The sequence below is a fragment of the Astatotilapia calliptera genome, chromosome 6 (genome assembly GCF_900246225.1).
Source record: "Astatotilapia calliptera chromosome 6, fAstCal1.2, whole genome shotgun sequence".
NCBI lineage: Eukaryota > Metazoa > Chordata > Actinopteri > Cichliformes > Cichlidae > Astatotilapia > Astatotilapia calliptera.
Window position 1 is genome coordinate 569289 of NC_039307.1, and position 67715 is coordinate 637003.

The following is a 67715-nucleotide window of genomic DNA, read 5'->3' on the forward strand; positions in this document are numbered from 1 at the left end:
TCTCATAACACTTATTCCAAAACCAAACAAAGACTTACTCTTTATTGATAATTGGAGACCCATCTCCCTGCTTAATAATGACTATAAGGTTATGGCTTTAGTACTTGCTAACAGAATTAAAGAGGTCTTGGAAACAATTATTGATGAGACACAATCAGGCTTTATGAGAAACAGACACATTTCTAATAACATTAGACTGGTTTTGGATTTACTTGATTACTCTGATCTGATACCTGACAATAGTTTCATTCTCTTCCTGGATTTTTATAAGGCTTTTGATACAATTGAACATCAATTTATTTTCCACTGTTTGGAAAAATTTGGCTTTGGCAAGTTTTTCTGTAAAGCTGTCAAAACCTTATACACAAATGGCAATAGTTCTATTAAAATGATTAATGGCTCCACCCCGAGATTTGACCTGAAACGTGGTATTCGCCAAGGATGTCCTATTTCACCATATTTATTTTTACTTTGTACACAAATTCTTGCAACTAATATTTCAAACAGTGTTGTACAAGGAATCACCATAGCTGATAAGGAGCTCAGTCATCAGCCAGTTAGCCGATGACACCACACCCTTTTTGAAGAATGCAAACCAAATCCCTCCAGCCCTTACTGTGATTAGTGATTTCTCTGAGGCCTCTGGTTTATGCCTAAATCTTAAAAAGTGTGAGTTACTAGCAATTAAAGACTGCCCTGCAAATACTATCTGTAATATCTCTGTTAAACAAGAAGTCACATACTTGGGACTGCTAATATCCAAAGACCAAAAATCAAGATGCTCTTCAAACTTCACTCCAATTATACAGAAAACCCTAAAAAAGTTCAACCAGTGGCTGCAAAGGAACTTGTCTTTGAAAGGTAGAGTGTTACTTACTAAAGCTGAAGGGATATCCCGATGAACATATGCTGCTCTCTCCTTACATCTGGATAAGAAAAGTAGTAAAGATATTGACCGTATGCAGGTCCTCTTAACGTGGACCCTCATTTATAAACACAACTTCTCACCTCACAAATACCTCATCTGGAACAACAGAGATATTTTATAGAAAAATAAATCACGTTTCCTGGAAACTTGGCTCCAAAATGGGATCCTATTGGTGGCTCAGCTGGTTAGTAAAGAAGGACAACTACTTACATACGACGACTTTATTGCACTATATAATTTTCCAATCAGTGTTCAGGAATTCTCAATGGTGCTTGGTGCCATACCCTCAGGGACTTTAATGTTATATAAAAACACTGACAGCTCAATATCTACCTCAGTCACGCTCCCTGATCCAGCTGAGTCACCAATAGGAAAAATCTGCTTTACACAGGAACTTGGTAACAGCAATAAGAGAATACGTAGTTTATGCCAAGAAGATATCGTCTCTCTCCCATATATAATATCTTATTGGAACCGATTTGTTCCAGATATCAAGTGGAAGACAGTCTGGATGGTCCCCCATAAATATTTGATTGTAAATAAGGTGAAAGAAGTCTCTTTTAAAATTCGACAGAAATGTTATCCAGCCAGTCACTACATGGTCAAATTCAAAAGGGACATAAATACTAATTGTACTTTCTGTGGGGATCATCCAGAAACGGTGACACATCTTTTTTGGTACTGTTCTTTTACACAGAGATTTGTTATTGTCCATATTTTAAGGGAGTTTTCTTTACGATGGGAAAATGTTTTATTCTGTTTCTTTAAGTTCCCCAAGAAGTATGAGAAATGTTTTTTATGATAAATTTCTTAATACTTTTAGCTGAATTTTTTATCCATAAATGTAAGTTTACTAACAAAACACCATATTTCTGTCATTATTTTAAGGATGTGCACATGTACATACAATCAATATCAGACTGCACCAACAAAAACGCTCAAAACAATTTATGTTTGTGAATTTTTGCGTGTATTCTTATAATTGTTACCTTTTTCTTTTACCCTTGGCTTTGTGTGTTCATGTTCTGTTGTTTTGTATACTTCATCTGTTCGTATGTTGTGTACTCATTGTTTGTTAAATAAAGTTTATAAAAAAAAACAAAAAAACCCGCTTGGTATTTGGGGAAATCGACGCATTTGGAGCATGCATTTGAAGTACACTTCGAATTGGGACAACCGTCGTCGCGTGGCGGTGACGTAACCGCACTTAAAATGCGTACTCCAAGCGTGCAGACCCTGAATTGGGACACAGCCTGCGTGTGTTTCACCACACTCCGGCCGGTGGGGGCGGTGTAGCTCAGGTGAGCGTAGAAGAAGAAGAAGACCTTAGCCGCCGTTAGCCGGAGCTGAGACAGCGTGATGTCCGCGGTCTCTAAGGTGGTCCTGGGAGTGTCCGTGGTTCTGACCGTGAGCACCGTGGCTGCGGTGCACCTCAAACAGGCCTGGGACAGAGAGGTAAGCCGGGCCGGGGCAAGCCGGGCTAACATCTAGCTGCGTGTGCCGGAACGGGTCACGGGGGCTAACGAGGCTAACGCCAAAGCACAGGTGGTGGTTAAACTCAATTGAACGGACACAGGTGACGTCACACAGACGTTAAAAGAGTAATAATAAATAAACACGATAATGACGATAAACAGCAGCCAACAACCGCATCCTCCAACGCTTTTCAAAATAAAAGACTCAGTTGGCAGGTAAACAATGAGTCCTTACATTTATGGCTCAGTTAGCTAATCAGGCGTTATCAGAGTTAACTTTAGCTCAGGTGAGTGCAGAACACGTGACTGACAGAACTGCAGTGGGGTCAGATTTTTCATTTCTGATTCTGTTACGCTTACACGTGTGCCTTTATTTTGGAGGTGGGTTTCCTGTCGTGTGGCCTCTGTGAGGTCTCGAGTCCTGCTCTTAAATAACAAAGAAACAGAAAATCCCACACCTGGGTTTAAGGTGTTCGCACCATGAGAACAAAGCTTGGAAGCTGCTGGAGGCATCTCACCTGTGACACCTGTTTCAGTAATCAGTGATCAATAATGATCACTTTCTCCAGCGCCTTACAAGAAACCCAAGAATGCTTCGCAACACAAGTCAAAAAGGTCAAAGGTTTAAGTTTGTGTGTTTAAGTTGAAGTGAAGCTCCTATGGGAGAGACTCCACCTTTGAGGGTTCTGTTGCAAGGGACAGAAAGCAGACCGGACTGTGTACAGGTGCTGAGGGGCGGAGCACTGAGGGATTAATGAGTGAAAAGCAGGATCTGTAAGTGAACCAGTGGAGATTCATGAGGGCAGGGCTCACATGTTCCCAGAGCTTGATCAACGATGAGTGGTCTTTGTGTTTGTCGTGCAGCGCCTGCGTGAGGGCGTGGTCAGGGATCTGGAACGGCTCGAGCGCAGGAAAGAGAACCTGCGGATGCTGGAGGAGCAGCGGCTGCTGACCCGACAGCTGGAGGAGGAGAGACGCCGCAGGGAGGCCAGGCTCCACCCACAGGACACCTGAGAAAAGGTAAACACTGTTGTGGACCTACGCTATCGCGTTCCCGAGTCTCCTTACGACTGGGTCACCTGTAATGTTTCTGCTCTTGCGTAGATTGCAGCGGTCACCTGCCCAGGTCTGCCGTACCTGAAGCAGGATGATGGACAGCAGTGGCGAGCAGCTGGTGGGAGGGGAGGACGAGGCAGCCTGCACGTCGGCGTCGGACGGTCTGGAAGAGGGGGAGGTGGAGGGCGAGACGCTGCTGATTGTTGAGTCGGAGGACCAGGGCTCTGTGGACCTGTCACATGACCAGAGCGGCGACTCCCTGACCAGTGACGTGGGTGAGGACACCGACGGGGGGTGGGCCTGCGAGGACATGTCCTTCTACTGCGACCGCTGCCACAAGTGGATCCCCGCAGGTGAGCTGGCCAATCGCAGCGCTCCATTTCTGACGTGACTGACGTCACTACCTTCTCCAGTAGGTGGCGCTACCTGCTGCCGAGCAATCTGAAAATGTGACATCAGCAGACCGCATGCCACCGATTGGCTGGTCAGGTGTGTCATTCTGTGAGCCATGAGAGCGAGTCTTTCGGGAAAATTGAAACCTGCGGCCCACGAGTCTGACAAAACGCCGCGGACCGAGCAGGAGGCACGCCATCGCCTCGGCGTCCTGCTTTGTTCTCGTTCATGTCGCGCACAAGTGATGTCACAGGATGCTCGGCCTTGTTGCTATAACAACCCAACGCAATCAAGTCTGTGGGTTCCCGGCGACACCACAGTTGTAGCTACAGGGTCGGACGATATGCTGAGAGCGTTATGGCGGGAACAAAAGGGATCCAGACGCTCCGCTGCGTTCGTGCTCCCACCGCGTGCCGGCCGGTCCGTCTCACATGGCGCTCAATAAAGCTGTCACGCGAATCAACGGTCGTACCCGCTGAACTCTGAAGCGAGATCTGCACTTCTGCGCGCGGTAGCTTCCTCCACATGGCGCCACCTTCAGGCACGAGCTCCTCCTCGCATGTGCACGAACGCCGTTTAGCCCAGCTCCAGAACACGGCGTGAGCGTGCTCTCGGTTAAGTGTCACACGACGCGATGGACAATCACATGATTTGAGCCCTAATGTGACCTCTGACCGTGCTGTAAGCAGGTATGAGAGTAAAGGTGAGGTCTGATGTGGTGTGGGTGGAGCCAGACAGGAAGCTGTTATTCCAGCTCGTCTGCAGCTTCATCGGTTGAGAGCAGGCACTGGTGGTAACCTAGGAGACCCCCAGCAGGTGTGCGGCAGCAGCTGACTCTGTACCTGTGATCGTCCCCAGCTCAGCTCCGCGGCGAGCAGCCGAGCTACCTGAAGGGAGACAACTTCTTCAAATTCGTCTGCTCCGACTGCTCCGAAGATGGCAAGGAGAGCTTTGAGAGGATGAGGCTCACCTGGCAGCAGGTAGGACTTTAGCCCCACCCACACACACAGACACACACCTCAGATATGCGGCGTGCTGACGGCGGCTTCTTCCTGCGACAGGTGGTGATGTTGGCCATGTACAACCTGTCTCTGGAGGGGACGGGCCGGCAGGGCTATTTCAGGTGGAAAGAGGACATCTGCGCTTTCATTGGTCGACACTGGAACTTCCTGCTGGGCTCGAGGTCGGTCGCAGACGGACAATAAAGTTTTGCTCTCCATCGTTAACGTGCCGGCGCTCACGTTCGTGTTGCGCTCTTCTTTGCAGGAAGAAGACGTCCACCTGGTGGAGCACGGTAGCGGGCTGCCTGTCGGTCGGAAGCCCCGCCTTCTTCCGCTCCGGAGCGCAGGAGTTCGGTGAGCCCGGCTGGTGGAAGCTGGTCCACAACCGACCTCCGACCCTGCGACCAGAAGTGGACAAATCCGTGACAAAGACTAAAGGTAAGCCGCGATCGAACGCTGGCTCCCAACTGGACGGTGTCTGTTGACCTCTGACCTTGGACGCCATTTACCCACAGCGTCCAAACCCGTGCTGGACCCGATTATCACCGTGGAGGGTCTGCGCAAACGCGGAGCTCGGAACCCCGTGGAGAACGCCATGCAGCTGAAGGAGAAACGCTCGCGCACTCAGGAGGCCAAAGAAATCCGGCGGGCCCAGAAGGAGGCGGCGGGCGGATACACGGACCATAGCGCTGCCTCCACGCCTGTCAAACTGGGTGGAGGCCGTGGTGCAGGTGGTGGGCGGCGCCCAGATCTGGTCCTGGAGAAGGGCGAGGTCATTGACTTCTCTTCGCTCAGCTCCTCAGACAGAACGCCACTCACCAGCCCGACGCCATCGCCTTCACCTGACTTTTCTGCCCCGGGAACGCCAGCCTCGCATTCGGCGACGCCCAGCCTGCTGTCGGAGGCAGACCTTATCCCTGATGCCATGCCGCCACAGGCGTTGTTCCACGGTGAGGTAACACCTGATTGGTGCAGGGTCATGTGGTTTTATGTGATGTAAGCGCTGATGGCGTGTTCTGCTTCCTCCAACTCAGATGATGAGGAGATGGAGGCGGAGGGGATGATCGACCCGGGAACAGAGTACATCCCGCCTGCCAGTGCCAACCTGGGCACCCGCAAGAAGCTCCGCCCACCACTGCCTCACATCAAGCGTGAAGCAGAGAGCGAGGAAGACGAAGGCCGTGACCACGACTTGGAAGAACCCGTAGGACAAAGTCAAGACACCCCGCTGTCTGCAGGCAGCGGTGGCGGGGGACCTGAGCGCAGAAGGACGACTCATCCGGAGAACGCTGCCGGCAACGCCCAGAGCCCTCGCTACGCCGCTCTCAGTCTGTACGAGGAGAGGATGCTGCTGCGAAGGCTGGACGCTTGCCCGCTCGCGTTGGCCGTCACGCCGCAGGCTAAACGCCTCCACAGGAAGTTGCTGGTTCGCCAGATAAAACGACAGAGGAGGCACCCCCTGCTGGACATTGACCGAGTGGTCAGCGCCACCCTCAGCCTGGTGGGAGGGATCTATGGCGCCCAGGAGGCGGGAGCACAAATCGGCGGCGGTGTGAAAGGGAAGTACTGTACCAGCAGCCAGGAGCTGCGGATTCTCGATCGCTTCCAGGTAACGCACACACTTCCTGTCCGTCCACGTGACGCGCCCGCGTGCACCAATCACTGCAGCTGATGCAGCGTTCACACTGTTCGCTTCACCTGTCCGTGTTTTACAGACGGGCGTCTCCGGCAGGCGAGGCGTCCAGCAGCCGTCCGTGTCCTTCTGGCATCGTCTGATGGGAGCCGAAGGAAGCCTGGAGCAGACCATCAGAAGCCCGTACACCTCCCGCCTCCTCAAACCCTACATCAGGTAAACGTCCGGGTCAGAGCCACACCTGTGGTCGGAGAGTCCTCTGAGCTTCCTGCGAGGTGGAGGTTTAGGGCTGTGCGATATGACCAGAATCTCACGTCCCGATATAAGACAGCTATCGTCCGATAACGATATAAATCACAAATGTAACATTTTCTGTAAGTTCTGTAAGTTTTTAACGATGCATGAAACGACACGTTTTTAGACATAAGTTGTAACGGCGCCGTTTTCTTTGAGTATTTATTACACGGCGTGCTGCGGGGAAAAGCCTGTTCTAACGTTTGAGTCTAAGCTTTATTTTTTAGCATCCGTAAACACTCTGCATCTTTCATGTGATTCAGTTTACTTTGAAAAGTCTCAACAGGATCTTGAGCTTTATTGTGAAAGGTTTATGTGGAACATAAACAAGCGGACATGCAATGGTTTTACCATCGTTGTTGCTAACGACGACGCATAAAACCAGGCGCTTGTGCGTCCGTAGTGTTTATATTAAATCTAAGAGACAGAACTTTAAGAAATGAATAATAACTACAGGGACATCAGAACATGAAAAATATTACCGCAAACAGTTTATTTTGCGACACCACGAAACAAACGATAGCGTAAAATGAAAGATGTTTTTATATCGTTATATGGAACAGCCCTATGGAGGTCCACATCCGCGTTCTCCATCTTTCTTTTCTTTTGTCTAGGCGGGACTACGAGAGCCGTCCGCCGAAGCTCCGGCTGCTGGCCGAGATCCGAGCGTACCCGCACAGGAAGGAGCCGGGCTGGGCACCTGAACCCGACGCTCCAATCGACTACTGCTACGTCCGTCCAAACCACATCCCCTCCGTCAACGCCATGTGTCACGACAGCTTCTGGCCAGGTAGCACGCTTGCCCGTTACGCCCCGTGGCGCCGTCCGGCCGTGGCTCAGACCTCCGTCTGCTCCTCCCACAGGTGTGGATCTATCCGAGTGCCTGCAGTACCCTGACTTCAGCGTGGTCGTCCTTTACAAGAAGGTGGTGGTGGGCTTCGGCTTCATGGTGCCGGACGTGAAGTACAACGAGGCCTACATCTCCTTCCTGCTCGTCCACCCCGAGTGGAGGCGGGCCGGCATCGGGACCTTCATGATTTACCACCTGATCCAGGTGCGACTGCAGGTGGGCGGGTCGGGGCGTCCGTGCTGCTGCGACCATCCTAACGTGTGTGTGTTTGTGCGTGTTTCAGACGTGTATGGGGAAGGACGTCACGCTGCACGTGTCGGCCAGCAACCCCGCCATGCTGCTGTACCAGAAGTTCGGTTTCAAGGCCGAGGAGTACATCCTGGACTTTTATGATAAATATTACCCCGTGGACAGCGCAGAGTGCCGCCACGCCTTCTTTCTGCGACTGCGGCGCTGAGCCCCGTCCGCAGCTGACCTGCACCTGAGGCAGGTGTGCAGCTGTCAGTGCTGTGAGGAACATCTGGGACTGTGTGTGTGCTGCTGTTTGTGTTTCTGAGGTATTAAAACCAACGTGCTGAAGCTCCACCTGCTCTCTCGCCTGCTTTACACTCGATCGCCCTCCATCCTAACCACTCGCTGCAGTCTGCCATCAGCACGCTGCTGGGAGCGAGCAGGACAGGCAGGAACTGTTACTCTGCACATTTCAAATCCAGGTGCGCTCTCACGCCACGCGGTGTGCACGCAGACGTTAACAGTGCTTCAGTTAGAGCGCCAAGTTTCAAGTGTTACTGTCATGTACAGATAAACAGAGCAGCCACATCTACCCATAATGAAATTCTTTGGCTCGTGCTCCTCAGCTTTACATGAGCATATGGAGAGTGTGCAGAAAATAGCAGAAACAACAATGAAAAAGAGAAAAGGATTCAATATTTAGAGAATTGATGACAAGTTGGTTTTTACAGGCTGTGCAAAACTTGTGCAATGAGCATGTAAGTGGCATTAGTTGAAGTGACAGTCCTGTAATCGTAGTGAGTGTTTAATGGTGTGTATACTGTCAGCAGTTCAAAAGCCTGATGGCTTGTGGGTAAAAACTGTCTTTGCATCTGGTAGTGCGGGTCTGGATGCTCCTGCTGGATGTGTGAAAAGTCTGTGGCCGGGATCTGCTGCGTCTTCCTCATGCAGCGCTGTCTGCACAGATCCTGCAGGGCTGCCAGTTCAGTCCTGGTGATGCGCAGTGCTGATCTCACCGCCCCCTGCAGAGCATTACAGCTGCCGTACCAGGCGGTGATGCAGCCAGTCAGAATACTTTTAATGGTGCATCGATAGGTTGTTCGTATTCTGGGGTTCATGCTGAACCTTCTCAGGCGCCGCAGGAAGAAGAGCCGCTGTCTTGCTGCTCTTGTGATGACACCAACATGGTGTGACCAGCTCAGATCCTCGCTGATGTTGATGCCCAGGAATCTGAATCAGCTGACTCTCTCCACTTCTGCTCCACGATGTGGATGGGGCGTGGCCTCCTCTCCTGTAATCCACGATGAGCTCCTGGTTTTACCAGCATTTATACATGTGCACAAACAAAGAATTACTGAAGCGAAGTCATGCTCTCATCGTTCGGTCTGAGCCGGCACACTGGACGTCAGTCGTAAGATAATCTAAATCTAATTTGGCATCTTAATGTAAGATAATCATAACGTGCTTTACTGTAAGTTTACCTTTAAATCCATTTTACTTAAAGAGGCTTTTTCTCACTGGAGGATTACATACATATCACATTCATATTAATTACGAGGCACTTTGTTTGGCAACCCTCCCATGCAGAAAGATGTGAACACCTCTATCCTGCACATGCTCAGTTCATCGGGGTCAGACAGCCTGGTGTCAGAGGTGAAGGTGACAACTGGTTTATTTCCAGAACCACCAGCAGGGGGAGCTGCAGGAAACATTTCTGGACACTTTAACTCTGACACGTGATTGTGTGCAGGGTATTTGCCATTGTGTTTATGTTGTTGATGCAGTGTAACTAGTTAATAATAACAAAACCCAACAATCATATGACCCCCTATGAGCAGCACTTTGGTGACAGTGGGAAGGAAAAACTCCCCTTTAACAGGAAGAAACCTCAGGCAGTAGAAACCTCAGTAGTACACACAGCGGATGGAGCAGTTTTTATCAACAGTAGCTAACCTCCACCCGGCTGGCTGTCCGAGCCGAGGCAGTCACAGTCTGGAGGGCTCAGAGAGCCGTCTCGACTCTTCACGTTTATCCAAGTTTGTGTCACCAGAAGAAACTCCAGATATCGAGAGGTGAAGAAGTCATTCAGTCTTATCTGTTAGTGACCGGCCATGAACCAGAGCAGCCTGCTTCACACAGGTCACAGGCCGGATGAAATGCACAACCCCGGGGATGAAGGCTCCGCCCTCCCTCTGCTGAGGCTGACAGGGACATGTGGAGGCTCAGGTACGATCCCCCGGGCGAGGAACCACCTGAGGTCCAGGACCACAAGAACACAGCAATGCCTCATTAGACAAGGACTAAACTTTACCAACACACCAGCCCGTTTCACCGTCTGTGGTTGTGGAATCATGCTGCCAGTGTCACCTGTGCAGGTGTTCAGTAAATGTTGTATGGGTGGTGTTCATGGTTAGCTTTGTCAGACTGTTAGACAGTAAGCTGTGACTGAAACCTACGTGGAGGATGAGTGTGGACTGTCCTTGTACCTGATGAAGGTCAGTCTGAAGCGCCGGGTCTCCCCCTGCAGGAGCAGCAGTACACAGAAAGGTCTCAAACCTTAAACCATTCTGTAATTTCCAGCTGGGGGCGACTGTCCAGAGGTCTGATTTTTTTAATGTGTGTGTGTTAGTCCCCATAGGGAAATAGTTCCTCTGCATTGAACCCATTCACCCAGTGAAGCAGTGGGCAGCCACCAATGCAGCGCCCGGGGAGCAGTGTGTAGGCTCAGGGTAGCCGTTCAGTGGAGTTGAACCCCCGACCTTCCGATCATGGGGCCACCACTTTACCTACTGAGCTATCCCTGCCCCCTTTTTTTTTTTTTTTTTTTTTTGAATTAAAGTCTGAGAGAAAATGAACATCCTGATGACCTCTGACCTCCGTGAACTCTTTACTTGCTGCTTTCAGGTGTTTTGAAGTTTATTTTGGAGGAACAGGAAGCAGCGCACCATAGACGAGATCAGGTACTTGTTTTTCTGTTTTATGGGCGGAGCTGTTAAATCAGACTCTAAAATAAAGAGAAGTCTCATCCCGAAATATTTTATTACTTGAACCTTGGCAGACACCTCGACACGTAAGTAAAGTTTATTTATTAAGCGCTTTTCGTAGACAGTCACAAAGCGCTGTACGCGAAGGTTAAGATAAACAGAACGTTAGTAATAAAATAGACAATATAAACAATATCAAAGTTAAATGTAAATAAAAAATGTTCAAGGCGTTGATCAACAGAAGGCTTGTTTAAACTGAAACAGCCTTTGTACAGCTTGGAGGCAAGAAAGAGAAGATCTGTCCAAGCTGGTAAACAGGACGTGACAATAATCTAAACAACGACACAAATGCATGAACACTTTTCCAGATCAGCTGAGGAGACCATATGTCGCCGTTTAGAAATGTTCCTTAAATGAAAGAAACAGGAACGAGACAGAGATTTTACAGAGTCGAGGCCCAGAGACGAATCAGATATTTGACTTAACAGAAAGAAGCAAGAACCTGACTGACTTCAGATTGTAGTCCAGGATGAGTTACGATCGTTGTCTCGGTCTGGTTTGTGTTTAAAACAAGGTAGTTGTTAGAAAGCCAATCAGAAACCTGAGTTAAGCACTGGACTAGGGTGGACAGCGACTCCAGCTGAGCAGGCTGACACATGCAGCTGAATGTCATCGGCATAGAAATGATAAGAAATGACTGAATAATGCAGCTAATGGAAGCATGAAAATAATAATGGACCCAAAACTGAACCCTGTGGAACCCCACAGGTTGGGGGGCGACGTTAGAGGTGAACCTGTCAGTCCTAACAGTAAAGCTCCTGTCTGATAAGTAGGAAGAAAACCAGGTAAGCCGGAGCCAGATATATGCGCCAAAACCTGTTAGCTTGTTAGCGTTTTTATGGTCAATGCTATCGAAGGATGCGCTGAGACAAAGCAAAACGATCACAGAACAATTCCTGCATCAGAACCCACCAACAGATCCCAGAGATCCGGTCTCAGTGGAAGCCGGACTGAAAGGGTCCAAAATCTGTAATCTGCATGTCTGTGCTGACAGGAAGCGATGTCACTTTCTGAGCTGTACACATCACTTCACGTTCAGACCAATCAGAAAAAAAATCAGCTTCATCGTGAGTTCATGATTCCCAGTTTGCCCAGTCCAGTCTGAGACGCCAGCAGAGACGCCATGCTGCTGCAGCCCAAGCTCGCCGCCACATCATACGCCGTCTGACCCGCAGCGTTCCTCCGCCTCACGTTGGCCTTACAGCTGAAACCAGGGACAGAGAGGATGATGTCATTATGACAAGTGGGAGGAGCAACAACTGCAGGTACTGTGCTGCATTCAGTAGTAACTTGGAACTTTCAATCTCAGTCAGACCCGGCACACTGTTGCCACACCAACCGTCTCTCGTTCAAGATCTAAGAAGCTTTGACTCTGAAACACACCTGCAGGCGGCCGTGTTTACACAGAGACACTGAATGCAGCATTTAACTCAGACTCACCTGAGCAGGACCTCAGCACACGGCACACCTGCAGACCCCAGTGCTGCAGCTTCATGCAGAGCAGTGTTCTTCATCCTGAGGAGGAGGAGGAGTATCACCACACATGAGCATCACAGGGTCTAAATAATGGAAGCTAGTAGCTACAAGGACCAATCAGAGGGCTCCATCAGCACCTCATCCAGAATCTGAAGCAACCAGTGTGCGGGCAAGTTTCAGGTAAGTACAGTGAAGTGGGCGGAGTCTATGGGATGTTGTTATGATGAATGAAGACCTTGAAGGTGATCTGCTCAATCCACGAGACTGAGAACCGTCAGCCAATCCGAATCATGCATGAAATCAGCTGATAATAAATCAATTTGTTGATCAATTATTAAGTCATGTACTAACAGAGACTTGGAGGAGAGAGACCTAATGTTTAATAATCCACATTTCACTGTGTTACTCTTTGGTTCAGATGTGGATACTGTATTGTTCTTTCTTTGTAATTGTTTATGTTTAAGTTGTTTGTTGCTGGTTTTTAGTTTGTTCTTTGTCTGTTTGGGAGCTGACACAGTCTCTATGGAGATGGGTTTTTGGGGGGTAGCAGGAGGAGAGAAGCTGCAGAGAGGCGTGTAAGACTGCAGCTCTGCTTCCTGGTCCCAACTCTGGATAGTCATATTTTGGGGGGTTTAATAAATTTGTCCATATTTCTAGAAATGAGAGCTGCTCCATCCAAAGTGGGATGGATGCCGTCTCTCCTAACAAGACCAGGTTTCCTCCAGAAGGTTTGCCAATTATCTATGAAGCCCACATCGTTTCTGGGACACCACTCAGACAGCCAGCAATTTAAGGAGAACATGCGGCTAAACATGTCACTCCTGGTCTGATTGGGGAGGGGACCAGAGAAAACTACAGAGTCCCACAAAGTTGCACACCGATTCAATATTGATTTTAGTGACCTCCGATTGGCGTAACCGGGTGTCATTACTGCCGACGTGAATTATGATCTTACTGAATTTACGTTTACCCTCGCCAGCAGTTTCCGGTTTGGGGTTGCTGCTCTGGTACTGGGGGCGGGCCCTCAGTAGACACACCTGTGGGATCACGTGTCACCTTGCTCTAGCTGTAAAAAAATAAAAAATAAAAACCTGGTCTTACCGTCCAGACTGTTGGTCGACGTCGGCGCCTCGCTGCACCAAAACAGGTAGGACGTCATGGTGACCATTTACCACGGCAACAGCCAAGGCGTGTAGGCCATCGCTCCGGCAGCAGGAAGGGTCCGCCCCCTGGCGAACAACCGCACACACAAATGTAAAGCGCGTCAGGTGACCCTGAGCAGGCTGTTGGTGCACGCAGAGGATGGTACCTGGTCCAGGAGCTGCTGGATGACGCCGACCTCACCTCGACCCGGACCCAGCTCCGTCAGCAGCTGAACGTCCTTCACCTGCAGCCAGACAGCCAATCAGAGAGGAGCATGAACAGGTACAATCAGCGAGGAACTGAACTCAGCTGTGGGCGGAATTTCTCACCAGCGGTTTGGGCGTCAGGTAAGGTTTGGAGGGTGGAGCCGAGAGCTGGTCACTTCCTGTCCGACACCAAAATAAAAGCACAGATCGATCAGCAGCTTCTGATTGGCTGATGTAAATGAAAAACCAATCACACTTTCTTCGATTGAACATGGCGCACACACACACACGTACACTGACACAGACCTACACTCACCCCCCCTCCAAGCTCACGTCTTCCATGTTGTGAAATGTGATGATTCCTGTGCTGAGGTGGATCTCCCTGTTGGAGCTCAGTCGGGGGGGGTCTTTTTCCTCCTCGTCTTTCCTCGTGTTGCTAACTGACGTACTGATTATCAGCTCAGCTCAGGTGTAATGATACAACATAAAGAGGTCCCGCCCCTTTCACACTCTACTCTGTTCTGACTGGCCAACACCAGAGCACTCCCCAGCAGGTATCTGACCAATAACATGCCTGCTGGTTAATCGGACCAACACAGGTCTAAGTCTGAGGTCGGTTTTGGTGAAATCCGAGGAATCTAATTGGCTGAAATGTTGAGCTGAATGTCTGTGTGTCACATGGGCTCTCACCTGTCCACCCTGTTTGCTCTGCAACGCTGCTCAGAGTCTTGGTCCAGCTGGCGAGCTCAAATCCTCCACCTGGAGATCCCATGTCATCGTCAGCACCCACCTGAGACCACACCCCACTCGTTAAACTCGTTAAATAACCACGATGTTCTACGCTCAGCCCACCTGTTCCAAACACACCTGTTTTTCTTGAAGCTCGGCTGCTGCAAAGCTGACGGTCAGACTGACCTCACGGCGATCCTCCTGAATCACCGCAGAGACCATCTGCAAGGAAACACCACAGGAAGTGACCTGCCTGCACCTGCTCATGTAAAACCACCTTCTGATTTAACACGGCGATGTCACTGCTGGACAGGTGAAGGGCGTGTGAGGTGTGATTTACCCGGCCCAGACGAGGCTCTCCCAGCAGCGCCCTGAAGGGGGCGTTGTTCTGGGCATAGCTCCTCAGGTGAGCGCATATGTGATCCAGCTGCTTCCTCCAGTAACCTGAACATGACAGGTGTCACACACGGAACGACGCCTCTGTAACCCCGCCCCCGACACTGATACTGTGAGTTGGGTTTTACCTCGTCCCGGGCTGATGGCGGTGAGCGGTGGGTGGCGGTCGCTCTGCACCTGCTTCCTGAGGAGCTGTAGCGCTCTGTACTGCTCCTTCCTCTGCAGCTCAGTGCCTGATGGGTAATAGAGTCCTACAGTCTGTGTGCACTGATCCACAGTGGGTGTGGCGATTTTCACACTTCGCGGAGGGTGCAAAGAGGCAGTGGCCCGCCAGGTGGCACCACAGGCAGTCTGCACTCCCACCTGCACACAAAAGGAGGGAGCTGACTGGCTGGAATCGAAGGCAACACGTGGAAGGCGTGATGTCAACATACCTGGCGGTTGGCGGCGCCCTTGACCGATCGTGTGATGTCACCGCAGGATCCGAGTGGGACCGGTGCTTCCAGGAAGATGCCGCAGGCGGTGCAGTAGGAAGCGTACGGGTGTGCACTTGCTCCACAACGCTGACACGTCACACAGCGGGCAGCGTGGGCGGGCTGAAAACACACAGTGTCACTACAAATCCCACAATGCCTCACTCCACACTGCTTTAGGTGTCAGGTGTGGGTTCACCTTGGAGCCGCACCAGTCGCAGAATCTCGCGTCGCTCCGGTTTAAACGTTTACATCTGGTGCAGGACAACATCCTGGTGTGCGCTCCTGGGTCAGAGGGCACAGCGCTCCTGGCTCCGCCCACCTGAAGCCATGAGGAGTAAAGAGAGCGTAAACTGTCTGTAGGTGAGGCTGTACAGGTGTGGTCAGCAGCTGCTTACCTGCTGCAAGCGGCTCTCGCAGGTCAGACAGCTGAAGGCGTCGGCCGGATTCCCACTTCCACAGCAGACACACATCACATGACCCTGCATCCACCACAGGTAAACACCAGGGTGTGTGTGTGTGTGTGTCTGTGCGTGTGTCTGTGCGTGTGTCTGTGTGTGTGTGTCTGTGTGTGTGTGTCTGTGCGTGCGTGTGTGTGTGTCTGTGCGTGCGTGCGTGTGTGTGTGTGTCTGTGCGTGTGTGTGTGTGTCTGTGCGTGCGTGCGTGTGTGTGTGTCTGTGCGTGTGTCTGTTTGTGTGTGTGTGTGTCTGTGCGTGTGTGTGTGTGTGTGTGTCTGCGTGTGTGTGTGTCTGTGCGTGCGTGCGTGTGTGTGTGTGTCTGTTTGTGTGTGTGTGTGTGTGTCTGTGCGTGCGTGTGTGTGTGTGTGTGTCTGTGCGTGCGTGCGTGTGCGTGTGTGTGTGTCTGTGCGTGTGTCTGTTTGTGTGTGTGTGTGTCTGTGCGTGCGTGTGTGTGTGTCTGTGCGTGCGTGTGTGTGTGTCTGTGCGTGTGTGTGTGTGTCTGTGCGTGCGTGCGTGTGTGTGTGTCTGTGCGTGTGTCTGTTTGTGTGTGTGTGTGTCTGTGCGTGTGTGTGTGTGTGTGTGTCTGCGTGTGTGTGTGTGTCTGTGCGTGCGTGCGTGTGTGTGTGTCTGTGCGTGTGTCTGTTTGTGTGTGTGTGTGTCTGTGCGTGTGTGTGTGTGTGTGTGTCTGCGTGTGTGTGTGTCTGTTTGTGTGTGTGTGTCTGTTTGTGTGTGTGTGTCTGTTTGTGTGTGTGTGTCTGTGTACCTGCAGAGTGATGCCTGCCCGTAGCTGCAGCTGTTGATCGATGGCAGCTTCACACACCAAACAGCTGTGTGTGCTGGCGGGGACTAGAGCCCCACAGAACACACACAGCAACATCTGACGCACACACACACGCACACATATGCACACACACGCACATAGATTCAATGTCAGGTGTTCAGCTGGACGTGGCAATGCTCTTACAGGTGAGTGCATGCAGTACCTGTCCTCCCTCAGCAGGTGGCAGCCTGTGACCGGGCAGCAGAGGAAGCGCCGCTCCACACTGAGCGCAGAACTGAGCGAGCGGGTCGGAGGGGCGGCGATGCAGACAGCGAGCACACCTGGATGCACAGAAACTGTTGCCTTATCTGGTTTACACTGTGAAGCCAAAAGTATGTGGACACACCTGCACACCTGGGCAATGAGTGGAAATCAATCAAACTGAATGTATTTATTTAAAAAAGAGAAAATGTTTTCCTCATTTTCCTTCTTCTCTTGGGACGTTCACCGGCTCTGTTTGACGAGCGGTCCACAAACTTTTGGCTCTGATGGAGGGCTGTACCGTGTGCTCGTACCACAGGAAGTCGGTGTCTCGCTGCACTCGTGTCGTCTCCGTGCTCTTCAGCTGCCTCAGGTCACCTGACTCCCTAAAAACCGCAGGTTGGGAGCGCTGAGATGAGGCGAGCTGGGCGTCAATCTCAGAGCCATGACGACCGTTCAGAAAACGAGGGCCTGACTGAAGGGAGTGATTTCCCATCATCTTTGGCTCTGGACACAGAAAACAGGAAGTATGAAGCTCTGTGATTGGTCAGATGAAGAGAAAGAGCAGGTTTACCCCCCACCGCCCAAGGTTAAGGGGGAGTTCTTCATTTCGACTGTCTGCCCACACAGTATCCTCTGATTGGTTAGTTTTCTCTGTAATGTTGTACGTCTTTACCTGTCAGTACGGTAAGACTTGAGGTAGCTGTTGTAATGTACCGTATTATGAATAAAGGTGAATTTAACTGAACACACCTGAGGTCTCAGCAAGAAAGGATGTTCCTTCAGGCGGTGGCTGGAAGGCAAAGGAAGCATTTCTGTGAATCATCAGGTGTGTGCAGGGGCAGCTGGGAAATATGGTCTGCAGCAGGCAGGTGCGCGATTACCTGCAGGAAGTCGTCCAGAGGATCCACAGAGAAAACCTTGGTCACTATGGAGCTCTCTCTGCCGTCACTGCAGACAAACATAAACTTTATTGATCTACACTGTGAAAACATCTGCTGCCTGTACGCACTGATGTCAGGTGACCACTCACCTGGTGACAGCCACCGCTCGGACTGTCACCCGGCCTGCAGGCAGCAGGATGGGCTGGCTGTACTTCCTGCTGCTGCCTGCTGCTCCATGATGCCCCGCCCCCGGCTTTGAACCATCCAGAGTGTAAAAGATCAGAACACCTGCAGAATCTGCACAGACACACCTGTCACATGACCTGCTGGATAGATGGATGCTGGGTGGATGAGCAGACGGTTGGTGTTCTACCTGACTGGATGGACACAGGTGTGCTCGTGTCGATGTGGTTCTTGGCTCGATGAGTCTGCAGGTGGATGATGGGAATGATGAGCGGAGCTGACACTGCCCCTGCTGCCATGACAACAACCGTCTGCCAACCAATCAGTTAGTCAATAAATCAGTTGTTCGGTTCCCTTTCAGACAGTAAGACGTCCTCGCCGGCTTTGTCCCAACATAGTTTCACTCATTCATGTTTTTACTCAGTTACTTCTGCTGAGTAGCCTCATACTGTCTCATGCATCTGTAAAATACATGGATGGAGCTGAATCTGTGTCCCAGCACAGAGAACAAACCAAAGAACCGACCGCCTGCTGCACAGAGCAGAGAACCTCATATCATAACAACAGGGGCGATAATGAACCCTCTGTACACAGAAGCCGGGCGACCAACACGCAGCACGCGTTGGTCGCTCTAGCATCGGTCCATGAAACGAGGCAGGAGCCTGATGGATACGAACGAGCGGTGTCCGACAGGAGGGCGGGGATGTCAACGTGCACCTGGGCCGCATAGGTGGTGGCTCATGTTCCTGTAGCTTTATTCTGTAGTACAGAATTCACCTGCTTGCTGCTACTACTGCACATTCACCTAATGTATAAACTATATATATATAATGTTCTTCCTCTCCCGCCCCCCCATTTTTGCACATGTCGAGGAGCGTGTCAGGTTACATTTCACCGTGTGTTATACTTCTATAACTATGCATGTGACAAATAAAGAGCTTTGAACCTGTACGGCGGTTTGCAAACACCTCCGTCAGATTTCAGGCTCTGCAGTTCTCAGCAGCTTAGTGCGGCCACATCAAACCGCTTTGGAGTGATTCCCCCACTGAACAGTCCTGATCCAGAACCTTTACTTGGAAGAACAAAGCCAGTGCTGACCCACTGCCAGGCGCTACAGCCTTTCCTGGAGGCTGGTCGCCATCCTCTGAGCTAGACCCAGCAGATGCTTGCCCGACTCTTTGTGTTGTTTGTTAAAATGATCTACCATTGATAAAAAGAGTGTAAAGTTCTAGCTGATCCACCACATTAATTTCATTTTCACATGTCGTGTAGCTTTCTGGATGTTATCCTCATTGGGCTACATACTTATTTATCATACAGACTATACAACACTGAAAATCTAAAATCACATATTTTAAGTAACCGAGATGTTTCATTATTTGGTGTAAAGCCAATTAAACAGACTATGTATATATCCACGTGTATGCTTACTGCATTTGATGTATTTAACCAAATTTAATACATATTACAGAATGAAACACCTGTGGAAAGAAACGGCTTTGATTTTGCCACCTCATCTTGTGATGTAGCATAACTTAAGCAGCAAGGAAGGTGATAAGTAAATAGCATTAGCAGACAACTGAAGTTCTTTTTAAGCATACTTTATTGCTAGCATCTCCCTTTTACCATAAAACAATCAATCAGGCATGCAAAAATCCCACTGGCTTTATACAAGACTTTGCCCACACCTGACCTCGTTAGTCCCTACCATTGAACAAAATAGGTCAAACCAAATAATACAATTCTAAACAAAGAACAGGAATAAAGTCATGCATGAAACTGACAAACTCATTTACTCAACTAAATGGTTTGTAAAGTAAAACACTGCATACAATATAACTCAAAAGGCTACTTTAAAGAAAACAAACAATACTATACAAAATGAAAAACCCTCCATTTGGTTACACCCAGTGATCCAATCATTGACCTCATGACCCTATATAAACAGGAAGTAGTGGGCGGCCCTTCCCACACACCCGTCTCACATACAGGACCTGAATGCACAACATGGACACCATGGTAAGTATAACCAAAGAAACATAATTTACTAGACATGTGCCTGTAAACAGAAGAGAATTCAGATGATCTGATGGTTAGTAGTGTTTGCTTTAAAACACATGCATGGATGTAAAGAATGTAACTACTGCTACCACAAACAAAACCCGGGATATTGTGTGTTAAGAGAAGTTACACCAGCAATGTCTAAATTAAAGCATTATGGCTGACTGTAAAATAACAGAACACAGAATAACAATATACGCAAGTGACAAATGGCAAATGAATTCTGTCCTAGCCACTTTGTCACACATCTGATTTCCATGCCACCCTAAGAACATGTCTTTAGATGCGCCCCTGCTCCCGGTGACCGTCTGTCTTCTCATCGGTCGTCTCCAAACATCACAGCGGGTCTCACAGCCTTCTACATCAGGCCAGACACTCGTCTCCACCACCCGTGACCCAGTGGGACATGCAAGTTACTGGTGTGAGTCCTCTGAGAGGACTGAGGTGTTAACATCTCAGGTTTCTGGGAGGGTTTCCTGTTTTCCTGAAGGTTTACCTGAACAAAGCCTGTGATTGGTCCCCGTGTCTTTACCGTCTCTTTGTTAGTTTGACTGAAGCTGCTCTTACTTTCAAGACTTCAAGACTTCAAGGTTCTTTATTTGTCACATGCATAGTTATACAAGTATAACACACAGTGAAATGTAGCCTGACACTAGGGTTGCCAACTCCCTGAAAAATAAATAAGGGACACCTCGTGGCCAGGGCCGGGCGACCCAGTTGTCTTCACCCTTCCCAGTGTGGTGAATTTTCTAGCTCTTTTTTTTGTGTGTGAAATTATTTTTTTAACCCTTTGACTTGAAGTTGATTTAAGTAGATGCATATTCTATTCTTTGTGATATGAACACATGTGAAACAAATGATCATTTAGCCATTTATTTTTAGCTCAAAATGACAACATTAACACAGTAAAACAGGTCTCCTTCTTAAACAGAAGCCTGTCATGCTTAACTTTTGAGAATATAAGTAAATCTTTCTTTAAAAGAACTCTGTCCTGCTTAACTTAAAATAATAGAAAACAATAGAAAGAAAAACATTCTTGTAACTGTGCACATTTAGTGCATTTAGTACAATTGGCTTCAGCTGAGGTATTATTTCAGCTTTTCTAATGCTAATCAGCTGCTCCTGTTTGTAAACCCGCTTGTTCCCATGATTACGCATCATAACTCATCATCATTATTCATCTATGTATTACTTTTATGTATTAGTCATCTATTTGTTGTAATCATCTATCCTTGCAGTCGTTTATTACACAAAATAAATTATATTATCACACTTCTGGCCACATAGCGCTGATATTCACTGCACATGCCCATATTAACTTTTTCCAGCCAGGTGTTTTCCTTTTCCCATTCTTCCCTTTCTCTGAGGGGAACAAACATTGCTGCTCTAACGCTGGGCTCACACTGTGCGGTTTTAGGCCCATTTTGAGACGATTTTTGAGTCATGCGACCGATTTGGTGATCGGACCGATTTTGGCCTTCATCGTGCGTCGTGTAGTATACGTGGGGTAACGAGAAGTGATTAACACCTCACGACCAGCTCCCGATCATCAATCGCTCGTGAGGTTCTCACCACAGCCGCTCACACTGCTCGCGCGCAAACACGTAAACGTCGGTGAAAAAGACGGAGCAGCACGGCTGTGCAGCGTGTGATCTGGACACAAGCGATGGAGGCACAACTTGGAGAACTTTGGCTCATCCGAGCCTTTTCGATGTGGCATCACAAAATTATCACGACCACAACAACCGTGAAAACAGTTGGATTTACATGCTGCTCAATCACAGCTGATCATGTTTTTCATTAGCAATTTAGCAAAGTTGATGGTGGTGGTGTGTCTGTGTGAGTGAAAGACGGAGAGAGAGCGCGACAGATTTTCTGTTATAACCTTCATGTTATGGAGGCACAGTTTCCGTATTTTAAGGGACGGTTGGCAACCCTACCTGACACGCTCCTCGACATGTGCAAAAATGGGGGGGGGTGTAGAGGAAGAACATTATATATATCTACATATAGTATATACACTGGGTGAATGTGCAGTAGTAGCAAGCAGGTGGTTTGTTCTGAGCCTTTGAATGGGGCCGGTTCTGGTTCGATGAACTGCGTATGGCCGGGACACGCCGGTAAATAAAAACAAACAGAGACAGTGTTCTTACCTGGATGAAGGCCCAGGTGATCACCGGGACTGCTGCCGAGTTTACCGGAGTGTCACCATAGCAACGGGCTCTGTCCGCGGGGACGCTTGTTTTAAACGCCTAAACGACAGAGGTGGGCGGTGCTGCCAGTTGTAGTTGTAGTACCCGCCCACCAGTTAGAAACGTACCCTTTAAAGTTTACATTGGTGAAAAATGACCGTAAAATTTAAAGTCATATATTTCTATATGTGATATATTTTATAAATCACCGGGACAAGCTGCTGTACGTCATCGTCACAGGAACAGAGGCCGCCGGCCTAATACTGAAAAAGACCAGTCAAATAAATTTATTTAAATAAAATTAAGCAAAGAAAGAAAGAAATACTGTGACACAGTCAGGCCGGGTATCTATGCTTAAACACAAACAAAAGATCGGGATCTGACCGCGGTGTGTTTTTTAATCAGGCGGATTTCAGGACGCTTCCGGTCGCTTGGGACACGGAAGGACCCCAGCGTGTGCTCGCAGTCAGTCACAATATTAGCTCACAGGCTAACTTAGTAACAGCCCCGCGCAGGCAGGAAGCGCTGGAGATGGCTGAGGTGAAGGTGAAGAAGGAGACGAACCTGTCGGACCCCGTGGAGGTCGAGAACAGGTGAGGGGAGGAGCGGGGCCGGCGGGCCGCTCTGTCCGCGCACCGGACTCCGGACGAATACTGTCGCAATTATCGCCTGTACGGTTCTGCTCGCGCACACAGCGCCTGCGTGCAGGTCATGAACGCGCGTTCACACTGCCCCGCACTGATGGTCACTTCGGCGTTAATCAGAGTCATCAGCTGGCGTCGCACGACCAACATCTGGACATGTTCTGGTCTTTAATGGCGCCTCTGAGCTAAAGTTTGTGCCTGCTGCTCTTCATGTGCAGCCTGAGCAGCCGAGACAGCAGGCGCAGAAAACGATTAAAACTCAGAGTTTAAACAGAAACAGGTTTACTGTGATTTTTACCTGGTGTGTGCGTGCGTGTGTTTCAGGATCAAAGAGCTGTGTCAGCAGTTCCCTCAAGGTATCACGGACCAGGTGATTCAGAACGACATGCCTCACCTGGAGCCACAGCAGAGAGCCATGGCCATCAACAAGCTGCTCTCATTGGTCAGTCTGATGATTTCCCTCACCTCCAGAGCGTGAGGAGAATGGCGCTCTTTTTCACTCTGTGTGCTGAGCGGGCAGCAGGTTGATGAGGTGGTGTTTGTTTCAGGGTCAGCTGGACCTGCTGAGGAACAGTGCAGGTCTCCTGTACAGACTGAAGGACTCACAGAGCACCAGGTAAACACACACACAGGTGTAGGAGTGTACTTCCTGTCAGGTGATTGCTGGTGTCTGAGCTGCTTCCTGTCTGTTCTGTCTCAGTAAAATGAAGGGCTCAGACAACCAGGAGAAGCTGGTCTATCAGATCATCGAGGACGCAGGAAACAAAGGTAACTGAGTACTTCCTGTCCCCGTTTGGCTCGCTGCCGTGGCGCGCCGTGACGTCTGCATCTCTCTGCAGGAATCTGGAGCCGAGACATCCGCTTCAAGAGCAACCTGCCTCTGACCGAGATCAACAAGATCCTGAAGAACCTGGAGAGCAAGAAGCTCATCAAAGCTGTGAAGTCTGTGGCCGTGAGTCCGTCACGATCAATAATGGCTGTATCAGCCTTATCGCTGATCAATAATCAATAACATTAGCTGCTGAAAGAGTAAACGTTATTTAAATATGTGCAGAAAAATCAGCTTAAAATGTGGAAAAATTAAAAAAACTTTAAATTCTAATTGTATATATTTTACAGATGTTTACAACAAACATCTGTAAAATATGTAAATCAGCAAAAATCTGGAAACTATAAAACAGTTTGGAAATAAACACATATAAGTAAATAAAAATTAAAGACGCGACGTCTCCGTGCGTTTCCTGTAAACAAACGCTGACTTGACGATGTCATACTTCCTCTCCGCTGGCGTGTTTGTGCAGGCGTCGAAGAAGAAGGTGTACATGTTGTACAACCTGCAGCCCGACCGCTCTGTGACGGGCGGCGCCTGGTACAGCGACCAGGACTTTGAGTCCGAGTTCGTGGAGGTTCTCAACCAGCAGTGCTTCAAGTTCCTGCAGAGCAAGGTACAATAAACTTTATTTCATTGTCCAAACGGCGCCCAGCAGGAGGAGGCAGAGCGGCGCTCTGAGGCGGGAATAGGGCGGGCGGCCTTCTTTCCTGTCTCAGAGCTGTATGAACCGTCATGTGACCCTCGTTGTGTTTCCTGCGTCGAGGCGGAAGCGGCGCGGGACAACAAGCAGAGTCCGATGGTTCAGAGGAACAGCTCCTTCGCCACGTCGCACGAAGTCTGGAAGTACATCTGCGAGCTGGGCATCAGCAAGGTGACGTCACACCTCAGACGCACCAATCACAGCACAGCGTTAACCTGCAGACAGCTACACACACACATTAGAAACACATTAGAAGCAGCTGGGTGCAGATGCTCAGGCAGGTGAGCGTTACCTGAGGAGGCGGGAGCGTAGACTTTATACCTCATCCTGCGTGTAAACAGTCCCCTGGACTCAGGCTAATGACCCGGGTCCAGGTGTTTAAGGCGGGGTTTAGTTGATCTTTGGCCAATCTGCTTTCCTGGTCAGGTGAATGAAAGCGACCATGAGACGAGGTGAAAGGGCGGGGTCGACAGCACGGACCTATTTATCTGTGCGTGTGAATCTGGTCTGCGTGCTTTCCTCAGGTGGACCTGTCTATGGACGACATTGAGACCATCCTGAACACGCTCATCTACGACGGGAAGGTGGAGATGACCGTGATCGCCGCCAAGGAGGGCACGGTGGGCAGCGTGGACGGGCAGATGAAGCTGTACCGTGGCGTGAACACCATCATCCAGCCCACCGGCCTTGTCAAGACGCCCTGTGGACTCTGCCCGGTAACGCGCTCCGTCCAAATGTACCCAGGGCCGCTCTCAGGGCACCCGAACTCATCCCGTCTCCTCTCCGCAGGTGTTCGACGACTGCCACGAGGGCGGAGAGATCTCGCCATCCAACTGCATCTACATGAGCGAGTGGTTGGACTTCTGACGCCACGCGTTTCTCTGTGACGGAAGCTTCACTTCCTGTTCGTCACAGACGTGAAGAAGCTGGCGGCCTTAGTTCCTGTGACGATGGCGTGCAGCAGTGTGTCCCGGTTCTGGTTCTGGAGGCGCAATGTTTGTTTTCTGGAGCTGCTTCACTGTTTCTGTTTGACATCGTTAATCTTTGAGGTCGTCTTATTGGTCCCGTCATGGTCACATGGTCTCAGATGTTTTGGTATAATGCCGCTCCCACCTGCAAACGCTCTGTAGTACAACCGCATTTTTGTGTGTGTGTGTGTGTGTGTGTGTGTGTGTGTGTGTGTGTGTGTGTGTGTGTGTGTGTGTGTGTGTGTGTGTGTGTGTGTGTGTGTGAGAGAGAGCTCCAGTGTCCTGATTATAAAATGATTTAGAAGGAAAATAATTTTTCTTTGTTGGAACCAGTTTTTGACCACCAGGTGGTGCTGTGGTTGCTGTGCAGTGAGGCAAACAACTGCAGCCAATCAGAGCCGTTTCTGGTTGTTTGAGCTGAAGGGAACATGTGGACGTTTCCACCTTCATGTTTAAAGTTTTGGCCCTGGCTGCTGGTTTCAGGGACGAGGCGGGGGGAACGGCCCTGAGCGCGGGCTGTCAGGCCGCGGTCTCTGGGAGGGAGAGCAGCGGTCACATTGGCCTGGACCTCCTCAGTTCTGGTTCTGAAGAGCACCAGAGGACTCTGATGAGGCGCTCTGACATTCAATCTGTTCTGTGATTATTTTGGTCCACGAGTGTCGTGATTTGGTGTATGAATAAAGTGGGTGGAGACTTAGCCGTGTGGCGTTTACTGTCTGTCTCTGCGTGGTTTTCTTTGAATCTCTAAGGAGGTCACGGAGCTCCTCTCAGCCTGTGGGAGCGCTAATGGGCCTCACGGTGAATCGATGTGGAGACGGTCAGCACTCAGATTATCTCTCTTATTGTCTGATGCACTCTGTGTGTTTGTCCAATCGCAGCCCACCATGTTTTCCATTAGATGCCATTAAGCTCCATCAGGCCGTAATGGGCTCGGCGCTGAGTGTCAGCACGGATCTCGTTACACAACATGTTTCATATCTGATATATTCATAGCTCAGCGAGAGACGCTGTGAAGGAGGAGTCCAAATACTGCATTACCCATGAGCCTCAGCTGCCAGTAACTGTCACAGACCGTGTTATTCACATAATGTCATTAAAATGCTCCAGAAGGCTCCAGCAGGACAAACGTGAACCAGAGGTGCAGTTCAGGTGATGGTGCACCTGTCAGTCACAGAGGCCACGCCCCTAACATTGCAAACAGGTGCATGGTTGCATGATTTGGTACAGGTGTGAAGGTAGAAATTCTTTGCATCAGCCGTAAATGTGCCGTTAACATGGAGTCTATGAGGACTGACTCACTGCTGCCTCTGCTGCACACTAGAGGAACTGCAGGCTTGGAGGGTTCTGTTTCATTCATTCATTTATTATAAACTACAAAGTTTAATGTGTGCAACGTGAATACATACAGAGATTTATTAGAGCACGTGCCATAAAAACTGTAAAACACGGATATTTAACAGGATGTGTCATCGTTTATTTAGCAAATGTTTTTATCCTCATTAAAACTCATGTTTGTGTTCGGGACTCGTGTCAGAAAGTAATGTGGCCTCTTAATCAGTAATAACAACAATAATAGTAACAATAACAATATTAGTAATAATAATAAATAACAGTAATAACAACAATAATAGTAACTGTCTGTGGAATAAAGAGGCTCCGACTCGGATCAACTGAAGCTGCTGCTGCTCTCTGCGGCCTGCAGGGGGCGCTCTGCAGGCGGACCCGAAGCCCAGAATCAGACCCGAACCCTCTGAGCGGGGGGAGGGGGCAGTGCGGATTCTTTCCCGTCATCCCCTGCGGCAGCAGCAGGAGCAGCAGCCCCCGCCACCTCCTCTGTGCTCTCCGGTCTGCAGACTCTTCCTCACCTCCGCTGAAGTTTGGAGTGTCGCTCCGACCCTGAGCAGGTAAGCAGCGTCCTGGTCTCTACTGTCTCTATTGTGTCTCTACTGTGGCTGTGATTGAAGAGAGGCGCTCCGGAGCCTCGGCTCCTCCATAACTTCGCTCCGCGTTGGCGGGGAGCGGCTCCGGGATCCCTCCCGGAGGCTCTGGAGCCGCTCCCCGCCGACGCGCGGCCCGCGCCGCGGTGCTCCTCCGCCCGCGTGTCCGCGGCTCGTCCCCGCCAGCAGCCATTAGTAAGGATGGATGAGAATAACGGTGCGCCATGAGAGGAGACAAACAGGCGTGGCCGCGGAGGAGGAGGAGGTGAGGAGTGTATGCGTCCCGGACAATAACAGCTCCTTTCAGCGGGAGCTCAGCGGGGCCGAGCCCGCCGAGAGCCGCCGCTCCGACCGGAGAAAGTGCTGGAAAACAGCGGCGGGAGGCCCAGAAACCGGACACAGCTCCTCAGAGTTCCCGTCAGGTTCCGCTCAGCGTGACCGGTTCTGCTTGTGTTTGCCTCTCTCTCTCTCTCTCACACACACACACACACACACACACACACACACACACACACACACACACACAGGACATGTAAATAAAACACAACGTTTCCCAAACCTTCACAGAACGTCCTTCAACCCAAACCGGAACATGAAAGATCATCTGAGGGCTCATATGGGAACACTTGGGTTCTCATCCCAGCGTTCCCAAACCGTTTGTCAGGGTCACAGTTCCCTTATAGGTATGTCCATGAAATGTTCCCTAAAGGTTCTCCTCTAACAGGAAGCCAGTGAACCAGCAGCTTTTGGTTGTGTGAACGTTTTGGGAATGTTTTTCTGACGTTAGGAGCATCCCAACACTGCAGAGCTGGGATCCAGCATCCCATGAATTTGTTTGGGACATGTTCTTTAAGGTCCCTGCGTGGTTGGAGTTACCTCCACGTTCCCTGAAAGCTCTTCCATAACGGAAAATGTCCTGGTTTAGAAATTAGAGCCGTCTGTGTTTATGTGAACAAACTCGTTTAGAACGACAGGAGCAACCCCCGGTGTTCCCGTAACGCTTCGCTTCCTTTCCCTGAATGTTGCCTGAATGTTCTAATGGCTGCCTGTCTAATGAGACAGGAAGTGATGGATGGCATTCTCGGGGTTCTGGTTTAAATATTTACGTGGTTTGTTTTCTGCTGATCGATCAGCTGATCGTTCAGGGAATGTTCTTCAAACGTAAACAGAACCTTGGGTGAGGCGTTCCTGGCCCGGTTTGCTAACCTCCGTAAAGGTTCTGGTTAGTTCACTGATAACACTGCAGCAATGCTCCTTAGAGGTTCCTGGAACTTCAGTTCTCTGGTGGTTCTGTTCTGCCTCCACAAACCAAAGAACCGGTTGGGCCTGGTTCTGGTTCTGCACAGTGAAGACTTCACTGCCCGATGAAGCTCTGTGGAGACTTCCGGTCTGTTTGTTGTTCACTCTCGCCGTAGAAAGCCCGGTGTGTTGGACACAGAGTCTGATGGATGTTTGTGTGCGCCTGCTGAGAGCGCCGAGCTGTTTCCTGTTGCCGGGCGGGGTCGGCGCTCCAGGAAATGAGGCTGTTTGTGTGCTGAGTAAATCCAATAACTCCTCCCTGCTCGTGCGCAGCGGCGAGCTCGCTTACAAACACACCTGCAGACGCCAGTGAGGTGAAGCGTGGCCTCCTCAGTGTTCTGTGATCACTTTGACTTCAGCTCGCCGCGGCCTCGTGCATCACCCGGTGATCTGCGTCAGACCTGAGCGGGTGAGGGATTCCTCCTCTTCCATCTCCTCAGCACTGAGGAGACGCAGGAAGCTTACGTATAAAATCAGTTTTAATAAATGACGACTGATCACAAATACACGCGCTGTCACGGCTGATCGGCGTGGCTGAATCAAGTTTTTGGGCTCTGCGGCACCTGCGAGGCCCACTGGGGGCAGCACTGAGTCGGAGGCTCGGTTTGGAGACTCTTCTGTGGTTTTCGGTCGTCGCTCCTCTGTCGTCATGTCATCGTACTAAAAAAACAGAGGAGGAGGAGCTAAAATGTGGAGACGTTCTTGACACTTTCTTGGGCAGAGCAGCGTCGTGGCGTGAGCCAGCTGCTGCCTCAGACTGGTGACACACACCTGTTGCTCCCATGGAGGGCCCCACGGGGCAGAGGGATAGATGTGGTGTGTCCACAGCTGTGCCTGTCAGGAATGCTGCGAGGGTGTGTGTTTTTATTCTCAGCTGCTTCTTCTTCTGTGCCTGTTTGTTTAACGGCAGCTGTGTTTCTTCTTCTCTGGTCTTTAACATATGACTCTTTGTCCTCGACCTCGCCGTGTGGGATGATTATTGACGCTATGGATGCAGAGCTGTCCCTGACCTCCGACCTCTGCGCTCAGACTCTCAGGCTGGGCTGTTTCAGGAAATTGGGTCCATTAGCGTCCCTCGGGACTTCCTCTGAGTGCTGTAATGGCTGCTGCCGCCGCTAAGGCCTATAACTCTGATTCCATTTGCTCCAGTCAGCTGACTCAGGCAGCCAATGGGAGCAGGGCACACACAGACTCATTACATTACCCACAATCCTCTGCTGCTGAGTGTTTAGTGTTTGACTACATAAAGGGCGCATTCTGAAACTTTCTCTGGAAGGTTCCTCACTGAGAGACGTGACCATGATCGGAGCGGTTCCACATCCCCAAACACCAAGGAAAGGAGCTTCAGTGCTTCCTTTAGAGTAGGACACACCGAAGCATCCTTGAGGAAAGGAGAGGAGATAACACCGTCCCATAATTCACATCGACAGGCCATCCGACTGTCCATGAAAACTGTCGACGTAATAACCGAGGCCGAGCAGCTGATGTTCATCCATAAGCTGCTGATGTGTTTATAGTGTTACAGTGTAACCTGTGTGTAACAGCGTTTGAAGCGACGTTTAAAATTCTCTCCTGGGAGTGAAGCAAACACGTGCATAAGGCCCAAAGTGCTGCTGTTCACAGCTGTCAGCACAGACTCTGTTTGTCTCTGTGAGGCAGTAAATCGGACCCAAATGTTCCTCCGGCTTTAAAATTCCCGCCTCTGTGGTGCAGGACGTTTACACAGGCTGTTCTCGTTCATATGACCTCCACCAAACAACAGAACACGCTGAGACAGAGGACGATGCACGTTTGTAGTTTCAACACGGCGGACATCCTCACACCGTCAAGGAGAGAGAGTGTGAGGTCGTTCCACTTCTCTTTTCCTAAGTCCTCAGCAGGAGGTGAGGAAAGGAGACAGGAGGTACCTTTGGAACACACCCTGTTTGAATGATTCAGTTACAACCAGCTGATGTCGGGTGGTGGTTTGTTTACAGGCGGGGCTTCTTCAGCTCACCGAGCAGACGAGGGCTGGGTTACAGCTCCTCCGGTGGCCGAGCCGGGAGAACAGCAGCACATTCCCCGACCCGCTGGGAGGGTGTGACGTGTTTCGGAGCGCAACACAAAAACGATTTGAGCCGATTGCAGCAGGAAACAGATGATTTTAGCCCCGAAGAAGAACAGTGAAAGCTACACATGAAAAGTAACAGAAGCAGGAAGAGGTGTGTGTGTCTGTGTGTGTGTGTGTGTGTGTGCGTGTGTGTGCGTCTGTGTGTGTGTGTGCGTCTGTGTGTGTGTGTGTGTGTCTGTGTGTGTGTGTGCGTGTGTGTCTGTGTGTGTGTGTGTGTGTGTGTGTGTGTGTGTGTGTGTGTGTGTGTGTGTGTGTGCGTCTGTGTGTGTGCGTGTGTGTGTGCGCGTCTGTGTGTGTGAGTGCGTCTGTGTGTGTGTGTGAGTGCGTCTGTGTGTGTGTGTGTGTGAGTGCGTCTGTGTGTGTGTGTGTGTGTGTGTGTGTGAGTGCGTCTGTGTGTGTGCGTCTGTGTGTGTGCGTGTGTGTGTGCGCGTCTGTGTGTGTGAGTGCGTCTGTGTGTGTGTGTGTGCGTGTGTGTGTGAGTGCGTCTGTGTGTGTGTGTGTGTGCGTGTGTGTGTGAGTGCGTCTGTGTGTGTGCGTCTGTGTGTGTGTGTGTGTGTGTGCGCGTCTGTGTGTGTGAGTGCGTGTGTGTGTGCGTGTGTGTGTGTGTGTGTGTGTGTGTGTGTCTGTGTGTGTGTGCGTGTGTGTGTGCGCGTCTGTGTGTGTGAGTGCGTGTGTGTGTGCGTGTGTGTGTGTGTGTGTGTGTGTGTGTGTCTGTGTGTGTGTGTGTGTGTGCGCGTCTGTGTGTGTGTGTGTGTGTCTGTGTGTGTGTGTGTCAGGGCGAGGAAAGCTCAGGCAAACTCCTGTTTTTAGGTCAAAGGTCGCTCGCTGAGACGCAGGTTGTGACCTCTCTGTGACCCACATTTCCTGTCTGCTCCGCAGGTTTCAGCCAGAAGCCGTCGATGTGGACGTGTCCCCGCTGATATCGAGGCGCGTCAGAGGTGAACGGTCAAGATGACGACGGTGGCCGCCGAGTACGACCGCATGGAGCTGCAGCAGCAGTACAGCGGCAGCAACGACACGGTGAACAACCGCTGGGACGACGACTGGGACAACGAGAACAGCTCGGCCCGCCTCTTCGAACGCTCCCGCATCAAAGCGCTCGCAGGTAGGAGCCCGGCCGCCATCGGCACGCCTCACAGCTCAGCAGGAAGGAAGTGATGCAGCGCTTCTGGTGAACAGACGGTCTGTGGAGGCTGAAATCTGTTAGTGATTATGGATGATCGATACGTAGAGCTGATTTACAAGAAACTGTTTCATATGAATCAGAACGTTTATTAATGTTGTTATCCACCACCGCTGACGGCTTACCTGCACAGACCTGCGCAGGTAAGCTGTGTTTCTGTTGATGTGCTGCTGTGACTCAAAGCATCCTGTGGAACATGTCAAAGAAACATACCTGAGCAACCACGAGAGCACAACTGACATGTGCTGAGTGTGGTGGCTCGGGCGCACCGCGGTCAGCAGTGTCGCCTCACAGCGTGGAGGTGGTGGGTTTGAACCTCATGGTCCTTGCTGGGTTTGAGTAATGAGTCACGAGCCCGGCCTGTCACATGACTGTGTTTACATGCAGGCTGGAGGAGGAGTCTTGTTTTCAGACAAAAGTCCTTTTTACTTCTGTCTTCAGGTATTTTATTGTGAAAGGACACCTGGCGCCCTGCTGATGTCATATCTCGGCTTGCTTCACTGTGAGCTCTTCATCAGCTGAGATGCTCGCAGGTTCATTTCCTGCAGGACTCTGCACTCCAGGTGACTGAGTGATGTCAGCAGGCGCTAAATCTGATTGGCTCTCAGGCTCTGTTGGTGAAATGCACTTTGGGAGTCGTAGTCACAGCTTTGGATTCTGTTTGGAGCAGCACTGGTCCTCAAAAAGATAGACATGCAGGGATGTGTGTGTGTGCACAGGATGTTTGTTCCTCACTTCCTGTCCTTTGTTCAGGAATGTGAAGAAACAATGAGGGGAAACACCCCCACCTCCTCGGCCCCCACCCCTTCACACCCTAATGACATCATGCTGAGGCTGCACCGTCATTGGCCAACACATTCCAACACACTGTAAAAAGTCTGAGCTGAAACTGGAGTCAAACTGGGAGCCATCAGCCGAGCTGCTGGGACAGCTGGGAGTGTCTGAAATCTGGAAATGAAAAGTAGAAACTTTATTTTCAGTTTTTACTCTCAGGCTGTCGCCATGGTTACACAGCTGTCAGTGTGTAACTAGATGTGTGCAGGTGCTGGCTGGTCTTCATCTGTTCTCGCGTCATCATGTGACGCCTCTCAGGTATCAGTGCATTCTTCTTCTCACAGGACGCACAGGTGCAGCGTGCAGCTGGAAAGGTCTGTGGGAAGTCCACTCCCACTGCCAGGAGCTGATTGGTTGGTCAGCAGCTATGAGCTCCTCCATTAAAGCAGATGTTTGTACCTCTGATGTGTTTGGGTCACCTGCAGCGCCCCCTGCTGTTTGCTGTCTGCAGGTGAAGCAGCCTTTGATCTTTTAGTGAATCCGTGTGACATTCAAGTGTTCAGCTGAAGCTGGGAAATTATAGATATCCACTTTTTACAGTGTGTTTGGATAGGGAGCGTCTGTGTGTGTGTGTGTGTGTGTGGAGGGAAACAGGACAATCAGTCAGATCATTGAGCAGGAAAGAAGAATGAGCGGCGTGTAGCTGCAGCGAGGGCAGGGCAGACACACACACGCAGTCCCTGTCGCTCACCGTCCTGTGGCCGTCACGGCGACCTCTGGACTCTCATTACTGCACCTCTCGCAGACACGAGGGCGTTTTCCCTCTCGCTCCGATCGCACTTCAAAGGAAGTTTTTGCTGTTGTTTTGAGCCGTGGCTGTTTTTTCTCGGGGTTTTAGTGAAGTTTCACACTCTCGCCGTCCTCACGTTCAGGATCAGCTGACAGTCTGCGTTCTCTGGTTCGGTTTGTGGACTCGAGCCTGTGTTCAGCTTTTTAAAACTGCGGTGATGAGGGCAGGTGTTCCTGTCTGTCAGTAAAAACCAAAAACCTGATTTTGGGCTCTGAAACTTCTGAAACGACGGCTGAAGCGATGACTTCGCTCTCGGTGGGCTGACGTGCAGCGGAGCTCGTGGTTTATGATCGGCGTTGCTAAAATCGGCCTCTTAGTCCTCAACCGTGATGGAGGAGCAGCAGCTCAGCTACAACGTGCTGGAGGGTCGCTTCAAACAGCTACAAGGTAAGGAGGAGGAGCCGAGGGTCAGAGGTCGTGGCGGCAGAGGGCGTGGGTTCGGTTTCATGTAACTGGTCAGGGTGGTGGTTCCCAGTTGGGAGGCTGGGACCCTTCAGCGGGTCCTTGAAGGAACTGGATTGGGCACAGGTCTTGGATGTTCTTACCTGCAGACTCGCCGTGCAGCTCGGACCTCGCTGCGCGTCCATGTCTTTCCTGTGTGTATGCGGATCTTTTGCGGTCTTATTGGCTGCTGCACAAACGTGTCAGTATGAGTTCCTGTGTGGCGTGGAATCGCTTCAGCATGTAAATCTCACGGATGTTAAGCAGTTTCTGTCACATGGTGTTGCTCTGCTGCTGCCACTAGGAGGCGCTGGGATGTTTACGCAGTGTTGGTGTGCAGATCTCTCCGCGCCAGGACCCGGACTGGACAGAGCGCATTTGGGCTATAAGTACTTCCTGTGAACTGCCTTCACGGAAACGCCGTGCTGCACGAACACTGTTTAGGAAACATGCTGCAGGGGGCGCCGTGGAGCCAGGCTGGCAGGCCGTAGGTGTTGATGCATAAACTTTATTTGTGTGGAACAATAAACGGAGCCATCACCCAGTCGCTTCGGTGCTCGGGTTCTAAAGCTCCGCCCACAGAGCTCATCACTGCTGTTTTAAAGCGGCATGATTACAGGCGCACCTGGGTGTCTGTGGGCGTGTTGGGCGACCTTCGACCTGCTCCTGGTTAAAGTTTAAGCGCTCACTTTTACTGCTGGGCTCAGTGACATCATCACAGGCTGTCACACCTGCCCGGAGCACAGGTGCACGGGGTTCAGTCCAACTTCCTGGTGTTTCCATGGAAATGTAAGCAGCAGAGCAATGAATAATTCTGCTGGTAACACAAATAATAAAACACTTCCAGAAGAGTTTAGCAAAGACACAAGCACGAGCGTGGCACAGTAAACAGAGGCCCACCTGGTCTCACCTGGTGTCAGTGGTAACCAGTTTAGGCCTGCTGACTGAAACCAGTCATGACGCTGAACCAAACACTGCGGTTGGCTAGTGGCGCCGTTGCTATCAGCAGCGCAGCGTCTCCACAGAGACAGCGTCAGGTCTGCAGGTCCAACAGCAGCGTCGGAGCCGCAGCATCGCCGGCGTAACCAAACAGGAAACAGGCGGGACAACAGGAGTTTTACTTTGAAGGTTTGAGCTGAGTCCACTTCCATCCTCGTGAAGCCCCACCTGTTAGAGGCGATCAGCAGCTCTCAGTTCTGCTCACGTGTTTGCCTGAATCAGCCTGTTTTAGCTCCTCCCCCTTTTGGACAGCCGTCTGTGTGGTGTCGCTGCTTTATTATAATTATTACAGCTGTTGCTGTTTCCTGTCTGTGTGTTTAGAGCAGGTCGCTGCATCGGTGTTCACATGCACCGAACATACAAATACAAACAGCAGGTGGGCGGGGCTTATGTGCCTGATAAGAGTGTGAAAACTCTGATCAGGTGCCCAGACTGAAACGTGTGTGTGTGTGTGTGTGTGTGTGTGCACAGATGAGCGGGAGGCGGTGCAGAAGAAGACCTTCACTAAGTGGGTGAACTCTCACCTATCCAGAGTCTCCTGCAGGATCACCGACCTGTACATGGACCTGAGAGATGGACGCATGCTCATCAAACTGCTCGAGGTCCTCTCCGGGGAGAGACTGGTAACACACACACACACACACACACACACACACACACATAAACAGTCCTTGCACTAAAATCAACACCAGAAGAAGAAACCCGGCCTTCACTGATCTGATCAACTGGAACTTCCTGTCCAGGCCGTCAGGATGTCTGATAGAGCGCCCCTGCTCAGCCTGTGGCTGCGAACAGTACTGCAGCTCCTGTAGAGCGAGATGAGGGAGGAGAGACACTTCTATGGGCTTAAATTGTGGCCATAAACGTTTTGTACTTGTAAATCAAATGCGTGTTTGTGAACTAAACTGAAGTTTTGTAGCCTTGTAAAAATAAATTTGTTAGAAAGATTTATGTTTGTGCATCTACAGATCAGTAGATGCGCTCAGGTTCCCTGGATGTGGGAGAGTTTCAACTTACACGTACAAATTTTGACCCGATTTTTCTTCCTGTCAGCTGATTGGCCAATGTCACCTCAATCACAAATTTAACAATCCAATCAGAGCACAGATGGGTTTGGCTGTTGGAGGGGTGCTTTACGGAGCTGCAGGTCCTGAAAGAATAAATGCCTTTTACATGCCAGCCCAGTGTTTTCCTTCATCACCATGAAAACAGTCTGTGTGTGTCCGAGTTCAGTGATTTTGTGTCACAGGTCTACGTGCTTAGACAGAGACCTCCAGAACCTTTCTCTGTGGACCCTGGGGGGGCAGTGTTGTGGACATGACACAGTCTTCACTAGTGGGGATACTTACAAAGCTTTCTGGTTATGAATTAGCATACATGTTTTTATTGAACATTTGAAGAAACAGCAAAAAAAACAGAAACTCTTGTAGAGGAGATAAAGTCAGAGATAGAAACGACAGGTGCATCTAGTGCAGGTAGAGCTGCTGCACACAGAGCCCAGCAGCCAACGCAACAAATCCTGGATCCTTGGCTTTTAGTTAGCAGTTAGCATTAGCAGCACATCCTGCTCTGATGTGAAAGGACCTTCATGCTGCGCACTGTGACTCACAGCCATGGTCCCGGGTCAGCCCTGACTTTGTGTTAAACTAATCCTAAAGTAATAATGGTGTTTCTAACCACTGATATAGCACAACTTTATCCTTTCAACAGCTGCTGAAAGTTAGGGGACCTAGCTGCTATCGGATATTTATATAGCGATCCTCCAGCTTCAAACTGTATCACCCTTCAAGGACCTGCAGCTCCGTAAAGCACCCCTCCAACAGCCAAACCCATCTGTTCTCTGATTGGATTGTTAATCAATCAACCAATCAGCTGACAGGAAGAAAAATCGGGTCAAAATTCGTACATGTAAGTTGAAACTCTCCCACATTCAGGGAACCTGAGCGCAGAGTTTACACGTAGTGTTTTCCTCTGTAAGCAGACCTTCACAGAAACATTTGTAACTCGCGTAAATATTTTTTAAAACACAAAGTCTCATCTGTAGATGCACAAACATAAAATTTTCTAACAAATTTATTTTTACAAGGTTACAAAACTTCAGTTCACAAATACGCATTTGATTTACAAGTACAAAACATTTATGACCACAATTTAAGCCCATATGCTTCTGTGTGCTCCGCCCCTTTTGCCCAGATATTTCCAGAGGACGTTTCCTGTGTGTCAGACGATGTCATGTGATGTCACAGCGGTCGGTCATGTGACATAAGTTTCTGGATGAGCTTCCCGAGATTTTTAAAGCGATGCTTTATTTGACGTGCGATCAGAGTAAGTCCACATTCGTGCTCCTGATGACCTCCTGGAGGGTACAGCAGCTCACAGGAAGTGACCTCAGAGTTCAAGCAGGTGTGCCTGACTTCCTGTTTTCCCTCTGAAACATTAACCTGTTTCCGTTTGAGACGGTGGACTTGTTGGCCTCAAGGAAGGCTGTGGTCCAGCTGCTGCGCTTCCTCCCACTTCCTGTAGGCCAGGAACGCCTCGCCGTCCTCCCGGGCCAGGAAGACAAGACGGTGTCTCCACTTCCTGTTATTTTGGAGACGTCAGTGGGAACCAGACACATATCCTTGCTTCAGTGTGTGATTATTGCAGCTTTTATTGTGAAAGTCTGCCCTCACAGGATGTTCATGATTTTGGATCTACACCTGTAGATCACCTGACTCTCTGCTCCTCCGCCTCCAGCCAAAGCCAACCAAAGGGCGGATGCGGATCCACTGTCTGGAGAACGTGGACAAGGCGCTGCAGTTCCTGAAGGAGCAGCGGGTTCACCTGGAGAACATGGGCTCCCACGACATCGTGGACGGAAACCATCGGCTCACGCTGGGCCTCATCTGGACCATCATACTCCGCTTCCAGGTAAGCACGCGTCACAGGTGTGACCTGTTAGAGCACAGACTCAGGAGATTCCTGCAGGGCCACAGGTAAAAACGGCAGACAGGTGGAGGTGTTACTGTTCTTCCTCTTGCCCTCAGATTCAGGACATCAGCGTGGAGACGGAAGACAACAAAGAGAAGCGATCGGCCAAAGACGCCCTGCTGCTGTGGTGTCAGATGAAGACCGCGGGGTGAGGCTCACCTGCAGCACCTGCGTAGTGTCAGTGAGGCCGAGCTCAGGTTAACCTCTGCTTCCTGTCTTCTTCCTCAGGTATCCCAACGTCAACATCCACAACTTCAGCACGAGCTGGAGGGACGGCATGGCCTTCAACGCGCTCATCCACAAACACAGGTAACCCCGTCGTCCAGGTGTGACGATGCGGAGACTCGTCCCTGTGAATAAAGTTTTGTGTTTCTCGTGTTTTCAGGCCTGATTTGATCGATTTTGACAAACTGAAGAAATCCAACGCTCACTACAACCTGCAGAACGCCTTCAACCTGGCGGAGCATCACCTGGGCCTCACCAAGCTGTTGGACCCCGAGGGTAGGGACCGCACGTTTACCTGAGCAGTTCACCTGAACAGTTTGTATTTGAATCTTCTGTTTGTGCTGCAGACATCAGCGTGGACCATCCCGACGAGAAGTCCGTCATCACCTACGTGGTGACCTATTACCACTATTTCTCCAAGATGAAGGCTCTGAAGGTGGAGGGCAAACGTATCGGGAAGGTGAGTCGGCACGACTGAAACTCTCTTTCAGAGGTCACGAACTCTGCTGGCGGCGCCTCATTGTCTTGGTTTTTGCTTCCAGGTTTTGGACAACGCCATCGAGACGGAGAAGATGATCGAGAAATACGAGTCCCTGGCCTCAGACCTGCTGGAGTGGATTGAACAGACCATCATCATCCTCAACAACAGGAAGTTCGCCAACTCTCTGGCAGGAGTCCAGCAGCAGCTACAAGCCTTCAACACCTACCGCACCGTGGAGAAGCCCCCCAAGTAAGAGCGCTGCGCCTCGCCTTCGCTCTGCCTCCAGTAACGCTACCTGAGCTCTCACCTGGTCTCTGTCCCCATCAGGTTCACAGAGAAGGGGAACCTGGAGGTCCTTCTCTTCACCATCCAGAGCAAGATGAGGGCAAACAACCAGAAGGTGTACATGCCCCGCGAGGGGAAGCTCATCTCTGACATCAACAAGGTGGGAGCCGCTCCGAAGCCGTTTACCTGTCGGTCAGAGCCCGTCCCGCCGCTCGCCCAGCAGAACGCAGACTCAATATGTTTCGTCTCCTGTGAACCCGAGTTACACACAGCGTTTGCAGCTGTGCAGCCGAATCCCAGCAGGGCTGTCGTCCTGCTGCTCGCGTCGGGCGCATGTAGTCGGTTTGTCTTCCCCAAATGATCGAGAGTGACGGCCGAGAGTTTTATCAGTACACGAGTTAACCTGATCACAGGAGGAACTCACTCTCTGATCATGTTAGCTGAAAACTGTGCGTCTGGTGTCCGGAGCATTGAAATAAGAGCCTTCGTCTGACACCTGCAGAGTTCCTTCATGGTGCAGAGCAACATGACAGGAAGACGCCAGAGTCGTTCATAAGAACCAGAACGTGCAGTTTGTGAAGGCAGAAGGACCCGTGCACGAAACGTTTCTAGCAGTTTGTTAGAAAAACAGCTGTGAGCGTTTCTGCTGGTCGGGTCCAGGTGACTCAGTCCTGACCTCGCTCTGCACGTTTGTATCTCGCTTGGAGCCGGCGGTGCTGAGGCCGGGCTCGAGTCTTCTCCCGGGCTCGAACCGTGGAGCCGCTTCGGTTACGTGAAATGTGCTTTTGTTACAGATACACGACGTTTCTAAGACGGCGTGGACTTGTGTACAGACGGATGTTTGCTGCGATGTTAAACTCCGTTAACCCTTTAAGACCTACCATAGAACCAAGTTCGCCAGAGCTTATATTATATTTTTACATGCTGTGGAGCCATTTCTGGGAGCATTTCAAGTTGCTATACATCAATACAACCATTATAGCCCAAATTGTAATAATATGTCTGCATTAAGTGCATAGTAACTACATAAATTGCAAAAAAGTGCAATAAACTACAAAAAAATTAAAATCGTTTTTGTTTTTTTAACATATATTTCTAGTTAGAGAAATTTAAGAGGCTTATCCCTCAAAACTGTAAATACAAAAAAGTTGCACAAACTAGTTTCCCACCACAGGAAATTTATTTTAAGTGTCTTCATAGTTTTATTTTTGAGATACACCAATTTTTATATACTGCAGGAAAAACGAAAATAAGTATTATAGTGCAAATTTGCAAAATAACAGCATATGCATCAAAATAAACTATTTCCAGCAGTGCAATATGAGTCCTCAGCATCCCAGAAACGACACAGAAAGTCATGAAGTCAAACATAAGTTTTAAAAACACCAGTATAGGCTCATAAGGCCCTGATGGTAAAAAACTACATTTCCGCAAAATGACGTCACTTGCGGTTTCGGGCAGGTCATGCGGTCATGTGATAGTTCACGCTGATAGACGTAGGAAGTGTTACAAACAGCTGATCGATCGGCAAAGCGTGTTTCTGGAATATCATGTTTTTGTTGCTGCAAGTGCTTTTATGATGTTTTTGCAAAGCTATATGTGGAAGGAAACTGTGACCGAGGACAAGCTGATGGCATCAGATGTAAGTACAACTCCTCCGGTTTCATATGCAAAAAAAATATTGCGCTAGCTCACGTGGTTGCAGAGCTACGGGATTTAAAAGTAGTTACGCAAAATGGAGCGTGTCCGCTCCGACCGGCTCTAAAGGGTTAAAACAACTCCTACAGAGACTAAATTTACACGCTGTAAATGCTGCTGCGTGGATTTGATGCTGACTTTGTGATCCTGACAGGCCTGGGAGCGGCTGGAGAAGGCGGAGCATGAGCGCGAGCTGGCTCTGAGGATGGAGCTGATTCGTCAGGAGAAGCTGGAACAGTTGGCCAGGCGCTTTGATCGAAAGGCGGCCATGAGAGAGACCTGGCTCAGCGAAAATCAGAGGCTGGTGTCACAGGTAGGAGGACGCAGCAAATCATGTGACCTGCCCACGTTTCTTCACTCGTGATCTCATGACACGCCGCCGTCTCTTCTCTGTCTCCAGGATAACTTTGGCTTCGACCTTCAGGCCGTCGAGGCCGCCACCAAGAAGCACGAGGCGATCGAAACGGACATCGCCGCATACGAGGAGCGTGTCCAAGCTGTGGTTGCTGTGGCAAAGGAGCTGGAGGCGGAGCGCTACCATGACATCAAACGCATCGCAGCCCGGAAGGACAACGTTATTCGTCTGTGGGAGTATCTGCTGGAGCTGCTGAAGGCCCGCAGGCAGCGGCTGGAGATGAACCTGGGCCTGCAGAGGGTCTTTCAGGAGATGCTCTACATCATGGACTGGATGGACGAGATGAAGGTACCCGAACACGGCACTCGGGGTGGGACGCAGAGAAGGTGTCTGAGCAGAAACGTGATCGTCTGCTTTTGGGTTCTAGATGCTGCTGCTGTCTCAGGATTATGGGAAGCATCTGCTGGGGGTGGAGGACCTGCTCCAGAAACACGCCTTGGTGGAGGCAGACATTGCCATCCAGGCCGACAGGGTGAAGGCGGTCACCGCCAACGCCAACAAGCACTCTGCCAGCAACAGCGGTGAGCAGCAGGCGCCTTTCCTCGCCTCTGAGTTTGATTTGAACTTGAGTATTTTTATCCATTTAATAAGGAGGAGTCTTGTTCCTCCGATAGGTGTACTTTTACATTTTCCCTTCCTTCCTGTCCAGGCTACAAGCCCTGTGACCCACAGGTCATCCAGGACCGGGTGGCCCACCTTGAGTTCTGCTACCAGGAGCTGACTCAGCTCGCCGCAGAGCGACGTGCCCGTCTGGAGGAGTCTCGCCGTCTCTGGAAGTTTTTCTGGGAGATGGCGGAGGAGGAAGGCTGGATCCGTGAGAAGGAGCAGATCCTGTCCTCTCTGGAGCACGGTAAGGACCTGACGGGGGCGCTGCGTCTCCTCAGCCAGCAGCGAGCCCTGGAAGACGAGATGAGCGGCCGTGCCGGCCACCTGCAGCACACCATTGCGGAGGGCCAGGCCATGGTGAAGGCGGGACACTTCGGTGCCACGAAGATCCAAGAGCGAATTTCCGACCTGCAGGCTCAGTGGGCAGCGCTGGAGCAGCTGGCAGCGGTGAGGAAGAAAAGGCTGGAGGAGGCTCTGGCCCTCCACCAGTTCCAGGCAGATGCTGATGACGTAGATGCCTGGATGCTGGACGCCCTGCGCATCGTCTCCAGCGGGGAGACCGGCCACGATGAGTTCTCCACCCAGGCGCTGGCCAGGAAGCACAAAGATGCAGCGGCAGAGGTGGCAAGCTACAGACCGGTCATCGACTCACTCCACGAGCAGGTCGCCTGTCTGCCAAAAGAGGAGGCGGAGTCAGAGGAGGTCCGCGGTCGGCTGACCTGTATCGAGGAGCGCTACAAGGAGGTCGCCGACCTCACCAAGCTGAGGAAGCAGGCGCTTCAGGACGCTTTGTCCCGCTACAAAATGTTCAGCGAGGCCGATGCCTGCGAAGTTTGGATCGATGAGAAGGAGCAGTGGCTGAACAGCATGGAGATCCCGGAAAAACTGGAGGACCTGGAGGTCATACAGCACAGGTGGGATTTGTTTTTGACGCTGTAATTTTTATTGATAGTGTTGTCGCAGTTTAAACACAAACATGTTACATTACAGGCGAAATAACCATGCAAGCACACAGTCAAACAAACAGAACTAAAGCGAACAAAAGGTGTGGGTGCCCATTCTAATCAACTGCCACATGCACACCTGCCTTTACTCCGCATACACACTCCAGCTTATATACTTTTATACAGGCATGCATCAATAGATATACAGAGTTATAGACCTTAAATGTTTTGTTCTTCATTAATTTTCCCTGGTGCTGTATAATGTCCACTTCTCCCACAACGAAAATATCTTCCTTTAATCTGAGAAGTAATTTCTTCCATTGCATAGATTCCTCCAACAACATTTAAGCAGTGTTTTGAAGAAGGCGGATCCAGTTTGTACCAGTTTCTTGTTGTAGCTTTCTTTGCAGCTATCAAGTCGTCGTACATAACATACTCTCTAATATTCCCAAGATATACAGTTTTAAAATCGTGTGGTAATTGATAGCCCAACATATTGCCTATTACAAGAATCACGTTCTTCCAAAAATGATGCAGTTTCAGGTCCCAAACACGTGCGTATGACGAGCTTCCATGTTACCACATCTGCTCCAAACTTGAGTCTGCTTACTTTTGATTTTTGGTGTAAGAAAGAATCGAGTAAGATGTTTCCATCCAAATTCTCTCCAGCATCTTGAGTTAGTCGTGTTCTGGGTTTCACACATATCTAACCAGCACAGGTAGGATTAGTTACACAGCACTGCCTCAGAGCAAACCGAAGGCTCTGCCTCCCATTCTACTTTTAAATACTCTAGGAACAACAAGTAGGCCTGCAGAGCGAGAGCGAAGTGCTCTAATAGGGTGATATGGTACTACAAGGTCATTAAGATAAGATGGGGCCTGATTATTTAAGCCCTTGTATGTGAGGAGCAGGATTTTGAATCCTGGATTTAACAGGAAGCCAAAACAGGAGAAATCTGCTCTCTCTTTCTAGTCCCTGTCAGGACTCTTGCTGCAGCATTTTGGATCAGCTGAAGGCTTTTCAGGGAGTTTTTAGGACTTCCTGATAATAATGAATTACAGTCGTCCAGCCTGGAAGTAATAAATGCATGAACTAGTTCTTCAGTGTCACTCTGAGACAGGATATTTCTAATTTTAGAGATGTTGCACAAATGGAAGAACGCAGTCTTACATATTTGTTTAATATGTGCGTTGAAGGACTGAAGTGGTCCTAGCACTGAACCCTGTGGAACTCCATAACTAACCTCAGTGTGTGAAGAGGACTCTCCATGATTAGATAGATATGATACAAATGTACTGTGATACACTGCAACACGTGCACTGAAGCATGATGTGTTCTGGCAGGTTTGAGAGTCTTGAGCCGGAGATGAACAGCCAGGCGTCTCGTGTCGCTGTGGTGAACCAGATTGCCAGGCAGCTGATGCACAGCGGTCACCCGAGTGAGAAGGACATTAAGACCCAGCAGGACAAACTCAATAACAGGTATGACCCGACCATCAGGTACAGAGATTCCTACCAAAGAATAACAAAATCAAAAACATTGACCTGTGAGAGTCAGGTGTGGAAGCTGCCGTGATAACCCTCTGCTCTGCCTCCAGGTGGAGCCTGTTCCGTGAGCTTGTGGACCGTAAGAAGGAGTCCCTGAACTCAGCTCTGGGCGTGCAGAACTACCACCTCGACTGCAACGAGACCAAGTCCTGGATCAAAGAGAAGACCAAAGTCATCGAGTCTACCCAGGAGCTGGGCAATGACCTCACAGGGGTCATGGCCCTGCAGCGCAAACTGACCGGCATGGAGCGTGACCTGGCCGCCATCGAGGACAAGCTCAGTGAAATGCACGGCGAAGCCCGGAGGCTGGCAGAAGAGCACCCCGATCAGGCCAACGCCATTACGGGCCGTCTGGCCGAGATCACAGCCGTATGGGAGGAAATGAAGAACACGCTAAAGAACCGAGAGGAGTCTCTGGGTGAAGCCAGGAAACTGCAGCAGTTCTTACGTGAGCTGGACGACTTCCAGTCGTGGTTATCTCGCACTCAGACCGCCATCGCCTCAGAGGACATGCCCAACACGCTTGCCGAAGCAGAGAAGCTGATGGCCCAACATGAAGGCATCAAGAATGAGATCCAGAACTACGAGGAGGACTATCAGAAGATGCGGGACATGGGCGAGATGGTGACACAGGGCCAGACAGACGCTCAGTACATGTTCCTGCGACAACGGTTGCAGGCGCTCGACACCGGCTGGAACGAACTGCACAAGATGTGGGAGAATCGGCAGAACCTGCTGTCGCAGTCCCACGCCTACCAGCTGTTCCTTCGGGATACCAAGCAGGCGGAGGCTTTCCTCAACAGCCAGGTAAATGCCCGATTAACACCTCCTCCCCTTTCTGCTCCTGCCTGTGCTTTAAAAACTCGCCATTTCTCTGTGTCTGCCCCGCAGGAGTACGTCCTGGCTCACACAGAGATGCCCACGACCCTGGAGGGGGCCGAGGCTGCCATCAAGAAGCAAGAGGACTTCATGACCACGATGGATGCCAACGAGGACAAGATTAACGGCGTGGTTGAGGCCGGTAGGCGGTTGGCCAGCGACGGGAACATCAACGGCGATCGAATCCATGAGAAAGTTACCTCCATCGACGACAGGTGCGCCAAAGCTTCACAGCATGTTCGTTCGCTGCAGAAGAACCTTTCTTGCGTTCTCCTCAGCAGACGTAGTCGGTACATTCCCGTGGTTCCACAGGAAGGTGTAGGTGCCACCCTGACCTTCAGCCTTTCCAGTTGTGCAGGATCCGTCAGTGTGATGAAGGGAATCAATGTGTGTTCTTCCCATTTTGTCACTCATCCAAGTGACTTCTTCAGTCTGGAGTCAGTCTTCGGTTTTCAAATTTTCACTGAAGACGCCAGATGAACAAAATCCACTAGACTAATGAGAAAGCAGCTGTGGAACATAAAGAGCACGTCAAACCATAGCTGTCACCGTGACCCCGGCTCCGGCTGCTGTTTCTGAATCTCTAAATGTTGGGTTTGGTGAGTGTGTGAAGGTCGGTCTTATCTGGGTTTTTTGTTGTGTTTCAGGCACAAGAAGAACAGGGAGGCTGCGGTGGAGCTGCTGATGAGGTTGAAGGACAACCGAGACCTGCAGAAATTCCTGCAAGACTGCCAGGAGGTCAGTCTCTGATACGAAGCCGTGCTTTAGACGCCAAAGGCAAAACGCACTCTCTGAAGCAGGGGCGTCGTCGACAAGCGCAGCGCTGTGGTTCAGACGGCGTCCTGTGATATCATCGCCTGCGTAACACTGTGTTCTGTTCTGTTTGCAGCTGTCTCTGTGGATCAATGAGAAGATGCTCACGGCTCAGGACATGAGCTACGACGAGGCCAGAAACCTGCACAGCAAGTGGTTGAAGCACCAGGCCTTCATGGCCGAGCTGCAGTCCAACAAAGAGTGGCTGGACAAGATCGAGAAGGTACCGCCGTTCGCCTGAGCAGGGCAGCCAATCAGCAGTCACTCCGCTCACACAAAAGATAAACGAGAGCATGCACGACTCACGAGCTGCAACTTTATGCCCGTGTTTGCCTCAGGCAGGTGTTCTCTGAGCTCGCTGCGAGAGAAGCTACTAAAACACATGCTAACGCTGACCGACGGTGCAAAACTGAGCCTAAAATATACAAATTAAACATTTCATCATATAAATGAGACCCCCAGTGACCTTTAACCTGACCCAAGTGTGTCCTGACCTCAGGATGGCACGCTCCTGGTGTCGGAGAAGCCGGAAACGGAGGCGGTGGTGAAGGAGAAGCTGTCGGCACTCCACACCATGTGGGAGGAGCTCGAGTCCACCACGCAGACCAAAGCTCAGTGTCTGTTTGACGCCAACAAGGCCGAGCTGTTCACTCAGAGCTGCGCCGACCTCGACAAGTGGTTGGCCGGCCTCGAGGGCCAGATCCAGTCCGACGACTACGGCAAAGACCTGACGTCCGTCAACATCCTGCTGAAAAAGCAGCAGGTACGTCCTCCACTCACCTGAATGCAGAACAGACAGGTGGACAGCTCAATGTGAGGTTTGATTTTACTCATATATACAGCTATGACACCTGCAACACCACACCTGTAACACACCTGTGACACCTGTAACACCACAACAGTAACACACCTGTGAAACCACACCTGTAACACCACAACAGTAACACACCTGTGACACACCTGTAACATCACAACAGTAACACACCTGTGAAACCTGTAACACCACAACAGTAACACACCTGTGACACACCTGTAACACCACAACAGTAACACACCTGTAACATCACAACAGTAACACACCTGTGACACACCTGTAACATCACAACAGTAACACACCTGTGAAACCTGTAACACCACAACAGTAACACACCTGTGACACACCTGTACCACAACAGTAACACACCTGTAACATCACAACAGTAACACACCTGTGACACACCTGTAACATCACAACAGTAACACACCTGTGAAACCTGTAACACCACAACAGTAACACACCTGTGACACACCTGTAACATCACAACAGTAACACACCTGTGACACACCTGTAACACCACAACAGTAACACACCTGTGACACACCTGTACCACAACAGTAACACACCTGTAACATCACAACAGTAACACACCTGTGACACCTGTAACACCACAACCGTAACACACCTGTAACATCACAACAGTAACACACCTGTGAAACCACACCTGTAACACCACAACAGTAACACACCTGTGAAACCTGTAACACCACAACAGTAACACACCCGTGAAACCTGTAACACCACAACAGTAACACACCTGTGACACACCTGTAACATCACAGCAGTAACACACCCGTGACACCTGTAACACCACAACCGTAACACACCTGTAACATCACAACAGTGACACACCTGTGACACACCTGTAACACCACAACAGTGACACACCTGTAACACCACAACAGTGACACACCTGTAACACCACAACAGTGACACACCTGTAACATCACAACAGTAACACACCTGTAACATCACAACAGTAACACACCTGTGACACACCTGTAACACCACAACAGTAACACACCTGTGACACACCTGTAACACCACAACAGTAACACACCTGTGAAACCTGTAACACCACAACAGTAACACACCTGTGACACCTGTAACACCACAACAGTAACACACCTGTGACACACCTGTAACACCACAACAGTAACACACCTGTGACACACCTGTAACACCACAACAGTAACACACCTGTGACACACCTGTAACACCACAACCGTAACACACCTGTAACATCACAACAGTAACACACCTGTGACACACCTGTAACATCACAACAGTAACACACCTGTGAAACCACACCTGTAACACCACAACAGTAACACAGCTGTAACATATCACAGATGTTGTGCAGCTGCAGTTGAACTGCAGTGGTGTGACAGCTGTGCCTCTATGCTTGCAGATGCTGGAGAACCAGGTGGAGGTGCGACAGAGAGAGGTGGTGGAGCTCCAGAGCCAGGTGAAGGCTCTGGGGCAGGAGGTGAAGGACACGGACGAGGTGGACGGGCGAAGGCAGGTGGTGGAAAATAAGTTTCAGGAGCTGCTGGAGCCGCTGCGACGTCGCAGGAACTTCCTGGTTGAGTCCAGAGAGGTTCACCAGTTCAACCGGGATGTCGAGGACGAGATCGTACGTAAAGTTCACACGCCATATTTTCAGGGGCGCCATCGCTCACGCTCACTGTGCTCTCACTCCTTTACAGCTGTGGGTTCAGGAGAGGATCCCTGTGGCCATGTCCACCGACCACGGCCACAACCTGCAGACGGTCCAGCTGCTCATCAAGAAGAACCAGGTAGGACTATGTTTGCCTCGCTCACAGCATGCTCTGTTTGCTGATGACGGTCTGACCTCTGTGGGCGTAAACATCCCCAGACGCTGCAGAAGGAGATCCTGGGCCATCAGCCCCGCATCGATGACATCCTGGAGCGCAGCCAGAGCCTCCTGAAGGAGGAGTCCTCCAACGGGGATGCGATCCGCCTGGCCGACCTGCAGCAGCTGTGGAAGCGGCTGATGGAGGAGGTGGAGCGTCGGCACGGCCGGCTGGAGGAAGCGCACAAAGCCCAGCAGTACTACTTTGACGCCGCCGAGGCCGAGGCCTGGATGAGCGAGCAGGAGCTCTACATGATGTCAGAGGAGAAGGCCAAGGTGAGTGGGCGGGGCTTACATCATACACAGCTTCCTGTGAAAGTCAACTAAATTAAACACTCACATTAGAAGGGTGAGAGCAAAATCATTACCGTTACAACTGTTTGCTCCAATCAGGACGAGCAGAGCGCCGTCACCATGCTAAAGAAGCATCAGATCATGGAGCAGGCGGTGGAGGACTACGCCGAGGCCGTCCACCAGCTGTCCAAGACCAGCAGAGGGCTGGTGGCCAACGGACACCCGGAGAGGTGAGCCACTTTTAGTGACATCACACCTGCATTACATGACAGGAAGCAGTCAGACAACATCAGGAAGCCAGCTGCGACACTTCCTGTCTGTCGCTACATCAGTGTGAGTAGTTTAACTGTGTGTGTGTGTGTGTGTGTGTGTGTGTGTGTGTGTGTGTGTGTGTGTGTGTGTGTGTGTGTGTGTCAGCGAGCGGATCAGCATGCGTCAGTCTCAGGTGGATAAGCTCTATGCCGGCTTGAAGGACTTGTCGGAGGAGAGGCGGGGCAAACTAGATGAGAGGCTCCGCCTCTTCCAGCTGAATCGAGAGGTGGACGACCTCGAGCAGTGGATCGCCGAGCGCGAGGTGGTGGCCGGGTCACACGAGCTAGGACAGGACTACGAGCATGTCACCGTGCGTACCGATTGTACTTCCTCTGAGTGTACTCTGTCAAGTATTACATACTGACCTATGATCCCTGCCCGCTGCTCAGATGCTGCAGGAACGTTTCCGGGAGTTTGCCCGGGACACCGGGAACATTGGACAGGAGCGCGTGGACGCCGTGAACCGGCTGGCAGACGAGCTGATTAACGCCGGGCACAGCGATGCGGCCACGGTGGCGGAGTGGAAGGACGGGCTAAACGAGGCCTGGGCCGACCTGCTGGAGCTCATCGACACCAGGACGCAGATCCTCGCCGCCTCCTTCGAGCTCCACAAGTTCTACCACGACGCCAAGGAGATCCTGGCACGCATCCTGGACAAGCAGAAGAAGCTTCCGGAGGAAGTGGGCCGGGACCAGAACACGGTGGAGACGCTGCAGAGGATGCACACCACCTTTGAACATGACATCCAGGCCCTGGGAACACAGGTCAGTGTGGGGACACTGGTTTTATTGGGAGTCACTTGGGCACAGCTTTTTTGGGGGGGGGGGGGGGGTTGTATCTGAGGTGTGCAGACAGAGCCCAGCGCTCTCAGAGAGCGCCGGGCTCTCTGAGCACGTTATTTCCAGCCAGAAACCAGCCACAGCTTCCTGTTCAGCTGATCAGCCGTTTAAAGGTCACGTGACTTAAGAATTACCAGACATGTAAACTCCCACGCAGGTCACCTTTCCTTATTAGGCGATTTAAAGTCAGAGCACCTGACTGAAACATGCAGGTGTACGTGTTATGACCTTTGACCCTGTGTTGCAGGTGAGGCAGCTGCAGGAGGATGCGGGGCGCCTGCAGTCGGCGTATGCCGGAGACAAAGCAGACGACATCCAGCGCAGGGAAAGCGAGGTGCTGGAGGTGTGGCGGAGTCTGCTGGAGGCGTGTGACGGACGCCGGCTCCGCCTCCTCGATACCGGGGACAAGTTTCGGTTCTTCAGCATGGTCCGAGACCTGATGCTGTGGATGGATGACGTGATCCGGCTCATCGAGGCCCAGGAAAACCCCAGGTAGGTCCGTGTGCTGCACAATGGTGGATCCTCGCCTCACGGCGGCCTCGCTAACAAAGACGTTTGTGTGTCCAGAGACGTTTCGTCGGTGGAGCTGTTGATGAACAACCACCAGGGTATCAAGGCGGAGATCGACGCCCGCAACGACAGCTTCACGGCCTGCATTGAGCTCGGGAAGGCTTTGCTGGCCAGGAAGCACTACGCTTCAGAGGAGGTGAGCTGAGACACTGATGGCCGCTCAGGTGATTGTCAGCTGACGAGCTGAAACACAGACTGAGAGAAGAGAAGGAAAAAGGTGCTGAATCAAGAAAAGAAAGTTTAATGACCAACAAAAGAATTGTTAAAGTTAAAGTAATGATGAAATTTGGAAAATGAAAAGAATTCAAAAATAATAAACCCTGGTCTGTGTACAGCCATGGGCAGACGTTTCATCCACTGGTCACAGGGAGCAATGCCCGGTTGTTTTGGGTTTTAATGGTGCAGTGCTCTTATTTTGAAAGCCTCACCTTTACTAGGACAAACACACCTGGGTCACCAAAGTCAAACAGCCAAACAGGCACGACAGAGGCAAATAAAATCAGGGTTGAACTGCAGTCTGTAAAGTCTATAAATAAAGCTGAGACTGAAAGGAGCTGAAAATATTTTCCAGATTAAAGAGAGGCTGCTGCAGCTCACCGACAAGAGGAAGGAGATGATTGACAAGTGGGAGGACCGATGGGAGTGGCTGCGACTGAGTAAGGCTTACTTCCTGTTTACCGTCCACATGAAACATCCAATTAAAATGATGATCAAGTGGCTGAAAGGTCATAGGTCAGTGCTGACTCATCACTGCAGGGTACTACAGTGATGAGTCAGCACTGATGAAGACTCCCCAGGCTCTTGCCCTCCTTTAACGAACCCGACTGACCAATCAGGACACGCTTCAGTTACGCTCAGAGAACAGCTTAGAGTCTGCATCTGTGTGCACGATGTCTTCACCTGACAGCTGCAGGAACTGTTCTCACTGATCCTCAAAGAGCAAAACATCAACCAGCAGTTTGTGAGACAGACACAGCAGAACAAACAGCCACAAAGATACAAAAAGACCAGAAAGATACAAAAAGACCAGAAAGATACAAAAAGACCTGAAAGATACAAAAACAGCCACAAAGATACAAAAAGACCAGAAAGATACAAAAACAGCCACAAAGATACAAAAAGACCAGAAAGATACAAAAACAGCCACAAAGATACAAAAAGACCTGAAAGATACAAAAACAGCCACAAAGATACAAAAAGACCAGAAAGATACAAAAAGTCCAGGGGCCTGTTCTTCGTACCGCGCTAAGTAAGTTAGCTGGATTTGATTGTTGACGATTTCGCGTGATCTTGGATCGTTCGGTTCCCCGAAGCTCATCCGGGACTTGCTGTCATAGCAACAGAGCCGTAAGCGTAAACCTGCTGGGGAGCAGGTTTACTTTATGTAAACAGGATTAGATCGCGGCCACGCAGGTATGCCCGCGTCATTCATACGAAAGCAACAGCGATATTCCACCACTGTTTCACCATAAATAAATAACATCACTGTAACCAAAGATAATGCAGCACCTGATCCATTTATTGATTTCACACAGGTCATTTCCTAAAAAAGGGAAATGTACTATTAACATTCTATTACATGTATGTGATTATTACAGATGTAATTCATATTTCAGAGTAGTAATTGTAAATTACTTCGTGTAATCAAGATGAGAGACCACAGCTATAAAGGCGAAGGTGGATTTGGGAAGCCTGTCGCAGCCATGTCCTGTCCGTATACGCGAGCAGCCCATTGCGGAAGGTGCAAGATTGATAAGGAGAGTTTCCAGAATTCAGCGTATATTGCGGGACAGACAGGATCCTTTAGCTCAGCGCGACAGTGTGCTCATAGAGAGATATCGATATTCCCGTGAGGGTATTATTTACTTAACCAACTTGTTGACGAGGGGGTGCAGGACCACCACCTGTCTTTGTTTGCTCTGCCCTTTTCTTGGTTGCTGTTATAAACAAACAGATTATTTCAGGGTCTCTTTCCAAGAGACTAAAAGCAATATAAGTGATAAATATTACCATTCTGTAGAATATTCTTATATTTCACTTTTACTTGTTCCCATGTTCTAGTGGGTCCTGTTGTGGCTCTAATGTGAAAGGGGATATAATATAACATATTATAATATAATATAATGTAATATAATATTGGATAATATAGTGTGATATGATAAATTTACCCTACCGCCTACTGGTGTTGGCCAGAGGGGCCGATGGCGCGATATGGCAGCCTGGCTTCTGTCAGTCTGCCCCAGGGCAGCTGTGGCTACAACCGTAGCTGCCTCCACCAGTGTGTGAATGTGAGAGTGACTGAATAGTGGCATTGTAAAGCGCTTTGGGTGCCTTGAAAAGCGCTATATAAATCCACTCCATTATTATTGTTATTATTAAATTACTTACGAGTTTAATTTGTCAGCAACTTCCTGCCAGCCCTCTCTCCTTGCTTTTGCAGCCTTTGCAGTGTTCCCTTGTGTTTTAATTAAACTCTGAAACTCCTGAAATCCCTCACTCAAGAGTTCTTGCTCTGCTGCCGGAAAATACCGAGCGCGCTCCTTCGACATTTTCGCCGACCAATCAGAGGGTTGCCGATCAATGTTTCTACTATCGATGCGTAGCCCCTTTTACGGCACCCAGTGATCTCACATTACTTCATCCAGCTGTACTAATCGTCAACAACAGGTGTGTTCGGGGAACCGGATTAGCGAGCTCACGGTTAGCGCGATGATTTGGTCTTGGATGTAGTAAGCGAGGTACGAAGAACGGACCCCAGAAAGATACAAAAAGACCAGAAAGATACAAAAACGGCAACAAAGATACAAAAAGACCAGAAAGATACAAAAACGCCACAAAGACACAAAAACGCCACAAAGACACAAAAACGCCACAAAGACAGAAAACGACCACGCTTAAAGGCTTTGCTGTGGAGCCTCGTGATAGGTCACACTCCTGTAGAAACACCTGCACACCTCTCACCTTGCCATCCTCTGTATGACACGTTGAGCCTGCAGTCGCGTTGATAAGTTCAGTCATAAAATCTTCCTCTCTCTTCCTCAGTCCTGGAGGTCCACCAGTTCTCTCGGGACGCTGGCGTGGCCGAGGCCTGGCTGCTGGGTCAGGAGCCCTACCTGTCCAGCAGGGAGCTGGGCCAGAGCGTGGACGAGGTCGAGAAGCTCATCAAACGCCACGAAGCCTTCGAGAAGTCCGCCGCCACCTGGGAGGAGCGCTTCTCCGCCCTGGAGAGACTGACTACGGTGAGGGTGGGGTAGCCGGATAGGGTGATGAGGAGGAATGTGATGATGATGATGATGATGATGATGTTTACACGTGTCTTCCAGCTGGAACTGCTGGATGTGAGGAGGCAGCAGGAGGAGGAGGAGAGGAGGAGGAAGCCACCATCTCCAGAGCCTGTGGAAGTTCAGCAGGAGGAGGCGCAGCAGAGGTGAAAGCGCCGCAAATGTGTCATAACACTCACCACGTAAGTAAAAGCGTGACAATAACGAGTGTGTGTGTGTGTTTCTGCAGCGCCGTCACTCAGAACGGACCGCCCTCGGACCAGGATTCTCCCAGGGTCAGTAAACTTTAACCTTTATGCCTCCGGCGGTGGCGCACGCCACACGCTTCACCTTTGTTTTCTTCTTAAAGTGTATTTACAGCTAATATTTCTTCTTCTGTGGTGTTAAACTGAATCTGCTGCTGCTTAACCCCACCTGTGCAGGACGGCGTGGAGGACGGAGAGCTGGTGAACGGTGTTGGTGAACGGAGCTCCAAAGAGCCGAGCCCCGCCCCCTCGCCCACCTCTGGCAGGAAGGTTAAAAGTCAGTCGACCACACTGCCCACCAAGAACCGGGACTCCAGCTCGCCCCAGGAGGGACTGCTGCACCGCAAACACGAGTGGGAGGGCCACAACAAGAAGGCTTCCAACAGGTGAGCTCCACGCCCCACAGGAAGTGCCTCGCACGCAGCTACGTCACCTGACCCGTCACCTGACCCCACTGCTGTGTGATTCGCAGGTCGTGGCACAACGTGTACTGCATCATCAACAACAAAGAAATGGGTTTCTACAAGGACGGCAAGGCGGCGAGCCAGGGCGTGCCGTACCACAACGAGCTCCCCATCAGCCTGAAGGACGCCACGTGTGACGTCGCCTCGGACTACAAGAAGAAGAAACATGTCTTCAAACTCAGGTACCGAGCGCAGCAGGAAGTCAGGTGTAGTCTGGACACAAGTTGAACACGTCTCACATTAAACGCCGCCGCTGGTCGCAGCGTCTCCGTGAAGCTGGAAAGTTCCAGTTTGTTTGAACAAATATTCTTAGAATATAATAAAGTAGTCAACATCACAGTGATGATGTCACAGAACCTCTGATGTGATGTGTCAGGTGTGCTGGGCGCACTTCCTGGTTCTGTTAAAGCTGCACGAGAAAAAACTACAGCTTTGATTTGAGGTCACCTGTCCACAAAGGCCTCACCTGTCGTGGTCGAGCCAATCAAACTCCAGATCTCATTTTTGATGTAACGATCAGCTGATTTTACTGTTTCACAGTGTTAGGTTTATATTGATGGATTGTCATTTATGCTTAGAAATATATAATCAATTGTATAATGATAGAGGTCTGATCCTCAGTAGTCTGCAAAGACTCTGTGAGCCTTCCAGAGTGTTCTGGCACACGCACATCCTAAGGTCATGAGCGAGGTCGTACCTTCTCTTTCTGATTGATGGTATAGGAGGACACCTACTCTGTATCTGTTTAAGTATAAGAGCCCTTTGTTTAGGGGACCGCTGGACTCCTGGCACCGGCTTTTTAAGGAGGCGTTCACAGGGCCACATCTTGACCCACACATACATACACACACCCACATTCACACACACTCATACCTACACGTATGCATAGACTCTTTGTTCACATGCATGCCTGTGTAAGATGTCATATGTTAATGGGCCTATGCATATTCATGTAACCACAATAAAGAGCAGTGCTACGGGGGAGCTGACTGAGAGCGACTGGGGGGTTCGAGCAGCAGGAACAGCGCTCGTCTCGTCCTCCCCCTCGTGCACGAGCTCACACAGAGCTCTGCCTGCTGTCCAACGCTGTTGCCATTGTAGCAGAATTGTCTCTGATTGTTCCAGCAATAGGTCTGTGCTAGACAAGCCTCTCACACAGCGTCAGAGCTAGACGCAGCGTACGCAACAAAAACACATGTAGACGTTGACGCACGCACACGCACAGACGCACGCACACGCACAGACACACGCACACACATGCACACACATGCACACACACACAGACGCACACACACACAGACAGACAGACACACGCACACACACACGCACAGACGCACATGCACACACACGCACAGACGCACGCACATGCACACACACACAGACAGGCACAGACACACACAGACAGACACACGCACACAGACAGGCACAGACACACACGCACACAGACATTGTGAGTGTTACAACAACCACCTGACATGTTTTATTGTTTGACAGCATCCCGTTACCATGGTTACTCACCAACACATTTCTCAGCCGCAACATTAGGACGCAGCTCCGCCTCCTTTGCCTCATTTTTTTGTTAGCCCAATCACAGCTGCAGCCTGCAGGAACTGATGCTGTGATTGGTTGTCAGGGTGATGGTCGTTCAGACTTCGCCCGGTGACCGTCATTGGTCCAAAGAACGCTGATCACCTGAGCGCTTAAACACACCTGGATGTGTATCTCAGCACAGCCGGCACTTTAACCTTTGACCTTTGACCTGAGGCTTGGTTTGGTGCGTTTGTACGGTTCCTCCACTCACGCCTGTCTTCCTCTCGCTCTTTCAGAATCACCGATGGAAACGAATACCTGTTCCAAGCCAAAGACGAGGTGAGTTTGATTTTTGCTCAGATTTGTGGAAGCGCTCGCCTGTGTGGCGTTCCTGCTTAACTGCTTACGTGCCTCCGCAGGAGGAGATGAGTACCTGGATCCAGGCCATCCTGAACGCCGGCGCCGCAGACCGCTCTGACATCCAGGGCAGCAGCCCTGGCACGCCTGCCTCCGGGCGTGCTCACACGCTGCCGGCCACCGTCACGCTCACCACCGAGTCGAGCCCCGGAAAGCGCGAGAAGGACAAAGACAAAGACAAGGAGAAGCGCTTCAGCCTGTTCAGCAAGAAGAAGCAGTAGAGCGCGGCAGCGAGACGCTTTGGCGAAACCGCCCAGGTGCTCTGACGCACCCATCGCCACATTTACAGGCGCCTCATTTCTCATGGGCCGCCATCAGCCGGGGAGAACTGGAGGCCGCCTCAGAGCGCCGCCAGCTTCCTGAAGATCGACTTGGAGCGGGTGAAACCGCCGCCTCTCTGAGGCTGGCGAGCCTCAGTCCTCCCCGCTGAATGGTTCACCTTTAAAATCGGCCAATCCCAGAGACTGAGGCGGTGGAGACGAGGAGCAAAGGAGCGTTTCGCCAAAGCCCGCCGTCGCCTCGTTTTTGTGCGTTCTGCATTTTTGTTCGCGTGTCGGTCATTTGGCGGCGAGTCGGAGTGCCTGATGTAACGCCGCGTCATCGTTGGCGAATGAGGCCGCTGTCGCCGTGTGCATTACCGGCCGTGACATCATCACTGCATCTCGCTCTTTCTTTGATGACATCATCAGGGACCACACGCTAATGTTCTGTTATTGTTTGTTTTTTATTCTCTGAAATTTGTTATTTTTCTATTTTTTGTCGTTTCCTCGTCACAGACGCCGTTTCCTGCCGCGGAGAAATTGGACCAACAGTGCATTTCATTCCAATAATTTCTGTTTTCGTTTCTCTGCAGCCATGTTGTTTTTGTCAGACAGCCCAATCGCCTTCAAGGAGGTGGTGATTTAGAAACGTCCACCTGCATGCTTCATCAGGCTCCGACCTGAGCGCGAAACTGCGACTTCCTCCTTTTGTATCTCTGGTCAGGTGGTGTCGGCGAGGGCGGAGGGAGCTCGCCGTCCCGCCGACGGGAGCGAGGTCTAGACTGGTGAAGGTTGCTTGCTCGTCATCGGCTCTTCGCACCACGCTGATTTCTGCTCTTTGATACCCGTGCTGCCCCGTCACTGTAGATCTATCGTAGCGAACATGTATGGAAGCCCCGCCGTCGTCCTGCACAATCAGAGCTGCACCAATAGGAATGAAGACGCTCGCCGATATTTAGCCGACCTTCGATCATTACAGCTTCTCATGTATGAACCTGCACCTGTAGACTTACAGCTCTCTGTCACATATGTGTGATGTCATTAAAGCTTTTAACCTTTACTCAGTAGCTTCCTGTTGTCTTTGCACGTGCTCAGTTAGAAACCCGCACAAACCCGAGGCCCCCCTTCCCCATCTGTGTCTGCATGTGTCTGCCTCTGTGGTGTGTGTGTGTGTGTGGGGGGGGGGGGGGGGGGGAGGCTGGTCCCTGGTTTAATGCTGGGGGCGGTCCCTTTTTAAATCTCCAGGTCCACTGAAGTTTTCATTGGTTGTGGCCTGCAGGTGTTAGAGCAAACAGGTGAGTTACAGATATAGTTCCTGCCCAGTGATGACGCTCATTGGAGGGTTCAGGTAAATCTCGCCTAACGTGGCATGGATGCAGTGAGCTGCTCGTTAAAAACACTACAACCCCCAGCATGCACTGCGGCTGTACGCTGAATCAGACCGTACCTGCTCAGAGGCGGGAAGCTCGCGGAGGTGTCCGCGAGGGAAACCGGAAGCTGTGACCTTCAAAAGAAAACGGAGGATTGTGGAAAAAAAAATCGGATTAAGCGTGCAGAGAGCTCAGAGGTGTTTGTTCATCACGGAGAAAAACGGGGAAGAGCAGGTCACTACTCACTGCGCCTGCGTGCAGAAAACTGCGGACCTTAATCCTCAGCACACCTGTGAGTGCTGGTTCACACTGACTTTAGAGTACAGCTGTGTTTTCCTACAAACATTTAGATGTCTGTGCAGGTAAAGGTTTTTTCAGAAATAAAAGACTAAAAAATAAAAGTCTTTATGTTGTGAATAAACATGTCAAATTCATAACTGGATGAAACTGAGATTTTTTTAAAAAGGTGCTGATGTGTGCACGCCTCCCTGTCGAGGGCTGCAGAATCTGAACCAGACATGAGCTGCAGTCACGTGATTGGACTCGCACCTGCAGATGCACATCGGCTGCATGCGCACGCTGCTGACCAAGTTTCAGGTGGTGACCTCCAGGTGACCTCAGACCAGACAAGGTTGTCCATAGTCTGGGAGCTGCTGGTTGGAGGACTGGTTGCTGTTGGGTCATTGCGTGTATTGAACCACATGAAGGCCGTCAGGAGAAACTAGCTTCCTTTTATTTTTGCTGAGCTGGAAAAACGCTTTCAGATTAGTCTGACTTCCTCTCAGCATCTGATGACGTCTGACTGTAAACGTCACAAAGACACATTACATATTTAAGCTATACTAAAGGTGAAGTGAATGAGGGCGTAAATAAATGAAAGGCTTTTAAAAGAGATGTAAGCCTCATCGTGAGATAAGAAGCTGAAGCATATGTGTGACGTCATGACCTCTCAGGCGTTATTTTTGTGTCTCTTAGTCACAAACGGAGAGAAGAGCTCGTGTTTGCGCCAATCCTGCGATGAATGAACGATAAATGCGATGCTATGTATCTGGTGCTTTTATTTTGAAGGTGACCGCGGGAAGCACGGGGTTTCACGGTTTCCGGCTTGATGCTTTCGGCGGTCCCGTTAGCGCTCCGTTCTCGGGTCGCGGTTTTTCACGGTTTTAGGGCTGCTGGTGACCGGTGCCCGAGCAGGAGCGCCGGTGTGGGCGGGTGTGGACGGTCGCGGGTAGATGTGCGCAGTAATCTGCGGATCGGCGCAGACGGCGGAGGATTTGCTGTGATTTAAATCTGCGCCTGACGGACGGAGGCCGGGAGGAGCCGCTAACGGTGACCCGGTCCGGTCTGTCTGCTGCGGGTCGGAATTAAAACGCCCACAAACAGCTCGAAGTTACATTTCCGGGAGTGTCTCTGAGGTCGGACATGGAAGCTGGAAACGTCAGGGTTTAGACCGCCGCCTTTTATTTAGTTAAAACACATAAACTCACTGTTAAATTTTCATCAGCTGAATTTGGTCTTTATGATTTTGAAATTCTGTGATTTTGTCTCAGGTCGTCTGAATTTAGCAAACATTGATTTTATCTCAGCAGCACTCAGTTTATTCACAGTCGTTCCGGTTTCCATCATCATAAAATCCACCTGAGCAAGTCTTCAGGTGAGCAGGTGTGTTCAGGTGTCGGTCAGAGGTTTCTGGCCCCGGCGCTGACTCCACTCGGGATTTTTACTGTGAAAAGCGCAGAAGAAGACCCTTACAACCTTCCTGCTGACACATTAGTGAGCGGTGCCAAAGCTGCCTCTGGAATCATGGGAAGTGTAGGCAAAGAGACTACAGGGATGGACGGCAGTTCCTGGCAACATTAGCGGCTCCAGCAGATACATTTCTCTGAGACGGTTTTTCTGTGGATGTTTGAGTTTGTGGGTTTGAGCAGACATGTCAGATAAAACAGCGCCGCGCTGCCAGCTGAGGCTGGAGTGGATCCACGGGTACCGGGGCCACCAGTGCCGAAACAACCTGTACTACACAGCTGGGAAAGATGTGGTGTACTTCGTGGCCGGGGTGGGCGTGGTCTTCAACACCAGAGAGCACACACAGAAGTTCTACCTGGGACACAACGATGACATTATCAGGTGAGGAGGAACCCTGTGACGGTGCTGGTGAACTCTGACGCCATGCAGGCGGGTTTTAGGATTTAAAGGTCGGTCCATCAGCCGCTGGATTCAACGTCCAGAGAATGTTCAGTTAGAACCTCGGATTCAGAAGACCGGTGTGGTTCTCACTCAGGTTGCAGAACAGCTCTTTACTTCTTGAGCAGTTTGTCCAGCTGATTTGACCGCATTCTGCAGGGTGTCCTATAAGGGGCGCTTCAGGAGTGCGGGGTATCGGGCCTGTTGGGTTCACCTCACGATTCTGGTCTCATTTCTGTCAGAGATGACAGAATTTGTAAGCGGATACAGATGATGAAGGACTTTGGCTTCGATGGTTTCTGGACCTCGTTTCGGTTCTCCCTCACTTGACCTCCTGCTCACAGAGGTCCTGGTCATCGGCTGGAGGAGGAGTTTAGGTTTCCCAGAGTATGTTAACAGTGAGGGCAGGGTGGAGCAGGAGGTCGACAGATGAATTGAAAGTGAAGCGATCTGTTTACTGCTAGATCTACGTACTTCTGCTCACCTGTGACCACAAGCTCCCTCTGAAGGTGTCTAGGCGCAGGCTCAGAGATGCTGTGAGGGTTCGGTGTTTCAGGTAGAGCTCAGAGTAGAGAGGAGTCTGACCTGGACCCTCCTGGGGAGGTGTGTCACCTGGAGGCCCCGTGGCAGATCCCCGGCATCTCGGCTGGTTTGGGAACATCTTGGTGTACCTCTGGAGGAGCTGGAAAGGGTTTCTGAAGCTAGTCTGAGGATGGAAATTGGACGTAAATACTTAGAATGGCATTCTCTCGAACATCCAGCAGGGGGCGACTCCTCTGGCCCAATTTATATATAGAAAAGGAGCTGATATGTGAGCTCCGTGAACACCTGAGAGACGGTTTCTGGTCTCAGGTTTTAGGCGTGACTGACGCAAACTGAAACTTGTTTTGTGAATTTTGCTCATTCTTGGTGATATAACGGAGGATTATGTGGGTCTGCTCGTGGGCTGACAGATGTTTGATGGTCTGTGCAGTCGGGTTCAGGATTGAAATAAAGATTAGAGTTAATTTACAAAAGAGAATCTGCCACAGTCCACGGCAAAGCTGCAGGTAGTGCCATCGTGTGAGTGTGGAAACTTGAATATCTCCAGAGTCCAGGAGAAAACTGTTGTGTCAGCTGTTGTGTTTACGTGCCCTGCAGCACTTTGTCAGTGTTCACTGGATCTGGAGCGACACGTCAAACCCGTGTGCTTAAATTCGTCCTGACTTCCTCCTGCTCAGCATTTTGTTTCAGCTTTAACACAGTTCAGAACTTCCTTTGGAATCTGTCTGTTTTTAGGTTTCCTTCAGTGTTTGTGATGCTCTGCAGACAGGGGGCGCTCACGCCCAGTTCAGCTGTTTTAATGGGACTCTCTGATTGGAGGACCTTTAAAAACAGAAAGCCACTGCATGTCTGTAACCATCACAAAAACCAGCATTAAGTGCTTACTTCCACCAGCCCTGAGGCGTGTTGGTGAACACACGTGTGTGCTGCTGCGTGTCCGCCCCCCTTCACAGATGGCCGGGTGGCCGCTGAACGATTAAAAGCTTCATCAGCAGCTGCCAGGTCAGCCCTAGTGATGAGGTCACAGTGTGGAGACAGGAAGTCGAGCTCAGCCGTCGGTCGCTGTGATCGGTGTCAGAACTGCTGACTTCTTCTTCTTCCTTTCTCAGTCTGGCCATGCATCCTGATAAGATCCAGGTGGCGACAGGTCAGGTGGGGAAGGACCCGTACATCTGTATCTGGGACACGTACGCCATGCAGACGGTGTCCATCCTGCGGGACGTGCACACCCACGGAGTGGCCTGTCTCGCCTTCGATGCTGATGGACAGGTAACGATGTTACCGACACTCTAACCACCCGTCTCAGATTAAAGTTTTAACAATTTAAAAAATAAAATCTTTGATTTTGAATTGAAACTTTATCAGCAGCAGCAGTTTTACAGCAGCTTTGTATGAGTCGCGCTTCAGAATAATCCTCCTGTGTCTGACACCCGCTGCTTTAGCTCCTCCTGCTGTAAGATAACTTTCCTGTCATTGGCTGCACCTCATCAACAGACACAAGCAAGTGGGCGGGGCTTTTGGCGCCTCTCTGTGACATCACACTGACCCAGTGTTGAGAGACTACTGCGAACACTGAGCTCGTCAGTAGGAGCTCTACGTTTAGTGTGAATGCGCGCGGCCAGAGCAGGAGATGTGACAGGAAGTGAGGCGAAGGCGAGTGGGTCACCTTTACGTTTCATCGTAAAGGTATCGTCCAATCACGTTCCCTCTTTGTTTCTGTTGCCATAGCGACTGGCCTCAGTTGGCCTGGATGCCAAGAACACGGTGTGCGTCTGGGACTGGAGAAGAGGACGTGTCCTCGCCACGGCCACCGGACACTCGGACAGAGTACGTGCCGGCGCACACGCGTTTACCTGCAGGCGTACCTGAGGAGTAACGCCGCTCTCGCTTTTCCCACAGATCTTCGACGTGTGCTGGGATCCGTTCCAGGCCGGCCGGCTGGTCAGCTGCGGAGTCAAGCACATCAAGGTGGGGCAGCACCTGGGTGGTCACATGACGGAGGGGTTCACAGGCAGCTGTGGGTGCTGGGATCAGCCGCACATCATCCCGCCTGCAGCGGACGATGTGCGGCTGAAAAGTACAGGAGACGTTTAAACCCGGTGATGATTTCGACCTCACACCTCTGTCACGTACAGAGCTGTGCAAAACTCTTGAGCTGCTCCTCACTCTGTGCAGCATCAGGTAATGTTCAGATGTTGACTCACAGGTGGGTGAGAGAAGGAAGACAGGACAAAGACATGCTGTGGAAGAGAGACAGATTAATAACAGGTATGATTCAGTGCAGAGAGGTCTGTAACACATAGTGAGTGAAGAAGAAACACCCAGTGCATCATGGGAATAACAGCAGCCTGCACCTGTTGCAGCGTCACTAAGGGAGGATTCAGGGTCACAGCTTGTTTGAGTTGTAAAAACTGATTCTTATTTTCCTGCGACAGATAAAGAAGTGTGGGGGCTCAAGACTTTTGCACGGTCCTGTATGGGGTTGAAATGGTCCTTCTACTGCTCGCCGTCGATAACCTACTCAGCACGCCAGCATGGCTGGCACCACTTCCTGTGCTAATCTGCGCCCTCTCTGTTTCCTGTGTGCGTAGTTTTGGACTCTGTGTGGCAACGCTCTGACTCCGAAGCGAGGGATTTTTGGGAAAACGGGCGACCTGCAGACCATCCTGTGCGTCTCTGCGGCCAAAGACGAGCTCACGTACTCCGGCGCTCTGAACGGGGACGTTTACGTGTGGCGAGGACTCACGCTGATGAGGACCGTACAGGCTGCACACGGGGTACACACACACACACACACAGCTTTACCTGTAAAACAGGTGGAGCTCGAGAGCAGCATCCACCCTGATGGAAACGCTTTCTCCTCCAGGTAACGCGACGATCAAACATGGCCGACCTAACCCGAGCAGGTGATTAACCCACAGCTGCACCTGTGCTGGGAAGGGGCTGATGGGAAATGTGTTGTTCTTCTGCAGGCGGGGATCTTCAGCATGCACGCCTGTGAGGAAGGATTCGCCACCGGAGGGCGAGACGGCTGCATCAGACTGTGGGATGTGGACTTCAAACCCATCACAAAGATCGACCTGAGGGAGGCGGAGCAGGGCTACAAAGGTCTGATCTGGTCCCCTCTGTCACACCGGGGTCACTCAGGGGTCACACCGGGGTCCACCTGCTCAGGGTCGCCTCTGCTTTGGTTTTGTATTTGATCAACCACAGCGGCAAAAAAGTCGTCAGTGCTTCACAGAAAGTGAATCTACAGCAGGCTGAGTCTTACCTGCTGCTCACCTGGCTCTGGCAGAGACGCCGGATTCCCAAATCACATGTGATCACATTTATTATTAATAATAATAATAATAGTACATGTTATTTAAAAGCGCCTTTAAAACACCCAAGCACACAGGTACAGCAAATAAAACAGGCATAAAAACGTGAACTGTACACAATAATAAGCGTAGCAGATAAAAAGATCATGGATGATTTATATGGAGTAGGCGGTCTTAAATAGGTGGGGTGATGTCGAGGGGGAATTCCAGGGTCGAGACGAGAGGAAGGAACAGAAAGAGATGTATGCCTTACATGTATGGAGGAGTATTTAAAATGAATGGCAGATTTGACCGGGAGCAGTGAAGCTGCTTCAGGACAGGCGTGCTGTGATGTCCTCGTGACAACACGGGCAGCAGAGCTCTCGACACGTTGAAGCGTACTGATGGATTTTTGTGTTACAGTAGTCGATCTGAGACGCAGCAATGTGTTTGTTAAATGTGAGTTCTGTGATTGGTGGCCCCCGTCCCAGAGTTTCCTGTTTCCTGTCTCAGGTCTGTCGATCCGTAGCGTGTGCTGGAAGGCCGACCGCATCCTGGCCGGGACTCAGGACAGTGAAATCTTCGAGGTGATGGTCCGAGACCGGGACAAACCAGTTCTACTGATGCAGGGTCACAGCGAGGGCGAGCTGTGGGCGCTGGACGTGCACCCCAAACAGCCCGTCGCCGTCACCGGGAGTGACGACCGCTCCGTGAGGTCGGTCCAACTGCACCGCAGACCGCTCACGCCCTCCCGCTCACCTGGTGTCCTCCTAACCTGTTGCTCACCTGTGTCTCAGGCTCTGGAGCCTTCCTGACCACACTCTGCTGGCTCGCTGCAACATGGAGGAGTCCGTTCGAAGCGTTTCTTTCAACAATGACGGTTCTCAGCTCGCTCTGGGCATGAAGGATGGCTCGTTTACGGTGCTGCGTGTCAGGTGACCTCTCTTACCTGTCGATAAGATTATGTACAGGTGTGTTATCGCCTCAAATTAAACAGGAGCTTAAAGCCGATCTGTGACCAGCGAGCTCAGGGAAGCTGACGTCTGCGTTAACAAATGCTGACGTGGAAAACTGTTGGCGGCCTCGCGCTTCCTAAATCTCTGCGGTAACGGTCACAGGTAATGGACCCCACTGATCACCAGAGGTGGGACCAAGTCATTGTTTTGCAAGTCTCAAGTAAGTCTCAAGTCTCAAGTCAAGTCTCAAGTAATGTCAGGCAAGTCCGAGTCAAGTCACAAGTCTGAAATTTTGAATTTCAAGTCCTTTCGAGTCTTTAAAAAAAAAAAAGAAAAAATAATGTTGCAGTTATGCTAAATGTAAATATTAGACCATGTAATTTTAAAATCCGTGTTTTTCTCAACACATGACAAAATAGTGAACTTAGAAAATATACACAAATTGTGAAATTGCACCTCTTTAAAATGCAGCTCAATTAAACCTAGCTCCAAGAATAATTTTCACCGACAGTTCTGAGATAAGCTGCATGTTATTCTTGGATGCGGTTGTAGGACCGGCTTTAAAATCGCATGACAAAAATATCATACACATTAAAAAAAACTGCATCACCAACGTAGCCTGGACAACATTTGCTAGTTAGATGAAGTCAGCTATCTCATCGTAGCATATTTATATGCATATTTATAATCATACGGTTCTTGGAGTGAGTGCATACACTCATGAAGTTTAGTAACTTCAGGTCACTGCAACAAGCCCAGGTACAGTTTACCGACGGATGGGTGCAGGACCTTGAAATGCACCGTGTAGAACGAAAGACCATCGTACGTATCATAAGTTTACCAGTCTCACAAATCGTCATCATAAATACACATTCGTTAACCGTTTATTAATAGGACCTTTGAGCTCAACGGTAATTAATTAGTAGTGGAAATAATTTCTGGTAGCATCACAGAAATGTAGCAGTGACAATAATACTGTATGCTGTAATCGTACTGGGCAATTAGTGATACAAAAACCCTGTTTTATCCTGTGAATAAAAGTATATGTTTTTGTCAATGTACCATAATAACAGAAGCGAAACGCAATATTGTGTCAGGACAATTCACTATTTATGCACAATAAACAAAGGAGCGACAATTTCTGTTCAGCGCCAGACTTGCTTGTAACCTATATCACCAATTATGTTAAGAAAATGACGCATTAACTACAACAGCAGACTGACCTTCGTGTAAATGCTTGGAGCAGACTAACCTGTGAGCTGGAGTGTTCTGGGACGTTATATTTGGTCTTTGAATGGCTGCAATCCAGGCCATCCGTCGCGTCTTTGTTACTTCGGAAACATGGCTTGAACAATTTCTCTTCAACGACGTAATCTGATAACAACCGATCTCTTTACCCGTCGGCTTCCCGTGGCTGTCATGCGACCGGCTATTGCAGTTAATAATACAACAGCTTCTTGACATTTTTGTGTTTCTTTTTATCGCTGTGGCGACCGTGGCTCAGGGGGTTGGGAAGCGTATCTGTAACCGGAAGGTCGCCGGTTCGATCCCCGGGCTCTCTGTTCTGGTCGTTGTGTCCTTGGGCAAGACACTTTACCCTACTTGCCTACTGGTGTTGGCCAGAGGGGCCGATGGCGTGATATGGCAGCCTCGCTTCTGTCAGTCTGCCCCAGGGCAGCTGTGGCTACAACTGTAGCTGCCTCCACCAGTGTGTGAATGTGAGAGTGAATGAATAGTGGCATTGTAAAGCGCTTTGGGTGCCTTGAAAAGCGCTATATAAATCCTATCCATTATTATTATTATTATTATTGTGTGACTGATTTCAATTGAAAGCCTGCGTGCGCTAGTACCGCTTGCCACGAGTTCCCAGAATCCTTTGCGGTTTGTTAAGATTCATTATTGAGGAAGGGTACAAGAGGTGATCGAAGAATAACCACACCGATCCGGCCGGGTGAAGTCAAACGATGATTTTAATGAATACACGCGTGGGAAGACACTCTGTACGCAGACAGCCAGTAGTCTTCAACTTAATCAAAGCATGAACAGATATTTTATAGCATCAGGGTTTGTTTACTGACGCCCCTTCATACGTCACATACATTTTATACATAGATCAGATCAACATCATCCTGACTTTTCACCTAGAAAATCATCTTCTATTTTCATGGCGTGGTACTTTCCGTTCTTATCTTAAAATGAATTGTTCCTCTTTCTTGCTGAGACAACAAGGACGGTTCCTCTAAATAAATTTAACTCTATGTGTGTGTGTCACGACCTCACATGCTCTTTCTCAATTCACCGGTTGCACTTCTGACCTTTTACCAGACCAGAAGCTCACTGAGACTATGTGTATGTCTTCTACTAAATAAATGTTTTAATCAAGAACCTCTACTAAAACCTTAATATAAAATGATCTGATCTTAAGGCCTTCTTAAAGCTATCTGTTACATTGTTAAAGCCTCGTCTTAGCCTGCGGCTCAAAATAACTTCCTGGTTTCACTTCTGCATACAACTTCCTGTCAGCCTGCAACTCAGTCTTTCTGAAAGAGACACTGTTTAAACCTTGGAATGCAATATCCATGCTGCAGATTATATTATTAATGCAATGACAATTATTTAACAATAGCAGTAAAATAATTTCCCTCCTCGACACTCCCCCTTTTGACCTCTGGAACACCAGAGGTCACAATACATTGTGTCCTCACGCAGACCCTTCTCTGGTGGTCTCGA

At 50.2% G+C, this 67715-nt stretch overlaps 6 protein-coding genes across 17 annotated transcripts in view; 5 read left to right on the forward strand and 1 right to left on the reverse strand.

The window, feature by feature from the left end:
* Nucleotides 1–2169: 2169 nt before the first annotated feature.
* pet117 (PET117 cytochrome c oxidase chaperone) lies at nt 2170–3417 on the forward strand. The gene is made up of 2 exons (XM_026169618.1): nt 2170–2383; nt 3268–3417. The coding sequence occupies exons 1-2, from the start codon at nt 2288–2290 to the stop codon at nt 3415–3417; spliced, it is 246 nt and encodes an 81-aa protein (XP_026025403.1). The 5' UTR covers nt 2170–2287.
* A 131-nt stretch (nt 3418–3548) lies between these two features.
* Nucleotides 3549–8215, forward strand: kat14 (lysine acetyltransferase 14). The gene is made up of 10 exons (XM_026169551.1): nt 3549–3812; nt 4711–4832; nt 4914–5035; nt 5119–5291; nt 5369–5803; nt 5888–6462; nt 6569–6702; nt 7395–7570; nt 7644–7834; nt 7914–8215. The coding sequence occupies exons 1-10, from the start codon at nt 3551–3553 to the stop codon at nt 8085–8087; spliced, it is 2364 nt and encodes a 787-aa protein (XP_026025336.1). The 5' UTR covers nt 3549–3550; the 3' UTR covers nt 8088–8215.
* A 2666-nt stretch (nt 8216–10881) lies between these two features.
* On the reverse strand, nt 10882–23122 carry dzank1 (double zinc ribbon and ankyrin repeat domains 1). 8 transcript variants are annotated; one of them, XM_026169563.1, is made up of 20 exons: nt 23070–23122; nt 18065–18185; nt 17841–17988; nt 17692–17758; nt 17561–17600; nt 17122–17314; nt 16770–16887; nt 16550–16663; nt 15727–15810; nt 15528–15650; nt 15290–15451; nt 14984–15218; nt 14800–14903; nt 14598–14681; nt 14421–14520; nt 13854–13909; nt 13691–13768; nt 13483–13610; nt 12346–12420; nt 10882–12109 (listed from the first exon to the last, which is right to left on the reverse strand). In XM_026169563.1, the coding sequence occupies exons 2-20, from the start codon at nt 18171–18173 to the stop codon at nt 11968–11970; spliced, it is 2160 nt and encodes a 719-aa protein (XP_026025348.1). In that variant the 5' UTR covers nt 18174–18185; nt 23070–23122; the 3' UTR covers nt 10882–11967. The 8 variants fall into 8 exon arrangements, 6 of the variants coding, with proteins under 6 accessions (XP_026025348.1, XP_026025343.1, XP_026025344.1 ...); XM_026169558.1 differs by lacking the exon at nt 23070–23122 and adding an exon at nt 22089–22527; XM_026169559.1 differs by lacking the exon at nt 23070–23122 and adding an exon at nt 22089–22527 and having other exon boundaries at nt 18065–18335.
* Nucleotides 22515–25491, forward strand: polr3f (polymerase (RNA) III (DNA directed) polypeptide F). The gene is made up of 9 exons (XM_026169609.1): nt 22515–22720; nt 23096–23213; nt 23320–23387; nt 23472–23539; nt 23611–23723; nt 24073–24216; nt 24367–24474; nt 24828–25019; nt 25093–25491. Exons 1-9 carry the CDS (start codon nt 22659–22661, stop codon nt 25168–25170), a joined length of 951 nt encoding a protein of 316 aa, XP_026025394.1. The 5' UTR covers nt 22515–22658; the 3' UTR covers nt 25171–25491.
* A 1421-nt stretch (nt 25492–26912) lies between these two features.
* On the forward strand, nt 26913–57693 carry LOC113023486 (spectrin beta chain, non-erythrocytic 1-like). Of its 4 annotated transcripts, none has more exons than XM_026169514.1 (37): nt 26913–27175; nt 30484–30708; nt 31497–31722; nt 35336–35487; nt 37601–37774; nt 37891–37982; nt 38063–38143; nt 38220–38335; nt 38407–38519; nt 38602–38789; nt 38868–38985; nt 40678–40836; nt 40924–41226; nt 41306–41459; nt 41588–42458; nt 43833–43970; nt 44087–44843; nt 44928–45130; nt 45563–45653; nt 45805–45951; nt 46228–46491; nt 47957–48181; nt 48255–48344; nt 48425–48697; nt 48815–48945; nt 49133–49337; nt 49417–49791; nt 50114–50358; nt 50434–50572; nt 51008–51092; nt 53479–53675; nt 53760–53863; nt 53947–53992; nt 54140–54348; nt 54435–54608; nt 56253–56295; nt 56376–57693. In XM_026169514.1, the coding sequence occupies exons 3-37, from the start codon at nt 31569–31571 to the stop codon at nt 56592–56594; spliced, it is 7035 nt and encodes a 2344-aa protein (XP_026025299.1). In that variant the 5' UTR covers nt 26913–27175; nt 30484–30708; nt 31497–31568; the 3' UTR covers nt 56595–57693. The 4 variants fall into 4 exon arrangements, with proteins under 4 accessions (XP_026025299.1, XP_026025298.1, XP_026025300.1 ...); XM_026169515.1 differs by lacking the exon at nt 26913–27175 and adding an exon at nt 29629–30390; XM_026169513.1 differs by lacking the exon at nt 30484–30708.
* A 1265-nt stretch (nt 57694–58958) lies between these two features.
* Nucleotides 58959–67715, forward strand: part of LOC113023487 (echinoderm microtubule-associated protein-like 6) — a 49478-nt gene continuing 40721 nt past the window's right edge. For both annotated transcript variants that reach the window (XM_026169518.1, XM_026169519.1), the window contains exons 1-8: nt 58959–60130; nt 61840–61999; nt 62459–62557; nt 62630–62698; nt 63322–63507; nt 63703–63838; nt 64543–64744; nt 64827–64964. In XM_026169518.1, coding sequence (XP_026025303.1) covers nt 59934–60130; nt 61840–61999; nt 62459–62557; nt 62630–62698; nt 63322–63507; nt 63703–63838; nt 64543–64744; nt 64827–64964 — 1187 coding nt within the window. In that variant the 5' untranslated portion in view covers nt 58959–59933. The remainder of the gene's footprint in view (nt 60131–61839; nt 62000–62458; nt 62558–62629; nt 62699–63321; nt 63508–63702; nt 63839–64542; nt 64745–64826; nt 64965–67715) is intronic.

Excerpts from the sequence above, each read along its gene's own strand:
- polr3f (XM_026169609.1), top strand. The coding sequence starts at position 22,659 with ATGGCTGAGGTGAAGGTGAAGAAGGAGACGAACCTGTCGGACCCCGTG. Across the intron at positions 23,388-23,471 it reads AAGGACTCACAGAGCACCAG|TAAAATGAAGGGCTCAGACA; the intron begins GTAAACACACAC and ends GTTCTGTCTCAG. Across the intron at positions 24,475-24,827 it reads GCGAGCTGGGCATCAGCAAG|GTGGACCTGTCTATGGACGA; the intron begins GTGACGTCACAC and ends TGCTTTCCTCAG.
- LOC113023486 (XM_026169514.1), top strand. The coding sequence starts at position 31,569 with ATGACGACGGTGGCCGCCGAGTACGACCGCATGGAGCTGCAGCAGCAG. Across the intron at positions 44,844-44,927 it reads AGGCTTTCCTCAACAGCCAG|GAGTACGTCCTGGCTCACAC; the intron begins GTAAATGCCCGA and ends TCTGCCCCGCAG. Across the intron at positions 54,609-56,252 it reads AAACATGTCTTCAAACTCAG|AATCACCGATGGAAACGAAT; the intron begins GTACCGAGCGCA and ends TCGCTCTTTCAG.
- pet117 (XM_026169618.1), top strand. The coding sequence starts at position 2,288 with ATGTCCGCGGTCTCTAAGGTGGTCCTGGGAGTGTCCGTGGTTCTGACC. Across the intron at positions 2,384-3,267 it reads AACAGGCCTGGGACAGAGAG|CGCCTGCGTGAGGGCGTGGT; the intron begins GTAAGCCGGGCC and ends TTTGTCGTGCAG.
- dzank1 (XM_026169563.1), bottom strand. The coding sequence starts at position 18,173 with ATGGCAGCAGGGGCAGTGTCAGCTCCGCTCATCATTCCCATCATCCAC. Across the intron at positions 17,759-17,840 it reads CGAGCGGTGGCTGTCACCAG|TGACGGCAGAGAGAGCTCCA; the intron begins GTGAGTGGTCAC and ends GTTTGTCTGCAG. Across the intron at positions 13,910-14,420 it reads AGAGCAAACAGGGTGGACAG|GAAGTGACCAGCTCTCGGCT; the intron begins GTGAGAGCCCAT and ends GGTGTCGGACAG.
- kat14 (XM_026169551.1), top strand. The coding sequence starts at position 3,551 with ATGATGGACAGCAGTGGCGAGCAGCTGGTGGGAGGGGAGGACGAGGCA. Across the intron at positions 3,813-4,710 it reads CCACAAGTGGATCCCCGCAG|CTCAGCTCCGCGGCGAGCAG; the intron begins GTGAGCTGGCCA and ends GATCGTCCCCAG. Across the intron at positions 4,833-4,913 it reads TGAGGCTCACCTGGCAGCAG|GTGGTGATGTTGGCCATGTA; the intron begins GTAGGACTTTAG and ends TTCCTGCGACAG.